Below are 72,089 nucleotides of genomic sequence, written 5' to 3'. Positions count from 1 at the left end.
AAAAGAAGAGTTAACTTTATTATTATACGTACTCGAGTACATTGTCATGATTACCGTGTATCTGGAACAAACCATCAGATATCTCCATCGTGATTAACAAGCTTAAATCTTTAAGAAATTCTCAAAGTCATCACCAATTCAAAAATATCTTTACCAACATCATACTAAGATACTCACTTGGAATATATATCGTGTGAATTCCCTGCATACTTCCGAGATTAGGCACATTCTTGATATTACATGCAATCCATCAAGAATATTTCAACATAGACAAAAAAATATAAAACTATAACATATCATGCATATCTTCAAAGCGTTGTTGGACTTTCTTCTACATGAGACCTCACAACCCCAAAGTTTCTTCAAACTCTGTAACCCAATCTTTATAATGTATAGTTACTAACACCATTCAAGAATTATATATGTATTCCACGGTCCAGCTCAATGATCAGTCTTCTTCTACATCCCAGACTATATCATAAAAATTTAATGAAGAACATAAACTTATTTCACCAAGTTGAACCTTATATTTGTGTAAACACCGGATGAAATGTTATCTTCAAACATATTTCTCCACACGAACAATAAACTAGTTCCCAATACCACGTTCAGTCACACACTCATGTCCAAGCTATGATATCAATTGTTGAAGAAATTGTCACCCCGAGCGCAGCGTAACACAAGATTACAAAAGGATAGTGGTGATTTGAACAAAAACATACTAATTTATCTTGCAAGACAAATAATTAAGACAAATAAATACTCACACAACCACAACATGATATATGCGTGGTTCAACTTTACGGGCTAAATCCACAGCCAACACCACCAGAAAAACTTTCATTATATCAAGGTTACATTTTATTTACACAATTCCATTCAAGAATTATATATGTATTCCACGGTCCACCTCAATGATCAGTCTTCTTCTACATCCCAGACTATATCATAAAAATTTAATGAAGAACATAAACTTATTTCACCAAGTTGAACCTTATATTTGTGTAAACACCGGATGAAATGTTATCTTCAAACATATTTCTCCACACGAACAATAAAATAGTTCCCAATACCACGTTCAGTCACACACTCATGGCCAAGATATGATATCAATTGTTGAAGAAATTGACACCCCGAGCGCAGCGTAACACAAGATTACAAAGGGCTAGTGGTGATTTGAACCAAAACATACTAATTTATCTTGCAAGACAAATAATTAAGAAAAATAAATACTCACACAACCACAACATGATATATGCGTGGTTCAACTTTACGGGCTAAATCCACAGCCAACACCACCAGAAAAACTTTCATTATATCAAGGTTACATTTTATTTGCACAACTCAATGGTGGAAATTTGGTTTAGAGTGAAACCCTAAACCCTAACATTAGAACACCAAGATCAATTTTCTACAAGTTGTTCTCTCACATCGATATTGACCTTCATGGTAGCTCTTGACCCTCCTAACAAAGAGACCAAAAGCCTAAACACAAGATTTTACCATTTTTCTAGGTTGGATATCTTTAAGCCTTATACAGAGAACAAAAACTTGGTTACTAAGTATATTAATCTCATAGGAATAGGAAACCCATAAATTCTTTCCTAATCAAAATTAATAAACTCATCTCAATATGGAAACAGACCAAAACACAAAGTTTAAGAAAGACGACATTCTTGGTGTGGTTTAAGACACCATGTCGTGTGTTGATACAGGAAAATACAATAAGCTAAACCCATGATCTATGGGCTAGATATGAATAAGCCCAATAAGAATTATTGGGGACTTAGCACTGTCAGAGATGCTTGACTAAAGAGTCAAATTACAGAAACGAGCATCTTGGCATAGTCAAAGACGTTTGACTGGAAGGTCAAACTACCTTAAGAAAAACAAGGAACAGAACTTTGGTAAATAAAGGGATATATGAGAGTTTTATAAACAGATAAAGAGAGACACATAAGGGATCTTTTTGGGGGTGCATGTACTGCTGCTATTAGGTTAGATCACGACCCACCTATAAACAACGTGCTTAAGACTTTCTGAAATCAAACATAGAAATTACTAAACCAAAACGTTATAAGTACCAATCTAGTTTATCATATGCGCTATAGCTAACAATTTACATTATACATTTCCGATATCGATACGATGTGTTCGTATTAACATGTGATATTCTTTTCATCCACAACCGTAATAATAAGTCTCTTCTAAATTTAGAGATGTTTTCCTTGTGAATCTTGCAAAATGACGACCATATAACTGAGTCTTAATGTGGCAGCATATACCCTAAAAACACAATATATGTCCAGAAGACTTAGTCTTACGGAAAATAGGTCATTTCTCCAAATATTTTTAAATCACGGTTCAAATGGACGACTAAAAAATAGTTTGGGTGAAATGGTCAAAAAAAAAATAGTAAGGATGAAACTGGATACATCCTGTGTAAATTAAAAATAAGAAAAAATGTTTGAAAATTAGCACGATGAAACTGGTTGCATCCTGCCTATTTTTACATTTTTGTCCATTTAAACAGTATCAAAATCTAACTGTCCATTTCACCCAGAAATTGTTGTTTTTGGTCTTTTTAACCAATTTTGTGTTAGTCCTGTAGGAGGTTCACAGTATTAAAGAAGCTAAAGCCAATTTTCGCAAAAGATGAAATGTGAAAAAAGTTCTTGCACAAAAAAGAAATTGCTTTTGTAAAAAACTATCCTCGCTTAAACAGTTTCTTAATTTAATCTAAAAGAGAACTAAAGGGGAATGTTAAATAAGATAAGGATCTGGTTCCATTTTTTTAATAGTTGTGATAACCCGTTTCTAAACCGTTTTTTACTTTTCTTCTTCACTCCTTTACAAACCATGAGGCCAAGTATCCATTCACAGCTTGCATTTTGACATGGCCGAGTCTGTGAAGGTCTTGTAAACATCTCCATAAGACTCATCCCAAGATGTTTAGATGGTGGGATTAATACTCCACAACCTGAAATCATGTGCATTATGGAATCTAAACCCAATAGTTTTATGGGTTTTGAATTTCTCTTCTAAGTCCGGTTCCTATGAACATGTAATTAAGCCAGTTTTCCAATTTTACATCCACTATGGGCATGGCAAAGTTTCAAACTTAACTGGCTAAGTGGTCGGGATGGAGTCTCCACCAAGCGATATAGTCTTGACCGTTTGATAGAGACTACATTGCACGGGCAATTTTAAGCCGCCAACAACATAGAATTGATCGCTTGGTGTAGTCTACGCCTCCCAGTGATACTTCATCCAATGGCTACAAATCAGTCGCTCTGTAATTACTCAATTTCAACCTCATTTCAACTCACACCTTCTCAACTTCTCACTCACATTTGTTATAATTCAAAACAAAATTCACCAGTTTTACTCCCATCTTCTCTATAACTCACTATTGTTTAATTCCTGTAATATGACTTCTGAATCTCAACCTCAACCTCAATCTAGTCGAAGTAACAAAGTTAAGGGTGCAAGATTTATCTTGGAAGAAGATGAATGCATTTGTATGGATTATTTTATTTTTGTACAAAATATGTTATCAGTGGTGCATAGGACAATACGCATTATGGGAAAGCATGTTTCAAAAAATTTGCAGAAAAAATAATGAATCCCATAAATCATTATGCACAAGGGTTATTAGCTCATTTTTATATGATTAACAAAAACATGTTGCAAGTTGTAGCTCTAACCATGCGATTTCCTCGACAAAAAATGATTGGTGGAACCAATGGGAGCATGTTAGTTTGATCGCTTGGGGAATGGTTAAGAGTGAATGAAAATATTTTTGTCTCTTAAGTTGTCTTCGTATTCTTATGGTGTTCCACAAATGCAATCATTTTTAATATAAATTTAATGAAATGTAAAAACCAGTTTGGATATGACCATAAATTCTAATATAATTTTCATTAGTAAAAAACAGTGATATATCAAATGCTTGATAAGGAATCAGATCTATTTTCCTGACCTCCAAATATCCATATCACTAGGTTTTATAGATCCAACATAGATAACTCACTGGTTTGAGTCTGATATGGTGGTTGAGTACCATTGGAATCATCTCCAAAACCTTGAAATAGTACAAATGGTTGAAATGTTGATGCGGTTGTGGCAATTGGGGTATAAGGAGTAGTTTGCCTAAATACTTCAGTATTCAAGCCACCACCAGGGATTTATAACCGAGCTGTTGACATGTTCAAGAAACCACCAGGAATATATCCTCACCTATATCCATGTTCAATGCCTCAATCACCTGGACTTACTTAAGTTTATTGCACTATATTTGGAGTAAAATGACAATATCTTTGACTTTCACGACTTCTTGACTTCCACCACCAGAGATGAAACCTCAACTACCATGACTTCAAATTACACCACGATGACTTGAACGTACACCACCGTAATTTTAACCAATGCCACCAAGACTTGAACCTTCTAGAGTGACAGCCACTTCAAACATCATTATGATAGTCTCCTAGCTCTGCATATGATCCAAGTGAAATCTTTGAAATCCATGTAGAAGATGGCTATAGTTTTTCAATTCGCTTTGATACTGCTTTGGTGTAGCTATTACCCCATAATATGGATAAGTTTGATGAAGTCCTTCAGAACTAGTTGGAAAATAATAATCTCTCCTTCCGGGGATATAATCTTCACATCCTTGGAAAATTGTGGCATACCTGACCACGAAGTTGACTATATATATAAGGCGCCCATTAGTGGTGAAGGTTGGAAAGATACTATCATTAAGTGGCGTCTTACATAATGCTGGCAGACCCTCATTGTGGTCGCATAACAATATTTGGCTTGTAAATCTTGTTAAACCAATTAAGGTAATCAAAGTCACAGTGGGGAACCTAGATCAAATCATCAACTTCTTCCCAAAGTTGACCATTCCTTATCAAATCTAACCAAACATCCTAGACAGAGTACTAAGCACCATGTCCAGTAACATAACCGTAAAATGCAACCCGCTCACAGCTAAACTGTAGCATATTCTTAGCCATACTTTTCTACTCGTCAATTGATTGATACGACATGACAAACAAGTTTCTACCTGTTCCACACAATTGTTGCATCTTTTGAACCACAAAAATATTTTGACTATCATCAACCTGACTGAGCTTTTCGTTATCGAAATGGTACTTATACATGACTGGAGAACCAACCCTGTTATTGTGAGTCTCGGGTTCAAAAACACGGAAGTAAGTAAACCACTAATTTAGAAAATAATAACATTGTTGTTTTAATACGTTTACCATTTCAAAAATTAAATTGATAATAAACAGAACAATGGAAATCAATTGTGGTTCTTACCTCCAACACTGTGTTTAGGATTTCTTTGGAACACGATCATTCACCGAAGATTATGTCAGTTCAGCTAAAATTTTAGACCCCCACTCATATGTTGGTGCTTCCGCTAAATCTTCTAACGGTTTGAGAAAGCCAATCAATTTCACTGAGCTAGCATTTGGGTATAAAATTGGGAATATTACGTATAACATAAAGATACGTTCAAGCTCATCATATTGCTCAGGGAACAAGTAATCTATTTATGCTTTCTTTAGCAAAACGCTTTTAAAAAGCTCTTCAACCCAGATATTTTTATTGTTTTAGATAATTTTATTGTTATCTGATTTTGCTTCTACATCATTTGAGTATAAATGAAGTTGTCATCTTTTTACCGACTCCCAAGGACGGAGCCACAAGTGAGGTGGGTGGATCTCTAGACCCACCCATTTTTTTCTTTATTAGTGATCAATTTGTAACTAATATGATTGTTATTAAACAGTTTACTCATATAAATATCTGTTAGAGATGCTTGTGACAATTATAAACGTTATTAACTATTGCGTAACACAAGTTTTAGAATAAGAAATTATATCAAAATAAGTAATAAATCTATGATTATTCAACTAATATTATTTTTCCCCACCAATCAAAACTTCTGGCTCCTTCACTGCCGACTCCCACTTTAATTGTTTAATTGGAAGTGTATCTCCCTTACATGGTATTCTCGTCAACATGTAAAGAATCTAACGATGTAAATCCTATAAAAAACATGTTCATAATTAAATTTATATTACTATATTTCACATATACCTAATTGAACTAAAATAAAACTGAAAAATTTAATTGAGAAGAAACAAACTTACCGCATTCGAAATCCTTGAAAAAAAACATATTTGTGGTCATCGATCAACTTTTTAGTATAACTTGAAAATTTGAATCATATGGCTTTTAGATTTCATAAAATATAAACGTCATCCAAGGATATCTTCAGACCCCATCTTTAACAACCCGTGGAAGGAACTCAAACACATCATTGACCTTAGACCACCCACCTCTTTAATTAAATTAACTCGCTCAGAAAGGTTGGATACATGCGCAGGGAATACACGAGAACCAACTAGTTGTCTAACATTTGCGAACTCATGTTATTTATTGTGATTTCAGTATCCTCCAAGATGCTGCTTATTGTTTTTCCTTTTTTGTTTCTTTTTGCTCTTGATTCTGGTCTACTAAATTTGAAAATATAATTTCTATGACAAAAAAATTATTTAAGAAATTTGTTATCTGAAAAAGGTGAATAAATAAATTTAAACCTCCCTCCTTTATTTACAACAACACTATAGTAGCCGTTAGACCTCCTATCCTCAAAGCTGACCAGTAATTCTCAAAAGATTCATGTCACACGAGTATTTCTGTCACAAAATCTTTTTCATATGTACTATTATTATGGACCGTTGGATACCCTATTATTAGTCGTCAGATTAGTGTGTTTCATGATTCATAAAAATACCTATCACGACTTATTTTCTCCCTCAACTCTCTCTCTCTCACACAAGATAAAAACTTAATCCTTCATTGACAATCCTAAAACTCAATTTAACATCACTGATTTACATTACGAATTGTATGCTTCAGTTCACAAATCAAAAATTGATGCTAAAAAATGTTGTTTGCTGACATGCAACGCACGTGCACTTTACTTGTAGGTGTAGAAAAAATACAGTATTAGTGTGTATTTATATGCGATAGTAAATAACCGATCGTTCCCAGTAGAAACTATACCGAGTTTCATAGACTACATTGCAAGCGGTCAAGTCTTTATGCCTATTCCTATGCACATGCCAATAAAATGTTGTTTGGCATACCAGGTGGCATGGCAAACGAATTGCGCCACTATGGGAAACCACGGAGCGAGCGAGCGATATTGGAAATATCGCCAGCAATAAAGTCTTTATCGCCAGTGCTGCCATGAATATCGATCGATATTGACTCTAGCACTCAATATCGACTCTAGCACCAACGGCTAGTTCTTTATCGCTATAAATAGGTAATTTTGAAACTCAGAACTTACCCCAAATTTCTTTTACAAAATTTTTCTCTATTTCTCTCTTTCTTAATCTAAATTTCTCTATTTCTCTCTTTCTAAATCTAATTTATTTTTCCGAATTTTCCCAAATGGCACAATTTCAAACCTAACTTGATTCGGCAACACAACTTGATTTTTCTGGAGTAGTGCTTGAAGGTGCCATTAAGAAGATATATGATAGTTATAAAGAAATAGATAAGAAGCAAAGATGTCTTCAAGTTTTGGATATTAACCAAGTCAAAACCGCAACTAAGAAAAGATAAAGAAAAGTTCAAAGCAAGGAAAATCAATGCAAAACAAATTTGAAGCCAAAGAAGAAGATAAACAAAGGAGACTCCGTTCATGAGCGCATTGATTGGAAGTTTTGTGAAATGAAGAAGATAAACAAGATGAATAACATTGTCCCAAATTTTTATTTTTAAAGTGTAGTGATTTTTATTTTTCAAATTATTATTGTCTAGTTTTATGTCTTGTAAAATGACTATTAATGATTAATTCGAAGTTTGAATTCAAAAATTTGACGCGTATTGTTGAAAATTAAGCTTAATTCTATTCTTAATCCAATCTTAAATTTTAATTAGAGATACATTTACACAAATATTAAAACTTAGGACTTAGACTAAGTGGAAAATTAAGAAGGTCCAATGATGTTTGGTACCACAATAGAAGTTAACGAAACACAAAATACCACAACTTAATATAATAGCATTCCATTTTTCTGTTGACTAATTTGCCCCCAACAAAACATAGACTTTGGGTCGCACAATATGAGATCTAGTAGTTTCAGGCACGACTGATTTGGGTTATTGGAGATCAGAGTTTTCCAATTTTCAGGCATCACTTCATTCAGCTCAATCAATAGCTAGGACATGTACGATTGATCTTTTTTTGATCGATAACATAGATGGTTGTTGTAATGAAAGAGTATTGATTTGGTCGGTAAGTTTGTGAGAAAAGGTTTCCAGTAAAAGAATTTTAATTAGGCTCGTGATGGAAAACTCCTGATGGTCCTTTAAGGTTCTGATCAGTATTTACATTTCTGTGGGGTTCGTTTGTTGAATGAATGCTTAGGATTTCCATTCATCTTGGTTCAGCAGAAGTAAGTTTGTGTTGCAGCCGATTAACTGTATGGTATAAGAAAGTTTAAAATTGATTAGTTATGATGATTCATGTCAATCTAAAAAATATTATCTTGTGTAACTGATTAGAAATCTCTATTCGTGAGACTTCAATAGGATGTTGTTTCAATTAGTTTTACTTCTTCTTCAAACAGTGGAATCCCTAATGCGAACCAGAAACAATATCCATTAGTTATTAATTTTCCTTAACCTTCCCATTAAAAATAGTCGCAGATATGTCATACACATATCACTCGGGTAGCACAAATATGGTGCTATTAAGTTAAGAGCATGCCGACGTTTACTCGCCTTAAATGGATTTGGGGACCATGTAGTTCATGTGTCGCTCATCCATCAAATAAAAAAATCAAAAACTGTGTTATTAAGTTAAGAACCGTCCGGCTCGGGGTCGCACATTATTTTGAGTGCCGTTAATCAATCTCACTGGCGTCGCGTATTTTTGTGCTACTTTTTGCTAGGAATATTACTGACATTGCACATGTGACGCGTATTCGGTGGTATTTTGTAAGATAAAAGAGTAAATATGTGGGTGTACAAAACCCTCGATTTTGATTGGTTGACCGAAGAAAATTTTTTAATCTGAGTGCAAAACTCGTTTTGCAGAAGTTTTCAAAAGGGTAATTACCTTCAAACTATATTAAATCCCGAAAATTGTATGCATTTTCTACATGTTCTCCCAAGATTTTTTCTCCTGCAAAATTAAATTATCTCCGGATTGAATCTACCTTCAACACTATCTACAGTTTGATCTACAGAGATTAAGTTACCTTGTTAGCCTCATTAAACATCCATTTCAGAAAACTCAATTCATTAAAAGTTCTCACAAAGCCAATATTACAGTTCTATCTGGATTCCTTACAAGAACACTAGTTGCGCAGAAAAGACCCAATTCATTACAACCGAGATCAACATCTTCATTTACAATACTCTCTGCAAAGACGCCCTAGTTACTAATTGCTAGTATTTACAGCATAGCTCAAATGATGCATCTTGTATTATATTGTCCAAAATCTGAAGGCGGTCTTGGGATTGCTAGAATGAAGATAATAAACAAAGCCATGCTGATGAAGTTGTGATGGAATATCAAAAATTCCAACAAGAAATGGGCCAGGTACATGCGGACTAAATTCTTGAAGGTAAATGGTGAACTTGTCGATTACAAGCTCAAATCTTCTATTATGTCAGGCATTAGCTGGATTTTCAGACATGTGGAGGACAATACAAGATGCATGATTGGAGACGGTGGACATACTTCTCTATATTTTGATAATTGGAATGGCCAACATAACATTGATGTTGTTTTGGGTATACAAGCAACGCGACGCAATGATTTTTCTGTAGAGAGATGGTGGATTTTTGGGTAAGTGCTCGAATGAAAATGGTAATATAATGTTAAAAAATGGTTAAGAAATAGCTATTATCAAAGTACAGAGAAGAATTCAAATGAAGAGGGGTCTAATGCAAATGGTACGTCACTGAATCATGTTTTCTTTTTTGGTTCTGGCAATGGAGACTGAAAATGCAGGGGAATGTTATGTTTATTTTGCTTTTTTGTTTTTCTTTTTGGTATTTGGATTTTTTGTGGATAAGATGGTGAAATACTTGTAAATGGCAGACCAATTTTTCCTTAATGTTTTGGGTATGTTTTAATTTATGAACATGTAACTGGATATGAAATGATAGTGTTGCTGCTAAATATTGCTCAACACTGAATGAACAGAACGGTTGTAACTTTTTTAAATGAAATATGATGAAGTCAGCTTATTTATATTGTCCGACGATTGTGTGTCGATAATGCTGGATATGAAGGATGTATTCTATAAACTAAAACTACAATCAAAGAAATGGAACATGTACAAGACTAAAATGTATTGAAAACAGGTGTTTCTTAATAGTTTCCCTGCAATGCTCTGGGTTCGCATAAGGTACAGCATGTTTGAAATTGCATCTTTGATTCTCTATCCAGTCTAAATCACTTGAATGATAGGCATATACATACCTAGTCTTAATCTACAATCTGGAAAAGGGACAAATTACGAACATCCGTATATATTTGATCTTTATATCTTCTATCAATATATGACTAAAAAAAATTGGCTTGCGTTCCAATATTATGAATCAGTGTCAATACTTCTATGAATGAATGAATGAGATGCCTGGCCGCATGTTCAACACATGGCAGGATTTGCGAATTCAACGGTATTTTCGAGTTGCACATATGACTGTGAATCTTATCATCCCAATGGAATGTTTATGGAGGCTACCGGAATGTGAAGAAATTTTAATTTGCTGTGACGGGGCCTCAGAAGGTAATCTGGGACCTGCTGGCTCGGGTACAGTGGCAAGAAGTAGCAGTTGTGAAGTGGGGCGTTGAGCATCGGTCTGGGCTCCACAACTAATTATATGGCGGAAATTGAAGTTGTTGTTAGCAGATTGGAATGGGTTAAGAAGTTTGGCCATGAGAAAATCCATGAGCGTTCAGACTACAAAAGTGCAGTGCATGCATTCTTCGCTGACTCTATGCCATGGATTGTACGACAGAGATGGTTAGCGGTGAAAGATGATTATGCATGCATGACATTTAAGCATGTATATAGTGAGATAATTTTTGCAGCTGACGAAATGGCCAAGAGAGGTTGTACGCTACAGCTTGGTGCGATAAAAAGTTACATTGGCATACCTCTCTTTTTAGATTATGTAGAATGGACTGATAGGCCATATTACCGATTTAAATAATTGCTTTGCTCTCTGCCAACTTAGGATCCGAGAGAAGCCTCATAGATAGAAAGTATAGCACCATTAATAGCTATTTATGGCGTTTGGTTAAACGTCCCATCTCTTTGCTATTAACGACAATTCAAAGTCATGTGCACCTTCTCCAGAAACATCATTACTCAATACAAGCATATTTTCAAACCTAATTCTAGACGCTGCATTATTCGATAAACCTTCCAGAATTGCCATTAAGAGGTACATTGGTAGATCACCTAATTGGATAATTCTGATTAGTTCATGGTGCAATGGATACAATTAATTACGTGAAATAAAGTGCACAAGACAATTTGCACTTGAAAAATTACCACCAAAAAAATGGTGCGAAAATAATTAGTCACGTGAAATATAGTGCAAAAGCCAATTTACACTTCAAAACTTGGAATCCTAGTTACTCTAGGTTAATTTTTAAGCTCCTAGTTTTTAGAAGTCCTAGTATTTTGTTCTAAACTTGGAACAACTCAAAACAAAAAAAAACTTTGACTAAAGAGAAGAAATGTTAAAGGAATATATATAGAGTGGAGTATTTAAGAGTGTGTCTATAAAGTTAAACTATACAGTTCTCTTAGGGCCTGACTCCAAGTGAGGGGTAGATTAGGATAAAAGGTGGAAAAATATTAAGTGTCGCAAATATTTCAGGAAAAAATTATGATATTTATTGTTCAGTCATTTTTGTCAATACAAAATTACCTTTGAACTTACTCAATACAAGTATAAGACTAAACCATAAACCATCCTTGAGATTTTAAAGTTACAACAGTCCTGTTCAGTTATTCTAGCCACCACATTGGAAAAATGTGGTTGTCTGACACAGTTTGATGCATTTTGGAGAAACTCCTGCTGCAAATTGCATTTCCTCGATCAATTTGAAACCCTGCATTTCAATAAAATTCCAATACTCATACATGAATTCATCAACAGTACATCTCATTCAATGGTTCCATATTCATGTGTTATACAAACAACATCCTAAACTAGTCGTACAGTAGGAGAAAAACATATATAATTAACGAAGCAAACATATACATGTATTTTCCTACAAACTTCCTTGATTTCTAAATTCACTACCAACAAGCACAATTCTTTCAACGTATCCAGTCTAGCTCCAATTCCATTCCTCTTCCAAGCGCGCTAACTCTATCTCCAAGTTTTTTTCTCTGTGTTTTCTTATGTCTTAATGCAACCTCTAAATCATCCCTGTAAAGCCTTTTCTAATCTCTCCTATCTTCTTTTCCCGTCTATCATTGGTTTCTTGATTTCTTCTACTGAGAGGATTGTTCAGACTTACACATATTTCATTAATCTTATAAATTTCACTACTACTGAAGTTTATAGGAAAATAAAAGAAGACAATTATATTCAAAATCAACAAGCAAATACTATTAAACATACTATTCTTTCTGATTCCCAGTTTTTACAAAGTTTTGAATCTCCCGATCCTACTAGAGCTCAGTCACAAAAAAGCAGTACTACAGTTGATTACCTACAACATCTTACTATTCACATCAATTTATTAAAGTTCAACAAAACACATCATATTAAACATACCCAAAAAAGTTCCCTGATTTCTAAAACAAAACATTTTCAACATTATCATCTCCAGCACTAGTACTACTATTGAGAAGAGAACAAGCAATTATCGAGAAAGCCAAACCTGTAAAAACCTTCTAATCATCTTCAAACTCTTCACCAAGTCTGAAAATTCGGCGGCATTCGATAACCAGAAAGAGACCCCTAGAAGTCTTCTTTATCATAGTTCCAGTTCTCATCTTCTTCATACTGCGCATTGTACTCACTACCATAGGATGTAGGAGATGTATCTTCATATGAAGTTCCCTCGGCACTATCTCCAGTCTCATCCTCATCACTCTCATCTTCCAGCAATTCCTCATCTTCATCACTTGTTTCCCCTTCATGCATTGTTCTGGTAAAAATCTTTGGATTTTCCCTCTCATGTTCAAACATTCTTCTCAACCTCCTCTCGTGATACTTATCCATCCTTTCCTTCTCTTCTCTACCATCGGAATCTAGCTCACTGATATTGACCTCTTCAACTGGATACTCAAACCCATCCTATGATGCTTCAGAATCACTCCCAGTTGCACTACCATGACCCTTGCTCTTTTCTTGCCTCTATGATATGTCCTCATATTTTCTATCATTTCTCTCAAACAACTTTATCTTCCATGCAACATATAGATTCTTAGTCTCCTCTGCTTCTCTCTGACGGAGCAATTCCTGTTCTTCTTTCTGACGGACCATCTCTCGTGTGCGTCTCTGCCGTTGATGGAGGATCGACTGAAAGATTCTCTCCAACACTGCCTGGAAGATTCTGATTACCTAAATGAGACATTTCCTAAATCTCTCCTTATACTCCTAACTCTTTCCTTTTATGATCATGAAACTCTCTATAATAATTATCTTTTGATAACCCCTTTTTATAGACCCTTATTAATCAATACCATCCATAGCCATTTATGGCGTTTGTTCAAGGGTCATGTATCAGTGTCTCTAGACCTTGCATGCTGGTTTGATACCCCATACACGGTATCCAGAACCATCATGACTCTTTGAAAACTTGCATCCATAATAAATTTTATCTAACATTTCAATTCAGGCTTAATTGCACATCTTCAAACCTATCACCCCTCACTGGCTTAATTGAACCACATTTCACGTGATAAAATATTTGTGCACCATATTTTAAAGTGTAAAAGACGTAATACAAGTGCGATGAAGGAGATATTAATGTGCGATTACGGTTTGTAAACACCACATCCTCTTTATTCTATATGCTCTAATCTTTTTTATGCTTGGTGGTATATATTTCTAAGGAAGAGAGTCCATTTTATGGGCACTTTTTTGTACAAAGGGTAAAACAGGAAAGTGAATGGACTTTTCTGCCTTTATATTAGGGACTGAGTACTGACGGAGTATCAAATTAATTAATTAAGTACATAGAAGAATTCAAAATTAAATGGAGAGGGAGTCTAATGCAAAATAGAATTTGCACAGAAAAGACTCAGTTCATTACAACCGAGATCAACATATGTATTTACAGTACTCTCTGCAAAGAAGCCTTAGTTACTAATTTGCAAATTAATTAGAATTGTCGATAATGCACATGACTCAAAATGTATTGTATGCGTTTTGAGTTTTGACTTTTTGACCAGCTTTAGAAGATTTTTAACAAAAAGATAGTCTCCAAATATCGGATTTTAGATCAATGGTTAATTTTTTTTAAAATAATTTATGGTTGGAGAATGGGACTCGTACAAGACTAAGTTATGAAGAGTCGAACATTAAATTACCAGAGTTCTGGAGAACCTCCTACTTAAAGTACCATCAAACATTTTGGTTCATATAACTTAGGGGAAAGCTAGACTTCGATCAAGAAGAGTTGATATGAAGTCAAGGAGGGCGGAAATAAAAAAATAGTTATCGTCAAAGGGTGAAGAAATATTTCTCCAAGAGCGAACCTGCTGATCCAAGGCTAACCCCAAATCAACATTGTATTAGGTATCAATTAGTATGGATGAGAAAACAAAACAACAACAGATAAATGTTACAAAATAACAAATGAAACCCATCATCATCCAACCCCCATCGTTCCAACATGCTGCACTACTACCAATAACATTGCCACCACTAGATTCAACGGCTACCAAGAAGAATACCAGAGCCAGCGGAAGTCATTGAATCATGTAGACACCACGAGAAACAGGAAAAAAGGGCTTCATACCACAAAAAAAATAAACCTGCACGGAGATCCAACCATGACAAAAAAAAATTGCGAAAGACACCACGAAAAAAAAAGGACCTTTTCGAGCAAGAAATTAAGCTCACAGAAGAAAGTTTGCTTCTAACTATATTTGTACAGTCGTTGCCCACATAAACATCCAACCACTATATCCACCCTCCTAAATATATTTGGGAGCATTGAATGAATTTTGTGACTTTACACTCACAAACCTTAAAAAAAAAACTTTTTGCAAACTTACAAAAGTTTGCTTCTAACATTTCCACCTGATTCACGGAATATAATCCTGCACCAAAAAAATTGGTGAAGTGGTATCATCAGCGTTACTGTTGTATATAAACTATAAAGGTTTTGCTATTCACTTCTGCATGCACTTACCTCAATACTTGTATCGTTGTATAATTGAACAGCAAACCTCATACGATAAGCCTTAATAATATCTTTGTCTTGCAATCGGTCTAGAGAAACTCCTTTTATCAAACACAGGATGAAGCACAATGCATACACTTCGCAATCACCGGAACTAAACCAATAAAAATATAAGTGTCAATTTTAGTTTACCAATTGCACCATCTAGGATGTTGAACGCCCATCTAACTAGATCTCAAAGAACTAACCTCGAGCTTTTTTTAGGGACCACTTGATCAAAGTTTGTGTAGTCGCAATTTCATTCTCCATTCTCTAGGATTGTCCACAAAACATCGCGGTGACCTCGGATGGGTTCCCTGCTGTCCTGGTGGATATTTTACGCTTTTGATGATTGTATAGGGAATCGTAGATACAAATCTCCTGTGTCCTCAAGATGATTTCAATTGCTACCCAATGATTGTCGTTCACCAGCACCGGAGCGTAAACCACATCAACCTCGGACCATAGTTTACCATCAATGTCGTATTTCCCCGCCACGTGCAATTTTGTATAATATAATTGTTGCTTTTCTTTGGTCTTGGATCTCAGTGTTTGATCTCTAGTGTGCCACTGTTTTTCAGGATGATGTTTAATAGAACGTGAGAAACCGCACATTACAATCCATCGTTAACATGTACAAAATGCAAGTATGTTTATAGTGCAAATGTGATAAGTTTCATAGTTTTCATGTAATACTCACAGCGAAGTAACTACCAACTGTGGTCCACCGAGTTTTCTTCGTGAATCCAGGGTATTTGCGCATCGAGTGCAATACACAATTAACAATCTGCAAGAGGTCTCAAAATAGATAAGCTGAAGAGTAAATTCATAAAATATCATGAACATAAACTATAATAAAAAAAATCTACTTACAGTGTCTGATAACCATTCGGACCGTGGTTGTGATGTCCCTCCTAATAACTTAACATATTCATACCATTTCAAAATTTCTTCTGTCTCTTAAATATCCTCCACTGGAGATTTCTTAGGATGTGGGTAGTTTTCCTTCTTGGTTTCCTTTAGATCCACATTTTCCCTGCGCATTTTAACGATCATGAGACAATGAATTTCGAGTTAAATAAGGTAAATAAGCGATAGACACTTGCCTTGTCCATATGTAAATGTTCAGATTCCTTTTACAGTTCTTTGAGATACCTGGATCCTCAATATTTTCCCTAGCATAGTCATTTTTAGAATTTTTTTGGTAAGTGAGGCTTGCATACAGCGATGAGATCAAAGGTCCCGCCTTTACGATTCTACGCCTCTTTAAGTTGGGTACGTCGGGGGATTTAGATGTTTTTACATCCGCACCCACTGGAGAATTATATGTTTCGTCTCCTTTATAATACTCCTCACTAGGCACATCAATGGTTTCGTTTTCAGAGGCCATGGGAAACACAACTTTAGCGTTTGGATAGAGACCTACATCGGTTTCTTCTTCTTTTTCTTCCACCCCTTTACCGTCATCGTATGGAGTACGTATTTTCTTTACCATCTCTTCTGATTTTAAAATTGCTTCACTATTAATGACCAAGTCCATCTGTGTGGAAGCCGCTTCTACATTACCCCGATGTCTCCCCCGCTGCGGTGTTTTTATCCACATAACTAATGCTGGATGGAGCCAACTTCTCTCATAAGAAAATAACAATCATATTTATTAGCTGGGACTCTGTAAGAGTGTATAAAGTATCTTCCCCATGTCCTACGCCAACCTCCGCGTAAATTCCTTGGTCGTTCCCGACCAAGAGGATTCATATACCTTGCTAGATTCTTTTAGAACATCAGACAGTTCCACAGTATCCTCCAACACCTCCTTATCGTCTATTATGCCAAGAAATCTAAGGGAGTCACCATTGTACAGCTCATACTCATCACAATCCACTATTATCCCCTGTCTCAAGGATACAAGTTTACTGTATCTCAGTTCTTTGGTGCAGGATACACGTTCCATGACAGTGCACCACCGACCGCAAGTATGCTTGGACACAAATCGTCCACATAAACCCCTAATTGCAGGAATACTTGCTAATGCCCAATCCTGAAATAACAACAATAGTTAGAACTTGAACTGTACAAACTACAAACCTCCCAAGTATACAAGATGAATAAGACCATTTGAACAGAATATGTGAACTTACTGTCAGAGTGTATGACAGTCCAGACACCCTGTAATGAGACGGTAAGCCCAACCGACCACTTTTGTTTGGTTCCCTGTCTTTCTTGATAACACTGGCTTTCTTAGTTTTCTTTCCATCCTTCACAACCAGAGCTGATCGAAAGTCGCGGATGGTTTCTCTAAGACTAATGTGACCCATGGGAACTTGTTGAAGTTATTCAAGTTGTCCACCAAATGATAATATTCTCCCTTTACTACATCTCTCGATGGGAAGCCAAAAGCAAAACGTGCACAAAAAAGAGAAGCGCCAACTTAGCGTTATCATCGTCAGTGCAGGTGGTCAAATCTCCTTTATCGAATCGCCTCCGGAGTTTGCTTACTGTTACCCTTTTTTCCCCCAGGGAAATGGGTTTTCATGATTGGTGAATCCGCGATACATTTTGGGAGTGGATTATCTAGATTTTCCTTTGTTTCCGCTGTCAGTTTGAAGTTAAGTCCCGTATCATGTGCAAATTCTTTCATCCCAAACCTCAAGATATGACCTCCAACCCCAAAGTTCATACAAAATGGATCACCATCATCTTGTCTCACAATTTTCTGTGAGAGTAGATAATGAAAAATTATATTGTTGTTATAGGTTCCAGGTATATCCAGGAAGTGGCCAACTGCCGTTGAAGCAAATACTGCGTAAGCCTTTTTGCTCAAACGAGCCTTGATCGTGGACATAAGATGCATAACTGCGTGATTTGTTTCTTTCGGGTAGTTATCACGATACTTCTGTGGGTGAACAAACTTGCTATACACATGAGATGCTTCAAGTCAGTTTTTTCAAAGGATATGCAACAACTACAATATTTTGAAGGGAGAAGGATTCTTTGACATGGTTATTCTCAAACCATCTAACAATTTCAACACCAATGTAGTTATAAAACGCAAATACTAATGAATCTAAAAGACTAAAACTAATTTTGGTAATATGTTCATCTTACAATCATCTACATTACTATTAAACATTATTGCATCTCCAAATGGCAAACCCCACCCTACAAAATTTACCAAGTGGTATATGGTGTTGTTATTAGGTAATTCATTACCGATTTCCTTCGGTAGTATCATAGAGCACTATAAGGAGAACATATTACCAACTAACGGATCTTCTCTCTTGAAATCTTATCTGTAAACAATACTCTGCAAGAAAAGACTTTATGAGAACGAATGAAACAAATATACATATGGTCCTTTTCCTGATGAATTACATTTCGACGATTCAACAGATGCAAATGCCGTCTCTAAAGATTCTTTGGAATTGACATCATCTTGGAGGTCAGTATCCGCTGAACCTCCCGCTGTAGTAGCGGACATCTTTCCCTATTACCATGGACAAACAATCAATTTACCATCACAACAATTCAATCTCTAAACGATATATAACAAATCAGGTTCATAATTTCAGTGGGTTTTGAGAAAGAAGAACTACACATACTAAAGTTTGCAAAGAATTCTACATCGATTCTTAATCCTAAAGGTGTCAAAGGACTAAAAATCTGTATTTAAGATATATGGTTTTATAGGGTCAGTATCTGAAAAGAGAAACAATTTTTTTTTTCAAGATGTTGAACTAAACCATGGTCTTGACAAATTAAATTCAACGATAAAACCTTAACTACCTGTCCTAATTGTGTCTCCAATTGTAAAATAAACAAATAATTAAGTATAAGCACGATGCATATGATTTTTCATATCACCAACATGACTATGTAGTAATTTATTATTTTCAGAATTGAAATAACTATTAGAAACCCATGGAACCACTTTACTGAGTATCAATAAGTTTAATGAAGAAGAATTTACCAGTTATGAAGCTTTTACCAGTGCCGAAAGCCCGAAACCCTGGATACAGTAAAAGCAAAAGTTAGGAAAACACCCAAATCCATTGAAATCATTCGAGTTACGGTGAAGGTAGGGATTGAATTTAGCTCACGTTTAATGAATTTGATGGCGAAAACACTAGTATGGGTATATTTTGCACCAAACGAACTAGGGTTTGAAGACGACGAAGGGAGATACTCGCTGCATATCTCAAGAGAGAGAAATGATATGATATTCGGAGTATACTTTTCCTATTTATACGGCCCATCCAAACGCGACATCAGTTCGATAATTTTTGGGATACATTCGGAATTTGCTAATTAGATAGTATCTGGCTCGGGTATATTAGAAAGCTCGTGGTATGTTTATGTAACTATTTGCAAGCCGTGGTATTGGACATAAATATACCTTCGGATGTGCCTTACAGACATAATTTAACCCAATTAAGAAATTAAAACATAAATATTGGACAATATTTGGGCAAGTATCTTAAAATCTCGAAACAACTTCCAAATTCGAAGTCTTTTTCGTAGATGCGACGATACTCCGTACAACATCTTTGTTGAAGTTCCATTATGGTTTCACCACTCCTCAAGTTTGGACATTCTTGCTGAAATAAAACAACATACCTAGTAACTTCCATATTGATTATATTGAAGCGATGACTCAACCCTGAAACATCACGATTGTTGGGGTTCAGTGTTTGTTCTTGAAATTTCCCAAAAAACATTTTCCAAAATGGTTGGGGACTGAATTCATCTTCGAATAAAGTCTTAGTTAAAGAAACATAATTCCTGCAAATACAATCATCTTTCGTAGTAGTAAACTTTGATATTCGCCTCCTAATTCGTACTCGCACATTGTCACGATGTTGGTTTGCTACGAACTCAACCATGTTCACATTATTAGCCATGCTCTTTGAGGAATTAGAAGATCAGAAAAGAATTGGAGATTGAGAAATTTTAGAGAGATTTAGAAATTCTGGTGTAAGTTGAAATGAGTTTGAAATTGAGTATTTATAAACGGAGAAACCCGTTGGATGAGAAACTGATAAGCGATGATCAAGTCAGCGGTCAATGTGATGACTAACGCTAGCGCTTGAAAGACCAGCGAGCGACATTTTTACCATCTAGCGATGGGTTATCTATCGCTCGCTGGAAACTCCATCGTGTATGCCTATATGTTATTTTTGACAGATAGACATACACGTTTGGCAGTTTGGCATACCCATAGTGGGCGCATATATGAAAAAATGTAATGTTTGACATGTGCATGGGAATAGGCCTAAGAGAAGTTCATATGGACTCAACAAACTTGAAGTTTGTTGATTTTTCTCCCACTATGGACTCAACAAACATGAAAAATGGATGTTCAAACCAACAAATTTGTAGGTTTGTTGAGTGGGTTAAAACATGTAGCGTGCTTCATGAAAGGAAGATAGGTCTTGTCTTTAACGCTGGCGCTTGTATTACCAACGCCCCCTTTTACTCCACAAGCCAGCGTCGTTCCTGAAAGCACCGAGTTTTTCATAAAAACGCTAACTGTTGAATCTGGACGGCTTATAACTCTTGTGATCTAACGACTATAATTTTTGAGTTCTATAAATCAACTCCAAATTCACATTCACACATCTAGTCTTCTTTACTCTTCTCTTAGCTTAAAAAATTTCTTCAACTTCAACAAATTTTTCAATTCTTGAACATGTATCGGCCTTTGTTAGTTCGACGCGCTCCGTATACTAAAGAAGAAGATGAATCTATTTGCAGAAACTATGTTTTTTATTTACTCAGCTTGCTTCAGCAAACTATCCATGGGTGAATTTTTGGGCGGTTATTCACGACGAGTTCTGCAGTGATACCCGTAATCCGAGTCGTCGTGCTATATGCGACATAGAAAATCGTTTTCGTACAATTAATAGAAATAAGTGGGTTTGTAGCTTTAACCATACAAGCCAGTAGATATAGCTTGAGAGGTGAAACTGATGCTGAGATGGTAACAAGATCTTTGGCTGAATGGCGAAGATGGAAAATGTGTCTTTTCTTTTCAAAAAATGTTTCGAAATCCTTAAGGTGGCATCTGCCCATGTGTAGCGATCTACTTGTGTTAAAACTCCAATAAGAAAGTAAGAACGTAATGCTAAGGTAGTTGTTCGTACTAAGTGCATGTTGAACAGTTTCAACCCCTTCTTTGAAGCTAATGTAGTCCGCCGTAATTCAGTGAAGCTAATGTAAAACACTTAATCTTAAACATATGTAATTTCATTTAATTCAAACCATCGTACTTTTAAAACTAAAATTACAATGTAGCAGAATTAAAAATTACAAACAATATCTCTAACGTCGCTCATCGCTAGCTCTCCCATTGTTATTTTCTGGAGTCAATAATTCTCCAAGATCTTGGGATAAACCTGGGATATCCCCAATTGCCAACATATTAAGTAAATTTCCATAAGAAGATAAAGATGGTTGAACAACATTAGGCGATTGGAAAGCACTAGGCGATTGTTGGAAAGCACTCGCTGCACTCGGTCCTCCCAGCATATAAGATGTTTGTTGTTGTTGTGGTGGTGGTGTAACATTGTAGCAATCATTTGGGTTATAGGATGAGAATCATGATGAAATGTGCCTAGGATCTATCCAAAATACTTGAGGTTGAGATACATGCACAGTTTATGGTGAAGTATTATGCCATATGTGTGGTGAAAAAGAACTCTGTCGTACTTGTGTTTCTTCCACCACTGTTTCATCACTATCGTGCCATGATCTGTTGTTCCTAGTGGAATTGGAAGAATGTGACCGATCCAAACATTGTGTTCCCGTGCCATTTCCGGCACGCATTCAAGTGTATAGCCTCCATTTGCTGATTCATCCAATACAAATCGTTCAATTGGTTCCGCAACTCTTCCTTACTGGCAATGACATTGTATTAAGGATATTCACATTACATATAGCTTGGGAAACAATTGGGATCATGGTTGGCTCACCTTGTGAAGTAATACTTTCCATCTCCCAACGAATTCCGGGCATATTTGACGAAGATGATGAAGAACTTGCACCCGTGGTAGGGTAAGTCATAAAGCATGGCTCTTTTGGAGGTGGCTGGCTAGGAATGATATTTGCATCATGAGACGGGCGTGATAATCCTGGGAAATCAAACCCATAGATGTGCATGTTGTTTATCCCAATTACAGGCTTCGCAATCGACTTGTACCAGGTGGCATACTGCGCTTTACTAATAACCCTCTGTGTATTTAGTTCATACCTCTCCCAATTGGTTCTTCTCAGCCGATCAAAATCTGATCCAGAGATTTGCATCTGTTGTGGGGGGTTAATTGCAATTGCATATATACATTGCATTTGGTCTTGTAGTCTTTCTCCCAGGTACCAAACCCCTCTATCTAATTCTGGAGTGTAAAAAACAACTCTACGCAGAGAATAATCAAGAACACATTGTCCAACATTAGCACCATACTGAGGAAAATCAATGTAAGGGTGAACAACGACGTTGTTCTGGCTCCAAGTCATCTGATGAAACCTCTGAACAAAACTGGAACCCGGGACGTCGCTGCCAGTGCCCTTCGCTAAGTTGGTCGAGATGTACATATCCAACATTGGAAATCTTTGGGAATCTTCTTTAAGGATTGGTTTACTAACACGGAAGTAGCTATACCCCAATACTGCAAATTACTCCATAATTTTAGTATTTTGACTTAATTTACATTTGCTCATAAAAATTATCTCCTCCCATGGACGCGTGATCCATCCCACAGTACAATTCTGCTAAAACTGCAGATCCCTAGTCATAATCTGGTGATTTGTCAAGATCATCTGACGCCTGAAGCCTACCAACACGAGCAACACAAGTTGAGTTTGGAAAGAATGTCTGACCCAGTACCCATAAGATAAAAAATTATTTCGAGTTCAGGATAGTCATCTACATTTTCTGGGTTTCTGGGTTGGTTAAGGAAATACTTCAACGCTAAATATTTAATTCCACCTCCTTTCAATTATTTATAATCTTCAGGTATTTCTGAATCTATAAACGAGGGAAAAAGCGTCTCCCCTTTACTATTTGATATCCATTCATCTTGGTTGAATGGTGCTGGCTCTCCCATTCCACTTGGGATCCCACAAATGAAACACAAATCAAGGGGCGTAATTCCTATTACAAGTATAATATCAACTATGATTAATTCTTTTAATTATTTAATAATTATTTTAAAAATATAATTTAAGTTAAGTTAGACAAGCTTATCAATTTCAAAATCCAGAAAATGGAATGTGTGCGTCGTCGCCCACCACCTTTCTACCACTGTTTTCTGAATTTTGTTGTTGTGTCTTCTAGAAGCGGACGCCAGGGATATCTGTCAACCCTTTCTCGGACTTGAGGGGGTAAAACTTCATAAACAGCCTTTAAGTCTGAAAATCCACCTCTCATTCTAAAATAATCCTCAGACCGAGCTTGATGTCCCGACACATGACCTTGGACTAATGATGGGGCAACAACGGCACTCGGCGAAGCAAACTCTGCTTCCCGATTTTGAGAAAAACATACATCTATGGCAAGCCGGGGTGCCGGTTCATTTCTTCGATCTCTTTTTTTTTTTACACTATTGACCGCTTTTCTTAAAATGCCTCATATTGTATCAAAAAATTTTGATTTAGAAGAGTTTTAGAAGAAGGAAATAGTAGTGGTGTGACTGAAAATGAATTCAGTTGAAGCAATTTATAGTTTTGAAAATAATACCGTTGACAATATGAGCGTTAGAGAATCGACCGTTGGCGTTTTTGTGTCCAACGCCCGCGTTGGTGTCATCAACGCCAACAGTTATGTCTTCAACGCCTGCGTGTGAGTTTTCAACGTTTGCATTTTTCTGCCAACGCCATCGTTTGTTTGAAGTTCGGGCGCTTGATTATCAATCGATGAATGCTTTACCATAATGGAAAAACCAGTTTGCCCATTCACCTGGCTCAACAAAATATTTCATTTAGCCATTGCGATAGGAATTGCCCTAACAAACATGCCGGCCCTACTCATAGAAGAAGTATGGTAGTCAAGGTGGTACGAGAAGTGCTAGATAGTTCTTCACTTTCTCTCTCACTCCTTTTTCCCTGCACTCCCCTCCAAATGAATGAGCTTTCTCTCTTCGAATCCTTTTTTCACAACTTCAACAACCCTGAAAGAAGGTTTTAGGGTTCCGTTGATTCTCTTGTTACTAGACACACACACACACCATCAAAGCGCTGGCTGGAAGTTTCCTTCAATTTCTACTTTTGGGTCAGTTTCATTTTCTTCAACTTTCTCTCTGAACTTGTGTATTAAAGCTTCAATTTTTATCTTCCCAACTTTATTCAAACTCATACGATTAATAGAATAAGTAAATTTGTTTACAAATGAGATAACAGTATTAGTATAAGTATTCATTACGAAACCCTAAATACCCACTTTAGTTATGGAGTTTGAACCATTGAATAACATGGATATGGAGTTCGACATTGGTTCCGGTGAAGAAAATGATGATCTTGACATTAATAACAATGGTATAGACCTTGAACAGGATGTAGATTATGATAATGGTGAATTTCTTGATGGTGGAGATTTATTTGGGGATATTGTACCTGTTACTACTGATACGGATGCTGATCTTGAACCGTATGAGGGCATGGAATTTGAATCAGAAGAAGCTGCTCGTATTTTTTACAATTCTTATGCGCGTCGTGTCGGATTCAGTACCCGTGTTAGTACTTACCATAGGTCGCGTCACGATGATGCTATTATTTGTCGCCAGATTGTGTGTTCGAGGCAAGGTTTCCATCAAGGGCGTGACCGGAATAGTAAGCGCAAACAGAAACGTCCACGAGCTATTGCTAGAGTTGGTTGCAAAGCAATGATAATGGTGAAGAAAAAGGATACGGGGAAATGGATCGTTTCTAAAATTACAAAAGAGCATAATCATGAACTCGTGCCACATGATAAAGTGCATTCCCTCCGATCACATAAACACATTTCAGGGTCTGCACGGAGCTTGATTGATACTCTCCAAGCGGCTGGCATAGGACCAAGTGGGGTGATGTCAGTGTTGATAAAGGAATCTGGTGGAGTTGATAATGTCGGGTTTTCTACTGTGGATTACCGAAATTACCTTACTAGCAGGCAGAGACATTTTGGTGGTGGAGCTCAGCAGGTATTGGACTACCTAAAGCAGATGCAAGCTGAGGATCCTACATTCTTTTACGAAATCCAAGGCGACAGTGATCACTCGGCCGGGAACATATTCTGGACTGATGCAACTTGTAGGATGAACTATAACTGCTTTGGAGACACCGTTATATTTGACACAGTGTATAGAACCAATAGGTACAGGGTCCCATTTGCTCCGTTCACTGGGTGGAACCATCATGGACAACCTGTGTTATTTGGCTGCGCATTACTTCTCAACGAGTCTGAATCATCCTTCATCTGGTTATTTCAGGCCTGGCTTGCACAAATGTCAGGACGCCATCCTATCTCAATCACAACCGACCAAGATAGAGTCATAGAGGCAGCTGTCACTCATGTATTCCCAGATACTCGACACCGTTTCTGTAAGTGGAATATATTCAGAGAGGCCCAAGATAAGTTATCTGGTGTTTGCCAATCACACCCAAATTTTGAAATCGAGTTCCGCAAGTGCATCAACACAACCGAGTCCATTGAAGAGTTTGAGTCATCCTGGCAGTTACTTCTTCAGAGATACGATCTTATGGAAAACGAATGGCTTCAATCGATGTACAATGCTCGAATGCAATGGGTCCCAGTGTACCTGCGTGACACATTCTTTGCAGAGATGTCTGTGACGCAAGCGAGTGACAGTATAAACTCTTTTTTCGATGGGTATGTGAATGCATCAACCACTGTGCAGGTGCTTGTCAAACAGTATGAAAAAGCTATTGCAAGTAGACATGAGAAGGAAGTAAAGGCAGATTACGATACATTGAATACCGCACCAGTACTCAAGACCCCTTCTCCCATGGAAAAACAAGCTGCAAACATTTATACAAGGAGAATATTTGTAAAATTTCAAGAAGAATTGGTTGAAACTCTTGCTAGTACTGCAACGAAAATTGAGGACTCTGGGACAGTCACGGTATATAGGGTGGTGAAATTTGGAGAGGAGCACAAGGCTTACATTGTCCGATTCCATGTTTTCGAAATGCTAGCAAACTGTAGCTGTCAAATGTTCGAGTTTTCTGGCGTTCTGTGTAAGCACATATTAGCTGTATTTAGAGTCACAAACGTCTTAACGCTACCTTCTCATTATGTCTTGAGACGCTGGACAAGAAATGCAAAGAGCGGGGTTGTGGTGGACGACCATGCCCTTGAATTGCAGAGTACTTCCAAGGAGTCCTCGATAGATCGATTTAACAATCTGCGACAGGAAGTGATTAAATATGTAGATGAAGGGGCAAAATCTTCACAGACTTATAATGTGGCAATGGATGCCCTGAAAGAGGCTATAAAGAAGGTCAAAACTTCCAAGAAGCATGGTTCTGGAGTAGCACCGTTAGGAAATCTGCCCAATGGAAGCAACGGAGAAGTGTGTTCAGCCGAGGGGAACAGATTGGGCCAGCTTCAATCTTGCTCTGCGGTCAGTTTTCTCCTCATTTACTTAAGTGCATATTTGATTTATATGTTGTCTGCTTTATCTTTGTGGCAATCCAGTTCTCTAGAAGTTTCCCTTGATTATCTCTATTCTTTCAATTTGATATTCTGAATGGCGAATTATTAATGTTCCAAGCCAAGTTTGCATTGGTAAATGTTTAAGGGGGTTGGAGTGTCTAGACCTTGATATTGGTAAAAAAAATCACGCTTCTTATTCTTAGATTACTATCTTCTTCTTTGCTTCTTGTCATTCCTATCTTTGTGGCAATCCAGTTCTCAAGGAGTTTCCCTTGATTATCTCTATTCTTTCATATTCTGAATGGCAAATTATTAATGTCCAAGCCAAGTTTGCGTTGGTAAATGTTTAAGGGGGTTGGAGTGTCTAGACCTTGATATTGGTAAAAAATCACGCTTCTTATTCTTAGATTATTATTTTCTTCTTTGCTTCTTGTCATTCCTATTTTGGATGCTAGTGGGTAAGATGTTGATGCCTTTCTTTTGCGATTGTTGTTCTAGTGTTCGCTATACCATATATAAATTTGTGTGATTCTTTGGTTCTGAGTGATGTTTTTTTCATGAGAATGTTGGCGTCAATCACGAAATCTGTGTAGCTCAAATAATGTTTAGCTGCTATAATCAATTTGTTTTTTCGTTAGCTTTTCTAGCACCGTTTTAGATTTAAACCTTTTTCAAATGAACAGTTTAGCCTAATAGATATAGACCATGTCTCCTCCATTGGTAAGTAAAATAACTTGTGCTTCCAGCACAGTAAATTTGGTTCTAGGAAGAATCACGACCTAAGTTTCCTGTGAAGCTTGCACATAATGTAACAATGTTGAAAATTATGCGTGGGATATGTGATCTGGTGGGGAAAAGCTGTATGTGGTAAAACAGTTAGTATATTGCGTGAATGTCAGTTTCAAGAAAATATATGTGTGAATGTTGATGTGATTTGGTATTGGATTGCTAAGCTGACATTGTGTTTCCGATTCATCTCTTCCATATAATATAATGATTTCCGGTCTTCTTTTTCTCTCGAGTGGAACATGAGTTTTGAAAATTAGTGAGGGTATCTGGGTATGAACCATATTCTTCACATAATTGTTTTGAAATGTGTAACCTCTCTTCATCTTCTTTTCTGTTATTTTTTCTTGTGCTTGTGTATTGAGTCATGTCTTAACATCTCTCATCTTTATCTTTCTCGGTGTGATAGGATGAGAAGGAGAAGAAAATAGAAGAGTTGGTAAATGAGCTGGAGTGTGCAAATGAAAGGTGTGAAGTATATCGAGAAAATCTGTTAGCAGTGTTGAAAGATATGGAGGAGCAGAAATTGAAGTTATCGGTGAAAGTCCAAAATGTCAGGCTGAGCTTGGAAGATTAGAGGAACTATTTCTAATTTAAATGAAATATGGTAGGTGGGCAGCGTTATATATAACCCTGTTGGGGTGGTAATGGTTGTGTAGAGTTTTCCTCCACTGTTTTTCCTTAATCTTTGTACACAATTAGGTAATTCACTCTAACGAAGGTGGTTCCTATGTTACATGGGTTTCATCTTGATTGTAACCTCGTTGTATTTCTCTATGATAAAAAATGAAAGAGTAATAAGAGGGTTTGTAATTATCATTGTCCACACAAGTTTGTATCTGCAACTATTTGAAATAGGGAGGCACAACACAATTTCACCTTTACATTAACTCATCGAGCCTCGGCTAGGATTCTACTGCAAGTAGTTCCCTAGTTTGGTTTCTGAGAAAGAGATTAGTTCCCAAGTTATTATGGGAAACAAGATAAAGAAATGAAAGAAAATCTCTTTATTTATTACATGCACAAATTTCTTTTCCAGAAAATGGGCTATATAGCAAAAAGGTATGTTTCCTGGGTCAAATGGACGGGTAAGCTTTCCGTCTGGGTCAAATGACCAACAAAATCTTTTAATAGGGAGAGACGAGACTGCCCTTCATAGACATCATTTCTTCTCGTCTTCTTCGTGGAACAAAAACCAGATCTGAAAAAAGTTTAAACAGGCTCTCGTTCTCCATCGCCGCCATCACCACCGTGGAAAATCAAACTCTCTCAAAAAAATTCATCACCACCACCAATTATCTCCAAAACCCTTCTTCAACTGCTCTCCACCGAATGCATTGCCTTCTTCTGCTCTCGATCTTCTCTTTCTCCACCACCACCATCATCAACTATAACCACATCTACCACCACCATCATCAACTATAACCACATCTACCACCACCACCATCGACAATACTACAACCACCACCATCAACATCTACAACAAACTACAACCAACACCACCACCTTCCTTCACCACCGCAACCATCGAAAATACTACAACCACCGACATCAGCATCTACAGCAACTACAACCAACACCACCACCTTCCTACACCACCGCAAACATCAACATCATCGTCAACATTGATATCACCACTACCACAAAACACCGGCAACCCTAATTAAATGGAGAGTTCTCAAATTCATTCAAACCAAAATTAGGGTTTTCTCTTCCATCGATTTCACTGGTAAGTTTCTCGATCCTAATTCTTTCTCATAATTTTATTATCAGAACTCATTAATTTCACATGAATTGATGTTAACTACCTTAATTTTCTGAAATGAATCATTTTTATGAGTGAAATTTCATTCTGTTTTTTTCTTCTTGAGTAAATCTAGCTTAAAACATGATTGAAAATGGTTTGGATTAAACTGGTTTCATCTTGGTTTAAGTTTTGTAAAATCCAGTTTAAAATTCATTGAATTTCGTTTATATGTAACTAGTTTCATCTAGGTTAAGCTTATGTAAAATCCAGTCTGAAATTGATTGAATTTGGTTTGGATGAAATTGGTTTCATCCTGTTTTGGATGGAGTTGAAATTGTTTTCATCAAAGTTTAAACATGGATGAAAATTTTTTTTGGTTGTATTGGTGGGAAGGATGTAATCAGTTTCATCTAGTTTACACATTGATATACCTCAATTTTTATCAGAATAGCCTTGGTGAAACCAATTTCATATAGTTGTGAACTGTAATATATTTGTTTTTTTGTCAAAATATGCAGGACGAAAACTAGTTTCATATAGTTTATTCATTGATATACCATTTTCGTCAGAATACTCAACTAGAAACCAATTTCATCTAGTTGTAAACTTTCATATAGCTGTATTTTCGCCAAATATGTAGGATGAAACCAGTTTCATATAACTTACATATTGATATACCTTAATTTCGTAATAATACTTAGGATGAAACCAATTTCATCTAGTTGTAAACTGTAATATATTTATTTTTTTGTCAAAATATGCAGGATGAAAACTAGTTTCATATAGTTATAGACTATGATATAATTGTATTTTCATCGGAATATGATGGATGAAATCAGTTTCATCTAGTTGTAAACTTTCATATAGTTGTATTTTCGCCAAATATGCAGGATGAAACCAGTTTCATATAACTTACATATTGATATACCTTAGTTTCGTAATAATACTCAGGATGAAACCAATTTCATCTAGTTGTAAACTGTAATATATTTGTTTTTTTATCAAAATATGCAGGATGAAAACTAGTTTCATATAGTTATAGACTATGATATAATTGTATTTTCATCGGAATATGCTGGATGAAATCAGTTTCATCTCGTTTTGAAGCGTGGTATACCTGGATTTTCATTACTAGATTACTAACTAATGGTAGTATTACAAAAGGTAGCAATATCGTTAAGGAACGGAGTCCACCTCTCCATCTCCTTCGGTACAGGTACTTACTTTTCCTTCACTTTTAAACTTCTCATTCTTTTTTTTTTTTTTGCTTCAGTGGCGTATTTACTGTCATCCAATTTTTTTTGTCTCCTTTAAGATTGCTAAGGAAGTCAGTCGCTTGTTGAGGTCCTTATGTTAGTTATACCTTCTACTGACTTCGCCTGCATTTTTAAATTTGGGATTCCTTGTTTTTCCTTTAGTGCCATACTGTCTTAGTAATGAATTTTATCTAAAGTGTTTGTATCTCCTTTAAGATTGCTGAGGAAGTTAGTCGCTTGTTGTCGAAATGATAATGCGTCCAATTTGAGTTGATTATGTCGGTTGTTCCTTCTAATACTGATTTTTAGTTATTAGCTTGTACTTGTCAAATGGGCATTATCTTGGATTATTTGGTCAGTGATCAAGGTACCAGAACAGATTTATTCTGAAAGATTCATACTGATTATCCTGACTAATGCTTGTTTTTTGTTCACTTTCTTGTAGTGCTGAACTCCTCAAGGTACTACAGATACCAATGAGTGGAGTAACCAATGCTCCCTTTGTCCCAGCACATCCTTATAGATCAACTAGTCGTACTTCCTTTGATGATTTCCTTGACACATTAGGTTCTGCTGAAGCGCAGCTTGCACAGTTGCATCAAGAACGGTTAGGTCAGTATTCATACCCGAGACGGAGAACTTATAATTGAGTGTACTGTTGCTGCTAATTGACTCAGGTAAACAAGAAAGTGAATGTGATTGTTTGCAGCAGCTTGGTGTTGTGAAGTTGTGCTAGGCTGAGTTTCAAGATATAAATGAAAGAGATTTTGTGTTGTAGAAATGATGGTTTAATGTGAATTGAATTTGCAGGAAGCTGTAGAAGTATAAAGGCTACAACAAGAAGAGAATGGCACACAACATATTCGAGTAAAGGCCTGAACGAGTCTCTTAGCCATTTCAAGCTCCAGTCGAGTCTGTTTGCCGGAGGTTGTGATCAGGTTCAAGACAAGAGACGAGAAAAATGGTCTGTTGAGGTCAAGGTCTTGAGCTGATTTTCAGCTGTAAAAAGTGTTGCTGCAACTGTTCGTGTCGATAGCAGCAAAGTGTTGTTTACAAGAGACCAAGTTCAGTTTGAAAAACAAGTTAGAAGACTAGATTTTGGTCAAGTTTTTATGTAAACAGTCAGGCAAAGGAACTGGCGCTTTTCCATGGTTCAATGGTCGCGTTTGGAAGTTAAGAAGCACGCACAACTGGTGGTACGAACAAGTGGAGTTTTGGTTGTTGTTAGATTAAAAAGTGATATTTTAGGTGATTGATATTTTTTTGTTTTTATTTTCCTGAATCAAATATCCTTTTTGGTTAAGTGAACAGTATTTTTCTGTTTAATGTCCATATAAACAGTATCTAAACCTAACAGTCTCTTTCACCAAGGAAATATTTGTTTTAGTCTTTTTGACCGATTTTGTGTTTCTTTTAATTAGCAAATCACATATCAATATAATATCGTATCAAATATCTTTTTTAACCGAGTAACTTCAATGCTATATAGACAAAATTGCTCACAAATTAATCTATACTCCAATGGCCTCTTCATTTTCATCTACCTTGGTTTTCGCTGTTCTTATTCTTTCCATTGGGGTAATGGTAGAATCAAGGCAAGTGAAGAAGGTGGTGGTAAAACCAGCAGCAGATGGTGAAAATATCGAGAAGGTGTGCACAGCGTCTTTGGACAAGGAGGTGTGTCTTAACTGCATAAATGCGGATCACTTTAGAGAGACCAATGAAATGAGAGATTTAACCCAATCCCTTATGTTTTGCACTTGGAGTCGAGCTAGTTTCACCCAAGTCGATGCTGACAAACTCTTCCAGAATACAACCGATGCCAAATTGAAGGAAATATACGAGTTCTGTGACACCAAATTGAATGCTGCTCAGAACCAATTCTTTGATTCCATGACTTCATTTGAAAAATATGACTATGACAACTCGAGGGTTCTTATGCGCGAAGCTCGTAAAAAAATCGATGTCTAGGATTACATAAGAACCCTCGAGTTCATATTTTCCCAACCATGGTTATGAAATCCTAACCGTAGGTACCTACTTACGGATGAGAATTCATATTTTCCCAACCGTGTACTTACTTTACGGCTAGGATTACATATTTTTCCATCCGTAATATATGATTTACGGTTGGGAAAGTAAGAACTCCAGCCGTAAACAGTTTCAAAAACTGGTCTCGTCGAATCAAATTTTTTAGCCAGTCAACAGTAGAAATGAATGGTGGGTTTTCTTAGTTTCTTTTATTAATGATCATCATTTTCATCATGATGAAATTATGATCGTCATGATTTATGAATAAGAGGAAAAGGAAAAGATAATAGTTTTGGGTTTTTTTATGATCATCATCATGATGATGAAGTTATCATCATTCATCATGATTTGTGAACGAGAAGAAAAGGAGAAGATAATAGTTTTAGTTTTTATTATGATCTTCATTTTCATCATAATTTACGAATGAGAAAAAAAAATAAGGAGAAGATTATAGATTTATTTATATATATATATATATATATATATATATATATAGTGAACAGTTAAATTTAGACGAGGGTATTCTTGACTTTTGATTTACCTTAGATCCCCAATCCACTTTTTGGATATTAATACTGTATGAAGCCCCAATAATAGAATTCTAAAATAAAAAATGTTTATATATGAGTTGAAATTTGTGCACCCCTCTAAAATCTGGGTGCACATTCCAGCCATGCCCATTGGTTTTTGAAACGGCTGCAACCACTCTTCTTCTATTCTTTTCCTTTTTTTTTTTTTTACTTTTTTACTTTTCTTTTTTTATAAGAGCGATTTTCTTTTTGTTTAAGGATGATTTACAAGATGATAACAAACTACGAGAAGGTTATTATTATTCCTGAACAGACAAAGATTCAAGAGAAGAGATTATACTAAGATGATTATACAAAGTTGCACCAAGTAAACCTTAGAATAAATGATTTACTTAATTTCATATTATGATTAGAATAGAGATCTAAAAATCCTGATTTATTTTGATTAAATCATAATCATGCTTTGATCAAATAATATATGCTAATTTGCTATCTAAATTTTCGTTCCTGAAATTAAAGATACTCATAAACAGGTAATTAAGTCTATACATTCAATTTGTTGTCCATTAATCATGGTTGATTCGTGAGACTCAGTTCACTTTAGATTTGGTAAACAGTGAAAAAAGGAGATATCACTTATGGTGATGAAGTTGGATTTCAATTTCAGGCTTCAAATACTCACTCTAATCATTCAATCTCTTTCCCAAGCATCCATTAGTATTGTTCTGAGATCTCTCATTTTTCATAATTACTATCAAATTTAGAAATTAGGGTTTGTTTTCTGTTTTGGTCATATAATTGCTTAGATATATTAAAATCCTGAACGAATAATCCAAACTCCATTTTTAGCAAGATTTTTTTTATAAAATCTGACGCGGCCATCAACAAAGATTGCTTCATAAGAATCATAACCTTGCGGATTGGGAAAGAATATTTCTTTAAATTTGTTGTTCCATTACAACTCAATACTTGTTAAAATTGAGAGAAAGAGATGAGATGTCTCTGATTGTAATGGGAGTTGTTTATGACGTTGCTGATGATGAGGGTCGTTGGGTAAGGAAAGTAGGCAAGGTAGACGATGAAGACCAAAGGGAGAATCAATAAAGAGGAAATTGCAAACCCCGTTAGTGTTGTGAATGAGGCTAGTCTAATAGATTTAAGGTATTTGTATTATCCGTTCACATGATCTAATCAAAAAAATGATAGAGAGTTAGATTGAAAAGAGATAAGATAGAATTTTAGCGAATAATGAATGGATCTCCCTCTTTCCGGATGCCAATGTTTCTAATTTGAGTCTGATAGCTTCATATCATGGTCCGATAATCTTACATATAAAACACGATAGGAAAGATGGTGCTTAAATATTTTGGTACTTGGCTAGATGTATCTTACATATAAAACACGATAGGAAAGATGGTGCTTAAATATTTTGGTACTTGGCTAGATGAAAAGTCTTGTACAGATGTTGTAAATGATTCCTAGTTAATTCATCATGATGGTTTCCCTCCCTTTCAAGTGGTTAAAAAATTATCTGTTTGCAAAAAATAATAATTAATTCTTTGGAATAAGAACCAGTTTGGTAATGTTCATTTAAGGCTTGATCAGGTGATAACCAATCTTGAAAAGTTTAATAATAACAGTCAGGCCAAAAATAAATCTGAAACTTTGAAACAGTTGAATATGGAAGTTGAGAAATGGTACAATATTAATGAATTTTCTTTTTTTGAAATCAAAAGTGGTGATACTTCAACTTAGGAAATAAAAATACTGGTTACTTTCATGGTCTTGTGAGAACTGAGCTATGAGAAATATAATAACTGCAATAAAAAATGAAAACAGAATTTGGAGGGAAATTAGAAGCCAGATAAAAGAAGTGTTGTTTCAACACTTCTCTAAAATGGCGACTACTATGAGTACTGAAATTAACAATGATCTTTTATCTAATATTCCTTGTATGGTTACTGATGAGGACAACTTAGTACTTATGCAAACTTCTCAATATGAGGAAATTGAAAAGATTATTTTTAATTGAATATTGATGAGGACAACTTAGTCACAAGATATGCAAACTTTTATCTAATGACTCTTCTTCTTCGGCGCCGGATGGCTTCTCAGCTGCTTTCTTTCAGAAAAATTCGGATCTTGTTTCTTTGGAAATAGTTTCCATAGTTCAAACATTTTTTAACTCTAGATTTCTTCTTAAGGAGATGAATAATTACTTTTATTTCTCTGATCCCGAAAACCAAAAATGCAGATGGAGATAAAGCTTGTCACTTCAAGTCAATAAGTTTATGCAATACCACTTATGAAATAATTTCTAAACTGTTGGCTAGTAGAATAAAACCTCTTTTAGATAAACTGATTTCACCTTTTTAATCGGCTTATGTTCCAAATAGCAGATTTCTGACAACACAACAATAGTTCATGAATTAACACACACTATGAAAAGAAAAAAAGAAAAAGAAAAACGAAATACAAGTTATTTTAGGCTTAAAGATTGATATTTCTGAGCGTTCGACATAGTCAAATGGATTTTCTCTTAGTTGTCCTTAGAAAAATGGGTTTTGTCTTAACTCTTGACTGATCTTATTCACCAGTGCATAAGTACAACTACTTCTTCTGTGTTGTTAAATTGTTCTCCAGGGAAGAGTTTCTCCCCTTCTAGAGGAATAAGGCAAGGAGATCCTGATCTCCCTGCCTTTTTATTCTTTGTATGGAAAGTTTGTCATGTTTTTTTTTTACAGCTGCTCAAAAAAAAAAAATGTTAATCCACGGTATTAAGGTTACCAAAGATAGCCCTCTTATCAATCCTCTGCTTTTTGCATATGATTGTTTAATTTTTGCTAATGCTAACCTCATTGAAAGTAAAAACATATTTAAAATTTTCAATATACTTTTAGTGAAGGTTCGAACCAGCTTATAAAGAACTTATAATTGGGGGATACCACCACAAAAAAATTGGGGAATACTCAAAATAAAATAAAAAGAGAACATTATGAAGTAATAGGAACACCCCTTATCCAAATAATTATGATAATCCCTCCTCATCAGTGGGCATTGCTAATATTCACTAGCACAATACAAACATAAACTAGTTACACTAGCACAATGCCAATAGAGATTATTTTCACTACATACATGAGATTGGCTATCGGCATTGCATTCATAACCAATGCGATGCGACTTGATTCATGCATCAAGCAATTTAGCATCGATCATTGACAGGAATAACTTCACTAATAGGAAGATAAATTGCCCTAAATTCAGGAGCACTTGCACCATAACCCACTTCTTCTAATAACTTATTTTGGTATCTCGTGTTCCTAATCCTTCAATCGATTACACCTTTCACTTCCACTTACATTAAATCAAGAACAAATGTACCACCACTGCAAATCTCCAAACATCATCGTTATCATCATGCATATCATCTGAATCCACCTTTATCTTCCAAACTAAAATTAAGGAAGCAGATCCGTATAACATTAACAACACAGTTAAAAAACCCACATCAAAAAACACTTAATTTTTACCCAAACCACAAATCTCCAATGGACCCCTTGACACAATGTGATTCATTAATTGATCAAGTTCGTAATTTATTGAATTTTTTGATTTGATTTAATAGATGTATATGAATTAATTTACCGAAGGAGACTTCCACCCCTTATTATGCCCCCATAATATAGGCAAAAGGAGTTTAGAAAAAAAAAAGAGAAGAAGATGAGTCGCGAAAAAGAAGAGGATACTTCTGTTGTTTTTCTTAACTAACAAAAATACCCCTTAGCTTAGATTATGTCCTATATAACGATTAGTATCTCCCAATTATGCATTCCTTATAAACTATTAAAAATCAGGTTTTTTTTAGTAATAGATTTCCTAATAAATTTCAGAGAATCATAATCACAATCCTAAAAGTCCGCAAAATCAAGCTAGATGATAATTACCTTGGGTCTCTTCTTTTCACAAACACTTCCAAAATAGCGTGTTTTGAACCACGATAGGAAGAGTTGTTGGTAGGTTAAAAGGTTGGAAAAATAAGACTGTTTCTCCTGCCGATAGATGAGTCCTTATTAACTGCACTCTTGAAACGATTATTAATTATCAAATGAGTTGTTTCAAAATTCCGCAGTACACTCTAAATAAAATAACGAATCTTCAACATGCTTTTTTTGAGGAAAAAAAGAGGGTTACTCGAAAGAGCTTTACATAAAAGCCCGGTCTAATGTTAATAAAAGCAAAAAAGATGGTGGAATTAGGTTTCCGTAACCTAAAAATTATGAATGAAACTATGATAACTAAGATAGGTCGGAGGTTGATAACATATCATAGATCTTTATGGGGTACTATTTTTAAGTTGAAGTATTTGCCTAATGCTGACATTTCAGATAACAACTACAAAACTAAACCTAGTAATTCTTGGCTTTAGAAAGGAATTTCCAAAAGCTTTAAGAATCTTAGGAAGGGGAGTTTTGTGGGGTCAATAATGTTACACATATTGATATCTGGATACACAATTGGATTCCAGGTGAGGATAGTCTGGTTGTTCCTATCAATGAAGAGGTCAGATTAAGTTTCACCGAAGTCAGGGATCTTTTTAATGAACATACCACTGATTGGGATATAAACAAACTCAAAATGTGTTTTACTGATGTCATAATCCAAAAAATTTGAATCCAGTTTGACATTAACTCTAAAGACATGATGAGGTGGACTTATACTCCACACTTGGATTTTACTGTTGGGTCTCTTTATAAAAACTTGTCCGAGAATGATGGTACCAACTGTGCTATAAGTTCTGTTGCTAGTACGATTAATTGGACTAGGCTATGGAAATTGAATGCTATGCCAAAAATTAAAGTTTTCATTTTGAAGTGTCTTCATGACATTCTTCCGGTGGGCGATAGAATCCACATGATTCTAACCAATATAGATAACTGTTGAAATTTTTACAACTCTGAAATAGAGAACATTGTCCATGTATTCATGAATTGTGAATTTGTTAGTAATGTTTGGAAGCAGTAGAGTTAAAACTAAAAGTCATACTTTTCACACCTGGTTTAAAAATTGGTTTTCAGTCATGATGATGTTAACTTGTAAAATATTTGCACAACTATTGTTTGGTTTATATAGAAAGCTAGATGCCAGAAAGTCTTTGAGAAAACAAAACCTTGTTACAAGTTTATAGTGAGCCAGATTGTGAGATATTATGGCAGGAAACAACTTCAAAGGAAAAAGGAAGACAAGAACTGCAATACCTAAATAAGATGGAAGTAATAAGTCTTATTGTACTGTGGCTAACAACATTCAGAATTCTGAAACTTATCTTATCTTGTATGTGACTGATTTGGCATCCTAGTTCAAAGGTGTCAGGTGCAGTGGTGCACCACAAAGAGTGACTGAAGATGACAAAAAGACCATGATAATTGTGACGGGGTGGCCGACCAGTTTAAAAAGCAATAGGCTCATAGTTACATGGCAGGCAAAGGAGTCCTCTTGAGACTCAAATACTGGGGTAGGAAACATGAATATGGAAAACGACATCAGGGATGCAGAATTTTAGAGTATTTATAAAAAAAATTATTTCCTTTAAGGTTGTGTTCTGTAATAATGTGAAAGACAATATAATGCTTAGTAATATGTATATGCTAAGAGTACTTTTTGGTAGAAATTGGATGTGGTCAGAAATAGAAGTGAGAAACATGAAGAACTGGTTTGGAGTGTTGGAAAGTTTAGATCAGACTCCAAAGTCTAGTTCAAGTTCTACGTATGTTTCCTAAGGCAAAGTGAAGACCAATCAAATAATAAAAATAGGCAGGTGAAATTGGGGATATGGATACCAATAAATATTGCACAAAGGTTATGAATCAGGGGACATCTCGATAATGTCGACAATGGAGACGGAAGGTTTGACCAGGATATGATAATTTGGGAAGGAAATGATAGTTAGGCCAGGAATATCACAAAGGATGACGCGAAAAGGGGATTTTTCATAAATTCAATCTTTGAAACAGGAAATACGAACCGAATGTCCGGTAACATGAATATTTTGAAGAGCACTGATGTCGCGCACCGTTTTGCGGGTAGCTATCCCGCTCAAGCGGCTTCTTTGCCGTTAGATCATGCTAAAACCCAGATCTAACAGCCTTGAACCCTTTAGGAAAAATGGTGGGTCCTTTCCTGAATGTGGTGGGTCTTTTTCTGAATATAAATCCAACCGTTGATTTAATAATCTAACGGTGAAAAAGCCCGCTTGAGCGAAATAGCTACCCGCAAAACGGTGCAGGATAGCATTTGTCTATTCCGAATACCACCAATTGGTAGTTTCCTCCTATACCAAAAAAAAAATTAAAAAAAAAAAAAAAAAAAAGGTGGCAGACCCATGTGGCCTGGATTAGCTCGATATTTACTTCCTGTCCATCGAAAAGAGAAGAGATATTTACTTCCGTGTATAATTGTACGCTGTAAAGACTCAAGAGCGTGTAGTGTACTGCACAATACCGTAGGGGTCTTTTCGTCTAAGCAGTTCATTCGGAATTTGAATTTCAAAATGTTACCGTTTAGGGAGAAGGAATAAAGAAATCACCACTTTAGAACGGCTATAAGAATCATTCACTAGGTTTCCACAGATCAATTATATTTCATCTGTTAGAGAAAGAAACGAAAGAAAGAAAAATGGAGAACATAGGATTTAATGAGAATCAGAAATCAGCCATGGATGCATTTGAAAAGCTTGAAAAAGTAGGAGAAGGAACATATGGGAAAGTATATAGAGCAAGAGAAAAAGCCACTGGTAAAATCGTAGCTTTGAAGAAAACACGTCTCCATGAAGATGAAGAAGGTGTACCACCAACAACTTTAAGAGAAGTTTCTATTCTAAGGATGCTGTCCATGGATCCTCATGTTGTTAGGTAATGTCGTTTCTTCGTCTGTTTAATTTCTAGGGTTTTCGATTATCTCATCTTCCTCAACTCCAATTTGTGTTAGTTTTGGAGGTTTTCTTTCAGATCTAAGAACAATCTTTGGTATAGATTTTCTTGATGAGATTTTATATTTAGGGTTTCGATCTTGCTTTTAAGGGCATCTGTCCCTTTTATGGATATTTCGTTTGATTATATTTAGAATCTTGATTAGATTGGATATCTCATTTAGGGTTTTGGTTGTTTTAAATTGCTTCACTCTGAGTTTGTATTAGATCTTGCTAGGGTTTTTAGTCATCTCGTCTTTGTTAACTCCAATTTATGTTCGATTTGGGGGGTTTTTGATTTGGAGGTTTAAACAAACCATGGATGTCGATTTTCTTAAAGAAATTTATCTCTAGGGTTATGGATCTGTATGGTTGATGTGTCTTGTATTTGAAATTTGATTTGCTGTTACATGATTTGATGTCAGGTTGTTGGATGTGAAACAAGGTCAGAACAAAGAGGGGAAGACGATTCTCTACCTTGTTTTTGAGTACATGGATACTGATGTTAAGAAGTACATTCGGAGTTTCCGCTCATCTGGAACTACAATGCCCCCAAATATCGTTAAGGTAATTGAACTTGCTCTATTAAAATTTGTTGACATTGTAATTGTGGATACCCTGGGTTCCATATTGTTATAATTTTTTGATACTGACTTTGTTGGTGTTTATCTCTGAATGCAGAGTTTGATGTATCAACTTTGCAAGGGGGTTGCTTTTTGTCATGGTCATGGAGTGCTTCACAGGGATTTGAAACCTCATAATCTTCTAATGGATCCAAAGACAAAGATGCTTAAAATAGCAGATCTTGGACTGGCTAGAGCATTCACGCTCCCAATGAAGAAGTACACGCATGAGGTATGCATATTACACATCTTGTTATTTTAGTATTTAAGTATCCAGAATGTATTATAACATCCTGCTGCAACTTTTGTGCAGATCCTGACTCTTTGGTACAGGGCACCAGAAGTTCTCCTGGGCGCCACTCACTACTCAACTCCAGTAGATATCTGGTCTGTTGGCTGTATCTTTGGTAATTACCTTGTTTTCCTTCTTCAACTCATCTTGAATTAAGCTTTTTTTCTGCTGTTGGGCTGAAATGATTTGTGTAACTAAATGCAATCTATGGGATTCAATTGGCTTGTTTTTGGTTAATAGCTGAACTGGTTACAAATCAAGCACTCTTCCCTGGGGACTCTGAATTGCAGCAACTACTCCACATCTTCAGGTTTGAATAGATTCATGCTCGTGTTATTATCAGTTTGCGTTTCTTGCCCACAAATTGTTAATAACCCCCCAACTGATGTTTTGTTGTTACATTCTAGGTTGTTGGGTACTCCAAATGAAGAACGATGGCCAGGCGTAAGCAAGCTAATGAATTGGCATGAATATCCACAATGGTCTCCACATAAGCTGTCATCTGTGGTTCCTAACTTAGATGAAGCTGGTCAAGATCTGCTCTCGGTGAGTTGAACTCATATTCTGATGTTTACAAATTTTGACGAACATCACACGGCATTCTAATCATGTATTCTATGCTTTCTATGTCTTAACAGCAAATGTTGAGATATGAACCTTCAAAGAGGATTTCAGCAAAGAAGGCAATGGAGCATCCTTACTTTGATGATCTGAACAAAGCTGGTCTCTAAATCTATTCAACGAATTGATGAACAAAGCCAAAAGTTGATTTGTAGTTTTCAGCTGCTTTTCTCAAGCATAGTGTCTTTTTATTTCATCCTTTTTCCTTTGATGATTTTTACTATCTTGTTATCTCTGTTTCAGACCTCGGATGAGATAATACTAAAAATCAATGGAAATCCAGTGTTTCTTTATTCTATCTTTTACATGGTTTAATGTCTTAGATAGACAATATGGAAGAAAATTTGAATTTTGGATACAGTTGACAGTAAAGTGTGTTCATTTTTCATTCTTTGGTGCTAGTCTTTTACGCTGCTTAAGCATATAAATTGCACTAGCCCATGCTATTGCTCTAACGGTAAGTTCAGTCTCACCAGAATGAAACAAACTAGAGACCCTGCAAACTAATGGAAAAAATGTTACTGCGAAGGAGCCATAGGTATTATTTGTTGACCACTCCAAATGAAATATAATCGATTTGTTGCATTTAGTCTTTAGACACTCCAACTGAACTACTGTGGCCAGGGGTAAACACATGAACCAGAGTAGATGCCCAAATTTGCCTCCCCAGAATTGAACTCTCATTGTGATGGATATCACATGGAAATAAATCATAGTTTTACCATGACAACAAGTTCATGAAATATGTATCAATGTAGAAAGGGGAAAACGGTGGAAACAAATGAATGTAAAATGTGTTCTGTTTTAATATATGGTGTGTTTTTATGCATATAAACACCACAATAGCCATGGGTTACCCATAACAATGAATCGTTCTACAATTTTTGACCTCACCACCGCGAAAGATTGGGGTAAAGATATACGCAGTATTATGGAGATGCCAGCATTAATCACCCGTAGTGTTTATCATGACAATGAATTTTTCCTTACTGCAACTCTCAACACCGCCGAGAAGGATGGGGCAAAGAAATATTATGACGATACCAGCCACAAGAAAAAAGTTGTCCAGATGGTTAGTGAAATAGAGGCCACGGAGTACGTCCACAGCAAAATAACAGAACATTCGCTCTCACCGGATTTAAACAACTGGGTAATTGTACCTGCAAATTCCATGGAAAATCATTTGAGAGGTGGTTATGAGAAAGAATAACAACGCATTGGAAGTCTGACACATAAGTACAATAGGACCTAACATACCAATGTTCATTGCAGGTGGCATCACAAATTGAAGTAGAAGAACAAATTGATACAGGGGATCTGACTGGATTAAGCCTAATCTGAAAGCACCTTTAACCACAATAACACCCAACATAGGCAATAGTATATATCTGACCACAACGATGCCAATAACAACTGACTTCTGCATTCCTGACCCTCTTATACCTGAACAGAAAAGTAAGAATATGTAAAGCAACGGAATTCTTGGCAAAGAACAGAATGAATATTGGGAAAAACTGAGGTTTGAGACGGAAACATTAATCAACCATTACCTTTGGTAAGATTTCCTCCTACTATTAAGGTCAAGGTTGGGACAGCTGCATTACTGTAGACCCAAAAAAAAAAAACATATTAAGGAAAGTGCAATACGAGTGTCAAAGGATGCAGGTGCCAAAAATTTATTCACCACTTGCTATAGAAACAGAAAGTGTCTAGGAGTTGAATAAACAATATACTCAACTATAAGAAGTTCAATTTTATTTTTAGTAATTTATCAAACTCTAAGAATAGTTTTAGTAATTTATCCTCTGATAGTCTAATTCAATACTACGAAGGATGGTTGGAAGACTCAAAGTTTAAAAAAGAAAAACAAATTCAGTTTTTGTATTTCTTAGCAAGCAATTTTGAGGATCTGTGGCAGAACCATGCAGTCCAAATTTGCCACAAACAATTTGTATTATTAAACAGGTGAACTTACACAGCCATGTATGTATGGTGTGCATAAATCATACCTTAGCAAAGAAGCAGAGTCTTGTATCACACGAAGAGGAGCACTTTCACCAATTAATCACGTTCGAATTTGAGGGACGATTCCGATAAAAAATCCAACAATCTACACAAAAAAACAGACAACAGCTTCACCCCTGAGTCACTCAATAACATGTATATGATATTTGCAATTCACATGTATGACTACTTTTTGGACTCTTAACTGGCCCTTTTCTTGTGCAGTCTCTAATCTATTAGTTTCTGAAATTCAATTCAAACTCTTTCTGCAAAACACAACTACGTAAGCAAGAAAGAAAAACTACAGTACCGCACCGATTGTTGAAGGTGCAAACAATCTCTTGAAGTGGATGTGTTGTGCCATCATCTCAAACTGCTGTCTACACTTCACCAAAAATGGTATCTACACTCCACAAGAAAACATGGAAAATTAAATTTTTCCTCCGCACAAGCACAAAGATATAATACATGCTACACACCTTTTTTATGGGGTTTATACTGTAAGGTAACTGTGCTTGATCCTCGGAAATTCGAGAAATTGAACAATAGTTCGAGGGAAGCAGTTCTTCTGTACAACTCTCAGAGAATAGTTTTGATGTTTCGTCTGGAAACTTCAAACTGCTCACAGGGATATCTTCTTTAGTTTCCTCAGTGTTGGTTGAAAATATCCTAACGAGGTTGTACACATATGACCACAAATAAATAGCCCCAATCTGAAGAAAATATAACAAACCAATCATTTGCATTGAGAACAAGGAATTGAGAAAATCTACTATTCCGTATCATTGAACAGCATCGATTTTGGAAAAGCTAGGTAAACAAGATACCGCCACAGAGAGAGAAGCATAAGCCACTCCAAATATATTGCAAACATCTGGATCTCCAAATGGACTCCCTTTTTCTTTACAGACCGCTGGCACAATGATCAGAAGCAAGTTCCCCAAATTTCCTGTTCAATACAAATCAAATTCACTGAATCACTTCTTACATGGTTCAACAATGCATCACAAAAACGGTACGACTATCATTTACTTGACCTTCAACAGCTAAATTTTCAGACAGTTTTAAGAACAACCTCTAGTTCCTTACTATATCCTGACATTTTAGTAACTCTGAGATCGAGGGACTTACCGGCAGCACAACAACCCAAAATGAGACCCCTCAAATGTGAAGGAGGCCTTGTAAATTGTATTAAAATCCATCCAAATGCCGAACCAGCAATAAATGTGATAAGAATGTTCACCGGCATGAACCACCTAATTATTCACAAGCATAAAACCATAAATTTAGAAATGGCACAAACCCAAACACAGAAAACATCGATCCGACACACCTATTATAATAATGTTACAGTGATTAGAGCATAAAGTATAAAACTCACAACTTAACCATACCATCATAAGTAATTGTTTTCGACAAATTCCCTGATATAAGTGCTGGATTAAACACGTAAAATACTACCTGTTCAAGCAAAAGAACTTCATTGTTAATATAAACAACACAGGTAATTAGACACGGTTAACAATTCAAGAAACCCAGTGCTGATATATGACTTACATTGTTTATAAGCTTCCTAGCATCATCTCCCAAAATATTTATACTATCTAATGCAAGAAAAGAACCAAGACCAGTAACTAGAAGTACTTCTACAACCGGTATCGACGACGCAATGAAAAGATCCAAAAGTGCCACCATGACTACTTGCAGACACAAACAATTCAGAATTTTTGAATCACCAAAACTTGATCAGCTCCATACAACGTGTGCAGATACAATTTTCTCCTCTTTTCTCGCTCATTTTATGCAAAATATTGATCCTGTAACGAGCAACAATTAATCAATTATACACAAAAATGGAAACAAACATAATTACTAGCTGAAGGTTTAGAGATATTGAGAGTATACCTTACGTAAGCAACTCAGAGATAACTGATACATCAATACGATGATGATTTATACTCATCACGTAACACAACATAAAACAAAAAGTCGTGATTTAAAAAAATCTTAGTTAATTAATCAAAATTACAGTACAAAAAAAATATATTGAAATGAATCTCGTGATTCTCTCTGGAATATTTTTAAACTAACTTTTTCTTTGTTATTCCAAAGGAGAAAATAGTATGAATGCTCTAGGGCCCCTAGTTAGCAATTCGGGATTCGGCAAACGTACGGAACGGCAAACGTACGAGTATTATACGGTTTTGTAAAATCCAGATTCGGTCCAAAATCCGGTTAACGGGACGTGATTCGCTAGTAATTCGGAACGGCATACGTACGTGTATAATTCGATTTATAAATGTGAGTTCGGCTCTGAAAATTCGGTATCTATATATAACAAATAATTTGTATTTATAAGGTCATAGACCAATTTTTATGCATATGTGTGAGTTATTTAAAGAAAAAATAAACTTAATATGATGATATTAATAATATATACAACATTAGTTATCCAAGAGGACGTCGTATGGTGGTTTAGATGCTTGGTTAGTGAGTTTGAGATCTCACTCACCTTCACCTTCAAATCTCTTCAGTCGTTTTTCTTTCATAAAAATTACAACACGTCTAATATTCGGTCGTGTATGCTCGGAAGGCAGTAAAGCCCAAAAAATGGGGTCTTTGAAAAGTAAAAGCTAAAGAATTTATAGCGAATTAAGCGGACGTATTATTCGGGATACGTAAAATTCGTGAACGATTCGCGAATAATCCGGAAATGCCACATAATACGCGACTTGGGTTCGGATTTGCAAACGTACGCGAATAAGACAGTAAAATTCGTGATACGGAAAAGTTCGCGAATCATTCGCGAACTTACTAACTAGGCTAGGGCCTAGGAGATAAGAGTGAGCCACGTAAATGGCGAAGACTGAGGAAGAGAAAGTGGAAAAGTTGAAGACGTCATCGGACTAGACTAATCAAGCGGATGTGAAGAAGACGGATCTCCTCTCTCTCTCTTGCGAAAAAACAGTCGCCTGGTCAAAATTAGTCAACCCAATTTTGACCTCAATTAATTCGATCTGATCTGTTATTAATTTGTTCAATCATCAGCTTTTAATTCTTGTCTGAATCTTTCTGTTTGATATCTAGTTTTGGTTTTTGAATTTATTGTTAAATTTTCTATGTTTTTGATATCCTAATTTTTAATTTTCTTTTTTTTCCGTTTCTTCGTGTCGATCTCTGGGTCTAATTGATCTGTTTTTTCTCTTTAATGACAGATTAATCTTCTCCTTTATCTGTTGCCACGCATGGTGTTGCAGTATTGTCCCATCAATTATCTGGGTTTCTCAATGGTTGGCAGTATCCAAGTTGGCGTCTTCAAAAGTTGGCCTTATCTAACAGTGGTGTGTATCTTATTCATCTTTATCTTCGATCCATCGTTATCTGTTTGGGAATCTTTGGTTTGGTTTTAACAAGATGCTACCTTTATCGATCTCCGCTTCTGGTGTTATCTTAATTTTTTTAGAAGCTTTGATTCCTACGAATTTTTATCTGTTATTCTACCTTCGCAAACCTTTAACCCGTACTTATCCCTTCTACCTCTTGCCACCTCCTTCATGTTTTTTTTATAAAACCCACCTCATAACCTTCTTCTTTCTTCATACCCTCTTCTGTTTTGTTATCATCTTCTTTCTCTTTATTTTCATGGCTCGTCCTTTTTTGAATAATATTGCTCATCAATTGGAAAGTGTTTCTATCAGTGAAGAGCATATTAGGAGAAGAGTGATTATGCATTATAACACGGCTATCTTAGCTGGAATTAGGGATTGGCAGTTTAATCTTGCTGGTAAGCTTTTTGCTCCGGGGGTTATGTCTTGGCAGGATGCTGAACGTGCAGTTAAATTTATATGGCCTCATCTTCGAAGACACAATCAATGGTTTGTCCAGGTGCGTGGTTTAGAAACAAATATTTTTGTTATCAAGTTTAAAATCTCAGAAGATAAAGATGCAATTTTATTTGGTGGAGCTTGGAACCTTGATGGCAATTTGATTGTTTTAAAGGATTGGAATCCCACTATGGATTATCATCTTCTGGATTTTACGGTTTCTCCTTTTTGGTTAGAGTTTAAATATCTTTTACCTGAATTCACCTATGCTGATATTCTACGAATGTTTGGTAATATTGTTGGAGAAGTTAGAGTTATAGAACCATATGGTGTGAATCCTCCTACATCCTCTAAGTATAGAGCTCTTGTTCTCATTAATGTTAACACTCCCCTTATTACTGGTATAACTACTGCTAATGCTGCTGGTGTAACTAGGTGGATTGGGTTTTTTTTATGAAAAACAGCCATATCGTCTTTGTCCTGAATGTAAAGTTCCTAATCATGAAGAGATTGACTGTGCTAATATGACTCATACCCGTCATGAGATGGAAGAAATTGTTCGTGGTTTTGGTTTCGTAGATCCCATTTTGCCTCCTCAAAGGAATCCTGAGCAAGAAGCACAACTCTTTCTACAACATGGATCTCAGAGGCGTGATAGAATACGACAACCTATTGAACAACAGCCTAGACCCTTTGATGGTATGCGCCTTTCAATCTTCTCGGCCACTGATTCAGGTTCTGGTGCTTCCTCTTCATATCACAATCAAGCTCAGCTCTTCTTTGAGACCATCTTTACTATGACTAGTGACGGTGCTAGTACTAGTGGTGTTAAGAAAAGATATCGTCGTACACCTATTTTGGTTAAATTCTGAGCCGCATTTCCTGATGCTGATTTGGATGACATGTGGTTACTTCTCAAGTGGATACTGTCTCTGTTGAGATGATACCACTGCTTCAGCCATGGATAATGTTTGGGACATTGCTGCAGCCTCTGCTTATAATGCACAGAATCTGATGCATGGCAACAGGTGATTGTCAAAACTTATCCTTTTTATTCATTTTGCTTTGTTTTTTCTTTTGTTGTTTTCTTGCAGTCTTTTTTTGAATTCTCTGTTATTACCGTCATGAAAATTCTTTCCTGGAACTGTCAAGGTATAGGTAACCCTCATACCCGTGATTATCTTCATTTCTGTTTGACCAACAATGACCCAGATATTTTTTTCTTGTGTGAAACCAAAGCTCAGTCTAATAATATGAGATTTTATCTTTCTAAACTAATATCCTCATTACTGGTTTCATCCCTCTTTGGGTCTCTCTGGAGGTATCTCTCTTGGCTGGAAAAATGGAATTGATATTGAAATCATGCATACAACCTCTAAAACTATCCATGCTATTGTCCATACTCATGATAATAATATGGATTTCTTGATAACCTTCATGTATGGTGCTCATGATGATACAGAAAATGCTAACCAGTGGCAATATCTTATTAATATGCATTTGTTTGTTGATCTTCCTTGGGTTCTTCTGGTGATTTAAACTTCACCATGCATGACTGAAACATAGCTCTAGTGTCACTCATCCTCATCATGCTAGACATGTTAGAAATTTTGTTCAGCAACTAGGTCTCATTGACTTAGGTTACTCAGGAGCTGACACAACTTGGTCAAATCATCGTAGTGGAGATGATCATGTCTCTGCTCGTCTAGATAGAGCTTTAGTGAATAATCGCTGGATCAACCACTACACAAATGCACATCTTCAACATTTAGTACCTGTTGCTTCGGATCACTGCCCGATTTGCTACATACAGTTCCTTCTGCTACAAAACATTCTCCTTTTAAACTCTACAAGTGTTGGTTTAAAATGGATTCTTGTACTGATACTATTGCACGCAGCTGGCAGCAACGTTTTCGGGGTCTCCTTCGTTTCAGTTTTCTAGTAAATTAAAACTAACCAGAACTCAGCTGCAGATATGGAAACGACTTTCTTTGGCAACATCGAGAATAACCTTCAAAATATTCAGAAGCAGCTACAATTTTGCTATGACTGCAATTTGCCTTCTTCTCATCCTCAAGTTAAGCATCTAAGCTCTTCCTTGCAGCAATGGCTTTTGATTCAAAAGAGTTCTTCATGCAAAAAGCAGGTGATAAATTTCTTGAAAGATAGAAACACTTCTTATTTTCACTCGATAGTCAATTACAATAAGAGAAATCAACTATCAATTCTATCCAGGGTCCCTTGGGCATTTGGTTTGATAGCAGAAGTGATATTGAAGCTATATTTACTAACCATTTTAAGAATATTGCTACTTCTTCTAAGCCTCAGATTAATAACGAGATTCTGCAGCTTTTTCAACCTTGTGTTTCAGAAATACAGAACAATTGCCTTATCCAGGTGCCTCATGCTCAAGAAATAAAGGATGTGGTATTTCAAATCAAGCCTTGGGCTTCTCCGGGTAATGATGGGTTCCAAGCTGGATTTTATCAACATTGTTGGGATGTTGTTGGCACTGAGGTAATCTCCATGGTTCAATATTTTTCACTCATAAACATATGCTCAAAGCCATCAATCATACTTATCAGGTTTTAATCCCTAAAATTTCAAACCCAAAAACACCTGCTGATTACAGACCCATAAGTCTGTGCAATGTTAGCTATAAAATTATTCTAAAATTTTAGCTAACCGTCTTAAACCCCTTCTTCCTGATATTATCTCCCCTACTCAAACTGCCTTTGTTGCAGGAAGACATATCCATGACAATATCATTATTGCTCATGAGATTTTGTTTAGTATGAAACGTAAAAAGATTAAGAAGGCTTTGGTTGGTTTGAAATTAGACATGTCGAAAGCTTTCGACAGGGTTGAATGGTCATTTTCTGCTTTCCATCTTTCGGCAATTGGGTTTTCATAATGATTGGATTAGTTTAATAGAGCAGTGTATTTCTACTTCAAATATTTCCATTCTTATCAATGGCAGTCCTTCTTCAACTTTTTCTCCGACTCGGGGTATTCGTCAAGACCCCCGTTGTCTCCTTTTTTATTTCTTTTGTCATGGAAGCTTTTTCTAGACTTTTGCAGCTTAATGTGGACTCTGGTTGTCTTTCAGGGATTAGAATTAATCAGCACTGCCCTTAATTAATCATCTGTTCTTCGCGGATGATTGTTTGTTATTTTTTGAAGCTGATTCTACTCAAATGCAGCAGCTTCAACACTTGCTTCATATATTTGGACAAGCTTCAGGTCAGGTGATAAATATGCAGAAATCAACATTATTTTTTGGAAAGCACACTTCTAATGCTCATAAGTCTAATATCACTGGAATTCTTGGTATGAAAGTTATGGGACTTGGCGAAAAATATTTGGGTATACCTCTACTGCTGCATAGATCCAGACATAAGAATTGTCAGGGTATTATTGATAACATGAATAATAGATTGCAGGGCTGGCAGAGCAAAATTGTGAATCAAGCAGGAAGAACTACTCAGGTTAGTCCTTTTCTAAGCTCTATGGGTATGTATCAAATGCAGGTTTTCAAACTTCCTGCAGCAACTCTTCAACAAATGGAAAGAATTCAGAGAAGCTATTGGTGGAACAGTTACAGCAAGCCACGTTCTCAAAAGTACATTTCTTGGAAAAAGGTATGTTTACCTAAAAGGCTAGGTGGTTTAGGAATTAAAAATTTATGCAACTATAACTTAGCTTTTCTTGCAAAACTAGCTTGGAAATTGTTACATAACCAAGATGATTTATGGGCGAAGGTGTTAAAAGGTAAACATTTTCCTCATCATGACCTGCGTTTCTTCCCTCCACCGGTTAACTTAACTTCAAGTTGGATTTGGAAAAGTATCTCTATTGGGCTCGAGATTGTGTTGAAAAATGCAAAATGGCAAGTTGGTAATGGAGATCATATCAACATATGGACTTCTAACTGGATTCCTTCTCTGAATTCTGCTTTACAGGACTGGGGTGATCTGAATACTTCTAACTATCAGTTGGTTTCAGATCTTATAGATACTGATACTGAACAGTGGAATGTGTCGCTTCTTCGCCTTCTCTTTACAGCTGATCAGGTGAACTCCATTTTAACCATTCCCATTCAGTTAGATCAAGAGGATAAATTAATCTGGCCCTTTACAACCACTGGTATTTTTACTACTGCCTCAACTTATAAGATGTTGTGTGATAAAGATATCCTAAAAGATAACTCCAAGGGCTTATCTCAACAATTTTGGTTATCTTTTTGGAAGTTGAAAGTTCCTTACAAGTTTCAGATTTTCCTGTGGATAGCTATTCACAATGCTGTTCTAGTCAAAGCAAGAATTTTCACCCATGTGCATAATGCTGATTTACACTGTGTACTTTGCAACTACAATCAAATGGAAGATCTAGACCATCTATTACTTCATTGCCCTTTCTCTAGGGCAATCTGGCAGTATTTTTTACCTCATCAGTTTCATTCTATTTTGCAGCATTCTTCTCTCTTAACTTGGATTCAGACTTGGCAACTCAAAGACTCCATCATCAACATCCAGAAGTCCCCTGAGATTGTTCACTTAGCTATGTGCATCATGCATTTCATATGGAAGCTTCGATGTAGTGTTGTTTTTAACAATACCACTCCTAACCATAACTCTGTAATCCATCAGGTCACTTCATACATTCTCCAACATCATCTAGGAAACACTCATGATAACCACAATCATCCTAATGTTCATAATAGGCTTTTACATCATAATTGGGAACCTTCTCCTTTGCAGTACCTAAAAATTAATATCGATGCTTCTTATAATTCTAGTTCTTTGTTAGCTGGTATTGGAATTATAATTCGGAACTCTACAGGGGCATATGTCATGGGAAGGGGAGCCTTGAGAAGAGCTTTACTGCTCAGCAGGCCGAAGCATGGGCAATGTTGGAGGCTATGCAACTGGCAGATTCAAATGGTTGGTCTCATGTGATTTTTGAATCTGATAATCTGGGAATTTGTTCTTTTCTCCAACAACAATCTTCTCTTTGTCATTGGCAGAGTATGCCTCTATTGCGAAAAATGTGTAAACATATGTAATATTAATCCTGGTTGGTCTTATAGTTTTGTGTATAGGTCAGGTAATAAAACTGCAGATGCAATAGTAAAGGCGGCTTATAAACATAATCTATGTGGGGATTGGTGGTGTCATCCACCTCCTTTGTTAATTCCCTACATAAATTGTGATGTATCAATTACTCATGTTTAATATAAGTTCTTTCCTTGGTTAAAAAAAAAGCAGATGTAAAGGAATGGGTATCTTCGGGTTCCATTAGGTCTGGTCTGGGTTTTGAATAAACCCACCGCTTTGCCAAGTTTAAAATATAAGTATATATTTCTCATTTGTTTTTTACCTTATAGAGGTAGCAAGGCAGGTCTGGATCTCTTTCCGTTTTAGATAAAAGAAATCTATGTTATGATCGATTGTTAAACGTGTCTTTTGGATTCATAATTTCACCTGCTACAAGTGCTAAATCACGAAGACAGAAGAAGACCCCACAACTAGTGCTCACCCCCACTCCCCACAGTCTCAAACAACAAACGACGGGGATGTTTCTGAACTTTAGACCAGCAATGGTAATGCAAGTGAACAACTTTTTTGGTGATTTACGGATGGATGGCTACGTAGGAGGTTTTTGCGTATTTGTGATGAGCAGAGGACTGAACTTCATACCTAATAATCCTAAGACTGGGTCTAGTGGAGATCCACAAGCCATACCCACACCCAAAAATTGTCCCCTAATGTGCTTCTTCACGCCCACGTTTCATGTTTTTACGGGAATCCTATAATCCTATGAAATGAACAAACTCAACGAATGGACTCAACAAATATGAAAAACAGATGTACAAACCAACAAATTTATTGGTTAGTTGAGTGAGTTGGAACATGTAGCGCGCGTTTGATGGAAGGTCAGGCGGCCTTGGCAACAGCCCTGGCGCTTGTCTTTCTAGCGCGCGTTGTTACCTCAGTGCCAGCATATTTCCTGAAAGCGCCGCGTTTTTCATAGAAGCGCCAACGGCTGAATCCGGACAGCTGAAAACTCTTGTGATCTAACGGCTATAATTTTTGAATTCTATAAATACTCCTCATTTCAACTCTAAATTCACACATTCTACACATTCTTCACTCTCAAATCATCTACAAAAATGCCTCCCAGAGTTCGTGGTGTTAGATTCACTCAACAAGAGGATTTAGCTATTTGAAGAGCCTTTGTTTTTCACACACAAGATGCTGTCATGAGTAATGTAACCGAATCGATGTTGACTTTCTGGGAGAAAGTTTACAGAATGTTCACCGTTGAAAAGGGGAACATCCATGGGCGTGATTCTCACTAATTGCCGCGTCGTTTTAGTTCAATTAGTAGTCATGTATCGGAGAATGTCTTTGAATTTGATGTAGTTTGATGTTTTTGTTGTGGTTTATTAAAATGTAGTTTGATGTTATTTGCAAGTTTAAATTGTAATAAATTTCGCTTAATGTGAAGTGGAAATCTCTATTTTAAAATCTAAATATTTCCATTCATTGATGCCAATTATTTTACAAGATATAAACTTAGACAATAATAAAACGTACTAAACAACTTTAATAAAAATCGAGTACAAGTTTTGGCCTTCTGTTTATCTTCATTTGACGTATCTTCCATTCAACGCGCTCTTTGACAGTTTCGCCTTTGTTTTTGAATTTTTTGTTGTTAACTTTCAAAACTGGAGCTCTTTTTTGCCTTTTAACGGAACATTTTCTAGGAGCAACTTCAAAAACTTGCACTTCCCTCTTACAATTTTCAATCTTTTTAAAACTCCCACATATCTTAGAAACAATAGCTTCAAGTTTTGTATCGTAAAAAAGTGTGGTCGTCTTTTCAGCCATTTCACCAATAATAAACTAAAAAATTGAAATTGATTTTAGAAGAGAAAATTCAAGAGAAGTGAATTTTAGTGTGAGTGAATTGTTTGAAAATGATGGTAATTTGTAGAGGTAAAAAGTGAATTCTGAATTTTTAAAAAACTACTTGTTGGCGTTTTTGCTACAAGCGCGAGCGGTCTACGTTCGAGCGTCGTGTTTATGCTTTGGGCGCAAACGCTTGTTCTTCCAACGCCGACGGTTTTCCTGTGAACGCCAGCGTGTCTTAAGTTATGGCGCTTGATGGTCAACCGTCCAATGCTTTACCATAGTGAAAAACCCGTTTGGCCATCCACCTGGCTCAACAAAAGTTATCATCTAACCATTACCATAGGAAATGCTCTTACAAGGAGAGGTCACTGACGAATAATAGTTGTCCGTTTTTAAAAAGTTCAAAATGGACAATGGCAAGTCGTTTTGTTCAATAAACTGGACAACCACTGTCAGTTCTTTCGGAACGGCTAACCACTAGCATTTTTCTCTGATTTTGAAACGGTTATCCATTAGCCGTTTCCACCCCATCCCATTTTTTTCGTTAACACCTATTTTCACTATGTTTTTTTCCCGCTTACATTTATTTTCACCACTAGGTTATTTAGTGAACACATGTAATTACACTTCCTTTGCATCGGTTCGGCTAAAGAGTTCTTGTGCGTAATGCATAAGAGTTTTTTGTGGTATACGAGAGAGCGCGTTTAGGGTGGACAATGCCCACCGAAACTCAAATAGGCAATGTGGTTGACGGTGTTCCACGAAAAGCAAATATTGATAACCCGTATTGTGATTGACATACGAAAGTTTAATCGGGTATTACCAATTTCATTGAACTAAACTAAGATATTCAAATGATTTTATTAATTTAAAATACGACACAAGATGATACAATGATTAATTACTGAATTCTAAACCTAACTCGCTTTCGCAGGCATCACGGTTTCATTTAGCTGGTGCAACAAAGCCTTTAAACTGCTAGGTGCCCCTAACGGCCGAGTAGTGTCTCGGAGGGTTTACAAGAGGTATACCCACAAAACCTATTATGCTGGTGCGTTTTTCTTTAATTTTTGTCCCCATCTTCAGGAGGATCACGACATAAATCTTCTAGATTGTAGTCGGGAAGGTTGTCCTTCAACAGTACAGAACATTCATAGAACTTGAATTCTTTAGTTGTTGCGGTTAAGTACCTTTCTTTCACGCAGAGTTCCTACATGAAACAAACAAAATTTATTTAGTATTTCATTAAAAAAATGTTTTAAAAAGAATTCTAGTTAACTAAAAATCAATTACACATTCATGCATCGTCCAACCAGATGGCAAGTTTTTGTAAAGTGGAACTAGGATGCCTAAGTATCGTTTCTCCTCTCTTTTAATAGACAAAGCTAGCAAACCTCACGAATCCGGAGCACTTACACTCAGTTAGCTGAGAATCTTGGATTACTAACTACCTCTGAAGAACAATTTAAACCGGTCAATAAAGAAGAGTTTTAAATATCTATCTTAGGGAATCATAAAATCTGAGACGTATAGAACTTTGTGATTTCTATCTATCTCGTTCTTGATGGGAGGTTGACGAAAACCTCAACGATCAATTAGAATGAGATAAAGATACACGAACTATCAGGTAAAACATAGTCGGACCTGGATTCACGAATCCCTAAGTGAAATCTTTAAGTCGTAAACCTAATTGTATTTCAAATAGGAAAACTAGGTTAATTTTGGACGATTCTAGCAAGCAACTACGACACAAAAAGTGTCCGGATGACATTCCCAGTTGTTTGAGTCTCTTTATTTATAGATTTTCAAGGCGCTGGGTAGCTTCGAATTCAAGCTAACATAACTTGATATTTAAGCAAAAACTTTCTCATTTTAGATGAAATTCTTGTCGGGAATTCATATAAGCGTGTGATGAATTCGCCTTGAAATTACACAAAAAAATATACATTATGGTCCAGGGTTTTGGAATCGTGTACAATGATAGTTCTTAGCAAATATGGTTTATGAACTTATAAGCATAATCGTGTTCATTAACACTCAAGATTCAAACCATTATTCACAAAAACAAAGTGATTTAGTGAACAAAGTTATCTTAGAAGTGTTTATGAGAGTTTTAGCAATGCCAAACATATTTGTAAAATAGTTTGTGAGCATCTGCTTAGTGCGATACTGGGTAGGTGTGTGTATGGGTACGCATACCTATAGACCAGTTTGTGAACTGAGGTTGTTGGGGTACGAACTCAAGTACGCATACTAGGTATGCACACCTACCATGTTCCGGAACTCAGATGTCTAGGGTAAGCATACTAGGTATGCTTACCTACCATGTTCCCATAATCCCAGTAATTCTGAAAATTCCCTTTAAACAATTTGAAACATTCTCAATATTCATAGAGAATAAATATCATTGCTTGAGGAATTTCCAAATGATCAACTTGAAGAAAAAATAGCTCTTGAAAAATAAATTGTTCTTAACCAAGATTTCTAAGGAATGAACATCCACTGCTTGAATCATATTTAGAGAGATTTATCAAGACAAGCTTGACTCGAAATTTCTTTTTTTACAATATGAAATCTACTAAAATCATATGACATAGTCTCATAAAGATGGAATCGTAAATGTCGTGAGTAAATAGGATGATTTCACATACCTCTTTGTCGATGAAGTTCTCTAAATGCCTTTGTTTGGTCTTCGGTCTTCAATCTTCAAGGATTATTTAGTGATTTCTGATACTAAACTACCATGTATGATCCTAGTCTGAGACTTGACTTTAGTAGACTAGAAATCAAGATATAGTTTTGTGTATCTAACATGGACAACAAGCTTGAGATAGCACATTAAACTTGCAAGTTCGACCGAGCAATGCTCTAACAATCTCTCCCTTTGGAAATTTTCATGACCAAACTATCAATACATATGAGTTCAAAGTAAATAAAACTTTCAGCTCAAAATCCATCATGCTTGATTTATTTGGTTCTTCAACATCGTCTTAAATTCTTCATTTTTCAAGTTCTTCTATGGCTCTGCATATGATCATTTCAGCACCTTTGTTGATGAAGATCCATAAGGATAACAACTTATAATAATACTTGTTTAGAGAGTTTGTTGAATGATGAGGTCACTCATCTTAATGGTTGTTACGTCGATGCATAGATTGTTACCTTCCTCAAAGTCCAGTCATACCAAAAAAAGTAATACTACGGTAATATGGTTCTCCCCTAAGTTTTTACTTACCTATTTTGCATAATTGGTAAAAACCCAATTATGGTAATATGCTCCCCCCACCCCCCTAGGGATTTTCCCCCTACATAATGCTCCGAAAATCCATATATTATGGTAGAATACTACTAAATAATTTTTCCCCTATTGTCAAAAAAATTGGCAAAGGCGAAAAATAAGGGATTGTAATAAATTACACAGAATAGTTGTCGAGACTAGCGGTAACATAGCAACTTTATATTTAGAATACTCCACCAAACAAACTTAGCGTCTTCATAAAGGAGACATAAAGGTACAATCATCTCCTACAATTCTACAGTCGCACTCCCTATAAAGATATAAATTGAACTCTCCCCTATTTGATGTCATTCCTAAAAGAACAACATGAACGATATTTCTCTAACTACAAGAGAAGGATTTTCGTGGACATTAACAAATTTACCCACTAGTTACAAACAAAGAAAATTTATATCACAAATATTTTTCTCTTTTCTCGCCAGTTACGAACAAAGAAGTTAAAAAATACGATCTTAATGTTAGTGGCACTAAGATACATTGCTTTCATGAGAAGAATAATCATCGAAAAAAACTACTCCCTGGGCTAGTGACGCAAAAAGAGCATAACTTTAGCGATGTGACTCAACATAAGAATTATATCTTCTCTACCATGTACGGTTTCTGGGACGAAAGGCGACAGCTAAAAATATCTTATGGAGTCCCTGCAATATATTCAGAAAGTATAAACGTGGGAAGATCAGTACTGCAGTTCTCAAAATAGTCTAGGTTATTTTATTTTTTTGGTACTCGGGTTTTGTCCAGCTTTAGAGTTTGGTCTAACATTTTTCCAGCTTTGCGTTTGGTACTTGGAGAAAATGTTGACACGCGTTGACTCGATTAAATATTGACTTCAGTTTAATAATTATCAAAATTAAATACTCTTTGTCTAATAATAAAAAAATATATTTCTAAATTAAAATAAACAATAAAATTAAACTATTATATGTAATTACTGGAACAATCTTCACTTTCCTTACATTTACCCAACCCATCTTCTTCAAACCTATCACCACCCCCACCAATTTCTCCCATTCACAACTCCGATCCAATCCAATCAACACCATTGTTGTAAACCATTTTATTCTCTGAAGAACATCGCTTCTATGATAATTATTAACAAAGGTGTTGGGTCACTCGTCTTTTTTCTAATTGTTATGATGTCGTTTCTCTAACATATTGATGGTTCTCTCGTCATTCTTATACTACTTGCTCTTCGTAGAAACCTTGTTGTTCCATCCAAAATCGATGAAGAACTTCAATTCATTCCATGTCCATTATTGTCATTATTTTCTTCTTCTCGATTTGAAATGATTAATGGTGATTTTGTGATGTCATTTGAAGGTAAATTTAATTTTCTTAGTATCTCCCTTTCTATTTTAATCTTTGATAGAAATGGAATGAAGCTCTAATTTTTAACACCCCTAATTTGGATTTCTATAAATTTATAGAATAATTAACCCAACCGGAAACTCTAGGTTGAGAAATGAAATATTTTGGGAATTTTATTAAAGCCCTATTTTGTGATGTTGATCGACATAAATTAAAACTAAATAAATCAAGTAATGTCCAATAGATTTAAATTAAAGAATCTATTTTAATTACATTGACGTAGCAGGCAAGCGAGAAACAAGCTGCGCCGCAGCTCTTTTTGAGTTGCAAATTCTATCCTTTTGAAACAAACTCTCTCGAGCGAGAGTCATGACATTAGTGTGCATGACTTTCTGTACTCTTTTGAGGTGTCCAACCTCCTCTGGATCCAAGAAACCAAATGTATCAAAAACGAAAGGGATAAAGACATGTCCATTATCATGACACGCTTTCTCATGTTTCACTATCTTACTTGAGGCAGCCCTCGGTGCTGCTTGTCCGACTGTAAACGTATCATATCCTATGCCTACTAACGGAGAAACCCAGTTAGGTCAACACATGCGTGTTTCCTGTTTGCCCACCAAAAAATAAGGACATGCGCTGGCCGGAGTGTTGATCTCCCCTCAAGTGGATTTGTCAAAAATTTGACAGCCGCTTATTTCTTTGTTGAAATGCCGGCCCTCCAAAGTACATCATACATAGTAATCCTCACATAATCATGTCTATGTGTTAAATTGGGGTCTACCTTACAATGGACTGCATGTTCCCACAGGTGTCCAAGCACCTTGTGAAACAAGCAGGACACCGTGTATCTGATGGGTATTCAGGGATCATCAACCTGTATTTAAGAATGGCACGGTACTCCGATCATGCGCTGCCACCTAAAAACTTCTTTTTTTCTATCTGATAACTCATAAACTTTGTCCATATCACTACTTTACCAAAAAGAGCACTCGCCAAAGTACTTTGGGCTTTAATTGAGGCGGTGTCTTTATTGATAAAACTGTTAAAGTCAAAATCAATAAGAGTTACTTGTAGCATCTTTAGAGCGTTTTTAAAACTGACATCCATACCGTTTACCTTACTACCCCTTAAAATATGATCTTGTAACCCCCGGGATTGGACACGCGATGCTAGGAAGGCATATTGTGATGCCTTACTAGCAGTATATAAGCCAAGTCCTCCGTATCTAATAGGTAAGGTGGATAGCCTTCATTGTAGCTCACCAAAGAATGAACCCCCAAAATCACAATGACCTCTATCACCTCTCTCAAGCCTCTATCAAAAATCCCCACTGCTTCCATAATGTGAAGAAAATAATAATGGCCCTAATTGATAAAAATTGATTTTGTTCTTCTGAATTTTTTCTGGTTTGATTGGAGTAATAATGATATCGATAATTATATATGTTTTACGCCAAATAATAATGTAATCATAAAATCATACTTTGATGATCCAATTGTTAAGCTTGAGATAACAGAAAAACCTAATCTCTTATCTTATTCAGAAAACGGACAAGATGAAACTACAATAATATTGATTATATAGTGATATCAATTGGTGGGGGAGAACATCATTAAACACCCCCTCCGGCATTGTTTTTCGGCTTCTCGAAACCATGTTTTGCATATAACCCAACAATATATTTTTGTTCTTTAGTGGCGGGAGCGGACCTGCCGTGTTCTTCGTAATGGGAGACGGAGGAGTGGGGAACTAATGAATATTTGATCTGGACCATAGGCTTAATGGTGTTATTAATGCCGTTGGATTCTAAGCCCACTTTATGGGTACAATTGTAAACTCAATATTTTTTCACAAAATTAATTAAAATTTGATCATAAACAGTTTATTTGGGTCAACGTTATTTCCAAGTACCAAACGCAAAGTTGGACAAATGTTAGACCAAACTCAAAAATTGGACAAAACCTGAGTACCAAAAACAAAATAACCCAGATAGTTTACTCCTCTTTCAGTGATGAACACATAGAGTTAAGAGCTTAACCTATAAGAACATACGAGATATTTGTCCTAATCACCAGAAATATGATAGCAAAGAATAAATCTCACGAAATAAGAAATACTTATAATAATCGATAAATATTAAGTATTGCGATCATCTCTAAAATAAAATTCAAATAAATAAACTTTAATAATTTCAAGATGATAGTATTTAGAATTGATATAAATAGGCTACTTCAAAAGCTAATGTTCCTCCTTAAAACAATAAAAATAAAAATTCCTACAAGGAGATAACTAGAAACGCATCAAATAATTTCCAAAAGCTTGAGAGGATAATTACTTCTCATTATTGAATAATTTTTTAATAATGGGATTATTCAGTTCTTCCAGGTCTTTAGAGATGTCATTTAACTCACTACGTTTTTCCCCAACATATGTTCATAGTAAGTTACCTCCTTTTGAGAGTGATTGATCTGAAACTTCAGGTTATTCCTCCGAGTTACGATCATTGTCATTGTGATAAGTTGACAGTAGACATGAAGATGAAGAGGCTTCAGCATTTTTTGGAGATTTTTCAAACTGTGGCTAAGGAATGCAATCTTTGCAAACCATGGCTATAATGTTCATGAATTGATTCGGGTGAATCAAACCGATTTTGTTTCGATTGTGTTCTTGTATACTTCTATGAGAATATATCAATTGAACAACTCTTTAACTAGTTTCATTTGAGTCATTTGAACTAGTTATGGATAAGATGAATATGTTTGATATGATAGTTATCTTATGGCTAACTTTGGTTGACCGTTGTTGAGCCAACATGGGTGTACACGTCTGGGTAAGGTTACATAAACCTAAATGAAGGTACATTTCATTTGTATGTAACAAGCTAAGTTCGATCTAACAGTTGAAAGATATTATCTTGGTTGAATCAGGTTTTTCATCTAACAGTGAATATTGAATGCTTTGTTACCAAGGTAACTTAGATTGCAAACCCTGATTTGAAAACTATATAAAGGAGAACTCTAGCAACTGGGAAACCTAATCCCCACACTTATGTGTGTTACTAGTTGCATAATCTAGAGTCGATTCTCCTTTAACCTTAGGTTTTCCTAAACCTTGTAGGTTAACGAATTGAAAGATTTCATTGGGATTGTGAAGCCAGACCCAACTATTTCTCTTGTAGTTGTGTTTTCTGATCTTGCCCGATTCCATCGTTTGAGTATTATCTTCTCTAAGATTTTCTTGAGATTAATTTCTCCGATAGGCAAGATAAAATATGATAACAAACATCTTCGCCTCATCGTTTGTGATTCCACAATATCTAGTTTCGCCATCACACGATTTAGATTATTGTGAGGTGATTGATAATACTAGGCTGTTCTTCGGGAATATAAGACCGGTTTATCAATTGGTTCCTGTTCACCTTGATTTATCAAAAGACGGAACAAAAAATCTTGGGTATTTTTGAGAGAGAGATTTATTTAATCCTATAGACTTTTTTGTGTGAGACAGATTTGTTTATCAAGTCTTCGACTTTGGGTCGTAGCAACTCTTGGTTGTGGGTGAGATCAACTAAGGGAATCAAGTGCGTAGTATCCTGCTGGGATCATAGACGTAAGGAGCGCAATTGTACCTTGAATCAGTGTGAGATTGATTAGGGTTCAACTACAATCTAGTCTGAAGTTCATTGGTAGTAGGCTAGTGTCTGTAGCGGCTTAATACAGTGTGGTGTTCAAACTGGACTAGGTCTTGAGGTTTTCTGCGTTTGCGGTTTCCTTGTTAACAAAATTATGGTGTCTGTGTTATTTCTTTTGTGCATTATATTTTGTGATATAATTGAAATATCGCAGGTTGTGCGTTGTAATGATCAATTAGGAAATCCAACATTTGGTTGTTGATTGAGATTGATTGATCCTTGAACATTGGTCTTTGGTACCGTTCAAGTTTACTCCTATTATATTCAATCGGGCTCGAAGATTTCTATTTTCTGATTGCGGATTGAATTAAGAGTTAGAGATATAATACTCTTCTATATACTTTTCTCTAGATTGAGTCTGACTGTCTACTTGATTCTCTAGAAAGTATATTACAGTAAGTCCTCTCAGATTGCCAAACGAATTGTTGGGTGTGGTTGTTAGACCCTCGCATTTTCAATTGGTATCAGAGCAGGCAAACACGTTAAAGACCTATAAGTCTGTGCTTGTAGCGATCTGAGGATATGCCTCAGTGCTTTAAGTGTAAGGGTTTCGGTCATTTTGCAAATGAGTGTCCAAACCGTAGAAAATACACTGGGAACAAAGGTTTGGCTGCAACCCTTGATGAAATGTCTGATCAACATGATTCCAATAAAGACGAAAAACCAAGTATTGCACTTCTTTGTGAAAATATTAATTTTGATAATTTTAGCAATGCGTACATCAATCTTGATATTCTTTCAGAAGAAGACTCAACCAATCTGGAAGAAATAGTTGACCTTTCTGTTGGAAATTCTCTATCTGATTTTTCAGGTTCTACCATATGTCTATCAGCTTGCACATCCCGGGCGCCTGAATCATCATATGCGTTGACATGCTCTTATTGTTCACTCAAAGTTCATGAACTTTCAAAGTGTTTCAAGTACAAATACAAGATGAGATCTGTCAACAAACTTCAACGAATAGCAAATCGACTAGCAAACAAGCTTAAACTTGTTCAGAAAACTGCTGAGGTATGTAAGATTTTTTCTTCTTCGAAGAGGTTAGTTTCCAAAGAAAAGATAAGACCATTAGAAAAGAAAGTATGGTCTAAACATTTTGATAGACAGGGTTCTATGAATTCCTTTCAAAAGGAATATGGTGGACAGGTTGTTGTTCACCGCAACACAACTTGATTGTGTTGATTTGTGTATCTTGTCTCATGTGCCTGACCAAAAGAGATAAGATTGTGCACTTCTAAGGCTTTAGGAAAAGTTTTTATTCTTAGATTTACTGTAGTTTGCAACTTTGAAATTCCCTGTCAGTCAATAAAAAAAGGTTATTCTCGGCAATTCTACTCTTTTTAGGGTTGAGAGTTATACGTGCACGAACCTGTTTAAAGGTTGCCTAACCCTACATTCCTTTTCCTTCTCTGAAACTCTTTCTATCCTAAGACTGCTTGTTGAGTTTAAATTGTGATTTCCTCTCACAAACCCGTATGCTTATGGATACTCCAAGCATCATGTCTTCTGATGGAAAAGATGTAATATGATTGTTAAGCCATCAATCATGAAGGGAAAAGATAAATCTTCGTCGCCTCCAACTTTGAAAAGAAAAAGAAGGAATGTGAGGAAGCCAAGAGCCGTTACTTCAAATTCTCAGAAGTTTTCTGGTGTTCTTGAAGAGTTGAAGGATACAAGAAAGGAGATTCAACAAATAAAGGCTATTGTCATGAGAAATCTTGAAATTCAGAAGGCCCTGGTTCGACATCATCATCCCAGAAGGTTTGTTGAAATTGACTCCTATCTTCATGAACCGTATGTTCCCATGGATGGTGACGGCAAGGAGTTCGGGGACGATAAAGAATTCTTCAGAGGTCTCAATGTCTAGGAAACTTATTATGAGAATTTTTATTCTTGTTTTTGTTTATAAGGATTACTAGGGTTTGGAATAGCCATTATTGTGATTACACGTAGCTAGTTCCAAACGTTTTCCATATTCAATGTTTTTATATTTATTTATTTAAATTCTAAGTTGTTTTGAAGATGATGTTTGCAATTTTAATCTTTAAGGTTTTATATATTGCAAATTGTTATGGGATATGTTGTTTATGTCTTTAAACCTTGATTGTCCCATAATTGTTCAAAAGTTATCTCTATTATATGTCGGTATGAAAGTATTGATAAAAGATAGAATGAACTTTTGACTAACAAAAATTATGCCTTTTATGTCATTATGCAAATATTGATGGAAGAAAGGATGAACTTTTGTTTACAAGAATTTCCTATTTTATGTCATTGTGCAAATAGTGATGGAAAATATAGTGATTTCTTGTTTATTCCGCAGTATTGAACTTCCCAGATCCACATCTTTGTGTTTTTACTGTGTTGCTCTGTAAGCTCTCTTATGTCGAGCATGTGCAATTGAATTGATCACCTTGTGTGGATGATTCAATTGAATCCTCTGGATACAAATTCATGTTTTCATGTGATTTGGTTATATCCAAAGAAATCCTTCTTTTCTTGTAAAAGTAAGGTCGCATTTGTTGTTCTCTCAGGAATGACATTTTAATGGGGGAAGTTCGTTTATGAACTTGTGCTTAATTGCCATATCCTTGTAGGGATTGCGGCTGTGGAAATATTATAGGGGTTATCTTGTATCTTTATAAATTCCTTGATGAGTGCATTTAGCTTCGGATTTATGATTGCATCTAAATTTGTTAGTATGTTTATTATCTTTCGGTTATGAAGAATCTCTATGGAAAATTCATGAGGATCCCACTAGTTTTCGTATCTTTGCCAATTTGATTGACAAAAAGAGGGAGAATTAATGTGTAGTTTCATACTACAAATACATATGGTTTACGGATCATTATGTAAGGGGGAGCGGTTTTCATATTGAGATGATGTATTGACTAAGGGGGAGTAATACATATCACCATAGTATTGTTGTCAATGTTGTGATGCAATTGAACTTTGATGTTGTGTAATAATACTAAGACATTGTATAAAAATGATTGAGAGCATTTGTTTTCTCATTGTTATCGATACGGATCCTCAACAACGATGATACTACACTTACAACCTTTGGAATCATTGGAGTACTTGGAAGTGACGAAGATTTCGAGTATTGTTGAATATGCCAAGGAGATCAAGCATGTGGATGAGAAGCTATAATTTTTATTTATTTTGTAATCTGTATGTATTTATAGTTTTGTCACTAAAATTGACAAAGTGGGAGATTGTTAGAGCATTGCTCGGTCAAACTCGCATGCGTTGCTATCTCAAGCATGTTTGTCAATATTAGTGATCAAAACTATGAGTCTTGATTTCTAGCCTATTTATATGTCTCCGACTAGGACATAGATTATGTAGTTGAGATTTAGACTTCACGGTGTTCATCTCTTGAAGACGAAGAACTACTAAGGGGAGCTTATGGAACCTCATCGGCAAAAGGTATGTGGAGACTGAAACTTATCTATCACTTGAAAAGACTATTTCTACTTTATCTCCTATATTTAGACATAAATCGTGTTACGATGTAGTTTTCTATTATACACATTTGAGATTTCGAGCTGAGTTTATCTCGCTTATATATTCTTCTCGGAATATGTGTTGGCAAGCTTTCGCTTCGGCCGAATTCATCTTACATTCGTGACGAAAGTCCGAATAAGATCATATGAAAATTGCCGAGTTACATCTTACATGGTTTGTGTGATACAATCATTTGTTGTTGTCTTGGAATGTTTCATTATGATAATTTCAATAACTTGAAAATCTCTTTGACGAAAAATAGTTTGTGAACAACAACTATATAACGTCCTCTAAGAAATTTTCCGATGTGATTTTAATTGTTGTAGAAAAAGTGGTAATAAGATTCGTTCAACTCGGACTCGATAAGATTGGGTTCTAGACTTAAAATAAAAATAGAAAATATATATACAAAAGGTTTGTCACAATGTCGAGAGAGACTGAGACTCAGGATTCCACCAAATTCCATTCATGCGACTCAAATAATAATTCCAATCAATTATAGTTCAAATAATAAAAATATGGACTCTTGTTCTTCGCCAAAAATAGATTTTTGAAAAGCAATGACTGTAAATCAAAAGCATGATGTATCAAAAATACATAGACCAAGCGTACACCATCAAACGAAATCACACCCATTCAATAAAAATCATAAATCGATTAAAAATCAATGCAAATAGTCATAAAAGAATTATTAGAATTACCACATGCGTGAAATAGGTCTTCCTCCGTCATCCCAGTGTTTGAGTTTATCTCCTCATATTAATCACTTGCTCAAAATACATGTTTATAGCCCAAAAGTTGATTAAAAGAGTGAAAAGAATAAAATCAGTGAATCTGCGACCCACAGAAGGCGTCCAGAAAAGAACGATAAAACTGAAGTGCTTCTGTTGCTGTTGTTTTAAGACTGTCTAGCGTTTGTCCTTGTCACAGTTGAAGAAGGACTGTCTGTGGAAGTCTGTTCTTCGTGTTCTTCAGGATCTTCGTGTAGCAGCAGCAGAGACGGGCCTCCTGTAATCTCTGATTCTCGCCTCCTGAGCTCTCCTATCGACCCCAAACTCTCTGTTCTTTCTTCTAGGGTACCTAAGCCTCCTATTTATACACAAAAGGGTCATTGAATCTTTCCCAAATCGCATCAAAATTCTTCTTTCCTTCCTTGGCAGTCACGACAATAATTCCTTCCATAAATTGTTTCACGCGTTTCTGAGCCTTCCCACTTATCTCAAACTCTTCCTTAGATAGAATGTGTACATTTGGAACAAATTTCTTGCCTTTAATCTCTTTGAATATCCAGAAACAAACCCAACAGGACCGTGTTTCCTTTTTTACTCTGTTTCCTTTTTCCGACCATTCCAGCCCAATTAGATCGATAAAAACGCATGTATTAAACCTGTTTTACTCTATCAAGTCCAGCCCAATCGATTTCCAGTGTTGAATCACCCTGAAACTCGTTCAAATCTTCAATCCAAAATCAACAGCGTCTGCATGCATTTTTCCCGCCAAAAACCGTTTTAAACGTGAAGAAGAAGGGTGTCCCCCTATCCAGTTCCGGTGTCCCTTTAGCACATGCCTAAAAATGGGTTACCCCTTATCCAAAGCGAGAGTCCGAATAGCAAATTTCCTCCCAGGTGCCTTTAACAACTTTTCGAGCCGATTTCGTCGCAAAAGCTTATTTCTCCAAAAACACCTACAAAGAGATAAAATACCGAAATAAGTACAAAAATGGGTACTAACAATATATACAATAGAGATGAAAATAGACACATAAATGCGTCTATCAAATACCCCCAAACTTATTATTTGCTAGTGCCGAGCAAATCAAAACTACAAAATAAAATCCTAACTCATTGTCGCAGGCATCGTCGATTGCATTTAGCGTATGCAATAAGCCTTTAAACCCCTAGGTGTCCCTAGTGGACGAGTTATAGTCTCGGGAGGGCTTACTAGAGATATACCCACAAAATCTTTACTACTCCAGACCCTAGCTATCTACAACGAACCTTGGAAGGGACTAAAGAATCTCCTTGGTTGGCATACTTATTGACTACAGGAGGAAGTACCCTGATGCGAAATTCCAATTGTTGTATACGAGTTTGCACTCAAGCATACTAAAATTCATATATAAGTGACAGAGCTCTACTCAGATAGTCGCACTATAGACATCAATATCCGGAGTCAAAACTAATCACATGGATAGATCAAGAAGATGGATATAGAAAAACATAGATGGTTTTGATATTTACTAAGTGAACGGCGTTTCCCATATCTGTCTAAAGTCCTCCGCCAAAATTAACCTATCCTAATGGATTGAGATATTAGTCTGACTAATATCAACACACTGGCATATACAAGGGAACCAGTGGTCGATAACCTAACTCTATGTCAACACAACTGGCATATACAAGGGTACCAGTGGTCGAATTTATTGAATTTATTCCTTTTGGTCAAATGGTCTGGTCTCAATTTTTTTTTTTTTTCATAATAATTTTTTTTTTCAACTTTTTGGTATCTCAATCACTCTAATTCACCCTAGCATTGGTAACAACTTGAATCGTGGGCCCCACCTATCACTTAGAGAAACATAGTTTAAAATAAAATAAAATAAAATAAAAATAGAAGTGAAAAGGACTCAACGAGATATGGTGAAACTATCATGTTATTTCTAACACCTGAGCTCCGTGCTTTTATGAATAGACTCTTTAGATGTTTTCATCTAATCAGATTGGTTCCTCAACTCCTACAACCAAAATGCTTCCATCCACTTAGATTAGTTAGTGCAATCCTAAATAGGCATAAATTTCTAAGCTCTGGAGTTTATTTATTCATACTGCAACTAAAAAGTTTCTCCCATACCCCCGAACTTAAATCTAACATTGTCCACAATGTTCTAAAGATGAAATTAAAAGCATGAACAAGGAGAAACTGTTACCATTTGAAGCAAAAGAGATAAGGAAAGATATTACCTTGTCGCATGAATGTTGGGTTACCTCCCAAGAAGTGCTAAGTTTAAAGTCTTCAGCCAGACTAAGAAAGGATTAGTCACCTCATAGAATCATACAGTAATAGCCGAAATTTCTGTGGGTCATCAAAACCAAATAGAGCTATCACAAATAAAAGGAATCTGCAACCTGCCAAGAAAATTAACAAATAAAGCGCACCCTTGTCTAGTTTCCTTTTTAAGACAACTACATCTAGCTGTGGTTCAGGTTCAGGTTCTATAACTGGGTCCAAATATTTCATGGGTTGGAATTCCTCAAAGCTAAGATCCGGTTCAGGTATTAGAGTCTGAAGAAACTCAAGTAAAAATTTAAAAGCACATAATAATAACCTGAAAAATTGAGGATCCTTAAAGTAAATCAGTTTTGACTCACACAGCTGACCACAATGAGAGTGGTGGTATATCTTAAGCAAATGTATCGACCCTAATCTCTTAAAGTAATTAGGTTTAGTCTCAAAACTAAATAATTGACACATCTGAAATTTATACGTTCCCACAATTGGTTGAAAAATATTTGGTGGGAAAACAAAGTCGATCTTGGTATCATAGCCTGGTCTAACCTCATCAACCAGAGGATGGGTTTCTAACAACTGAACTTCCTTATGGACATCACTAGGTTCAGGAACACGTGTGTGAAGATAATCTTGTAAAATGGTTGAGGCACATATGTCAATTCCCAAGTGAGGGACCTTTCTAATAGTTAAAGCACATGGAGAATGATAATCACCCCCAAACTTAGAGTTTTCAGTGTCTCTAGAAAGACTAGTCACAACTTCCCTAATTTCAAGGTCATTAGATTCCTGAAAATGGTCAATTGATTCTTCTAAGTATGGTTCATCCTCACTCATCTGTACGAGTTCACTTTCTTTGTCTAAGACTAATGTTTCTAAATCGCTAGACTCTAAAACAATATTCTCAGAAAAAACTCGTTCCTCTAAACCATCGTTGGCTTCGTAATCATAAGGAAATACTACATCATCTAAAACGGGAGTATCTCTAATCAAATCCTCGTCCTTTTGAATAGGTGAATAATTATTAAAATTATTTGGATTTGAACTAGAAATAATATTATTATTAAGCTCAACTGGAGTAACAAATTCCTGATCGCTATGCCTACTTATTTCAAATTCTTCATCAACACTATCCTCATCATAATCATCATTATAATAACATGAAAATGGTTGAACCTCATCTAAACAAGTAGTGTTACCAATTTTATCCTCGTCATATTGATTATGAAAATTACTATCCTCAGTTTCAAGGGTATTATTGGAAACACTGTATTGGAAATTAAGATTATTTCGAGCAATTCTTTCGTTCGTCTCAGCTATCAGCTTGAAGGATTCCTCTATAGAAAGTTCTCTTTCGTCATAAACTAAGTTATTCATCTCAGCGAACTTACGTGTCGACTCCTCTAATTTCCTGAGGGACTCTTCTAAAGGATAAATATAAGAATTTTGCTCGTATGACCGGTGCGTGTGTGGATAGTAATTGGGCTCATCAAGGTATGAGCCATAACCTTGAAAAGGCTGATGTTCCCAACCACTATTCACATTATGGTCAAAGTAGTAACGTCCATTTTGAAACTCAGTCGGATATTCGTTGTATTGGCTATCATAATACCAGTTCGACATTCTATTGCAGGGGTGTGAGTTGCCACACAAAATAAAACCCACTGACAGGGGATTCGTGGGTGGATAGAGTCTTACCTCCCGTACCAGACGGGGTATGAACCGTTGAAGTCGACTCAGGCCACCGACTCCGATGTCAGTGTACGAACCCGAAGGGCCGAGACAGTATCGTAACTGTCGTCCTTCCCTGCAAACAATTTATATTTAATCTTAACCCTTCCGTAGGGTTTTAAAAAATAATGTCCAGTCCAAAAATAAAGTCCAAAAAGTGTCCAAAAATAAAAAGAAAATTACAAAAACTAAAACTAAAACCCTATTTACAGTTTCTAAAAATAAAACAAAATAACTATATACAAAATATTCTTCTTCACTCCTTTCGGATTCCTCTTTTCTTTCCTTCTTTGGCGATGCTTTTCTTTTATAGCACTTTTTATTTCCTTGTAGCTTCGCTCGAAATATGAAAAAAATCAAAAAATTCCAAAGGCGCAAAAGAGAACAAAAATTCTAAAAGAAATAAAATAAATCAAAAACCTAAAACCTAATACAAATCCGCGTCGGCGGCGCCAAAAATTGATGTGATTTTAATTGTTTTAGAAAGAGTGGTAATAAGATTCGTTCAACTCGGACTCGATAATATTGGGTTCTAGACTTAAAATAAAAATAGAAAATATATATACAAAAGGTTTGTCACAATGTCGAGAGAGATTGAGACTCAGGATTCCACCAAATTCTATTCATGCGACTCAAATAATAATTCCAATCAATTATAGTTCAAGTAATAAAATATGGACTCTTGTTCTTTGCCAAAAATAGATTTTTGAAAAGCAATGACTGTAAATCAAAAGCATGATGTATCAAAAATACATAGACCAAGCATACACCATCAAACGAAATCACACCCATTCAATAAAAATCATAAATCGATTAAAAATCAATGCA

The 72,089-nt window shown here is 35.9% G+C and overlaps 2 protein-coding genes and 1 pseudogene across 2 annotated transcripts; 2 read left to right on the top strand and 1 right to left on the bottom strand.

Annotated features, from left to right (window-relative positions):
• The first annotated feature begins 24,588 nt into the window (after positions 1 to 24,588).
• On the top strand, positions 24,589 to 28,726 carry LOC113289694 (protein FAR1-RELATED SEQUENCE 5-like). Its single transcript, XM_026539027.1, has 2 exons — positions 24,589 to 27,084; positions 28,312 to 28,726. The coding sequence occupies exons 1-2, from the start codon at positions 24,910 to 24,912 to the stop codon at positions 28,477 to 28,479; spliced, it is 2,343 nt and encodes a 780-aa protein (XP_026394812.1). The 5' UTR covers positions 24,589 to 24,909; the 3' UTR covers positions 28,480 to 28,726.
• Positions 28,727 to 40,079: 11,353 nt separating this feature from the next.
• On the top strand, positions 40,080 to 42,269 carry LOC113286276 (cyclin-dependent kinase B2-1-like). The gene is made up of 7 exons (XM_026534937.1): positions 40,080 to 40,377; positions 40,859 to 41,000; positions 41,115 to 41,288; positions 41,370 to 41,463; positions 41,589 to 41,658; positions 41,756 to 41,894; positions 41,987 to 42,269. The coding sequence occupies exons 1-7, from the start codon at positions 40,142 to 40,144 to the stop codon at positions 42,077 to 42,079; spliced, it is 948 nt and encodes a 315-aa protein (XP_026390722.1). The 5' UTR covers positions 40,080 to 40,141; the 3' UTR covers positions 42,080 to 42,269.
• Positions 42,270 to 42,773: 504 nt separating this feature from the next.
• LOC113286274 lies at positions 42,774 to 45,698 on the bottom strand (annotated as a pseudogene).
• Positions 45,699 to 72,089: the final 26,391 nt, after the last annotated feature.

The sequence above is a fragment of the Papaver somniferum genome, chromosome 6 (genome assembly GCF_003573695.1).
Source record: "Papaver somniferum cultivar HN1 chromosome 6, ASM357369v1, whole genome shotgun sequence".
Taxonomy (NCBI): Eukaryota; Viridiplantae; Streptophyta; class Magnoliopsida; order Ranunculales; family Papaveraceae; genus Papaver; species Papaver somniferum.
This window is presented reverse-complemented; position numbering and strand designations above follow the sequence as displayed.

What these genes read in the sequence shown, in the direction of transcription:
- LOC113286276 (XM_026534937.1), top strand. Translation starts at nt 40,142, where the DNA reads ATGGAGAACATAGGATTTAATGAGAATCAGAAATCAGCCATGGATGCA. An exon ending in CAACTACTCCACATCTTCAG is followed by an intron (nt 41,659 to 41,755) that starts GTTTGAATAGAT and finishes GTTACATTCTAG; the next exon opens with GTTGTTGGGTACTCCAAATG. An exon ending in CTGGTCAAGATCTGCTCTCG is followed by an intron (nt 41,895 to 41,986) that starts GTGAGTTGAACT and finishes ATGTCTTAACAG; the next exon opens with CAAATGTTGAGATATGAACC.
- LOC113289694 (XM_026539027.1), top strand. Translation starts at nt 24,910, where the DNA reads ATGGAGTTTGAACCATTGAATAACATGGATATGGAGTTCGACATTGGT. An exon ending in AGCTTCAATCTTGCTCTGCG is followed by an intron (nt 27,085 to 28,311) that starts GTCAGTTTTCTC and finishes TCGGTGTGATAG; the next exon opens with GATGAGAAGGAGAAGAAAAT.